Source organism: Artemia franciscana, chromosome 20 (genome assembly GCF_032884065.1).
Source record: "Artemia franciscana chromosome 20, ASM3288406v1, whole genome shotgun sequence".
In the NCBI taxonomy this organism is placed as follows: domain Eukaryota; kingdom Metazoa; phylum Arthropoda; class Branchiopoda; order Anostraca; family Artemiidae; genus Artemia; species Artemia franciscana.
In genome coordinates, this window is record NC_088882.1 from 27,210,937 (window position 1) to 27,283,025 (window position 72,089).

At 35.5% G+C, this 72,089-nt stretch overlaps 1 protein-coding gene and 2 long non-coding RNA genes across 4 annotated transcripts in view; 1 reads left to right on the forward strand and 2 right to left on the reverse strand.

Moving 5' to 3' along the window:
- Positions 1-217: 217 nt before the first annotated feature.
- Positions 218-13,399, reverse strand: LOC136039980 (uncharacterized). Its single transcript, XR_010620608.1, has 2 exons — positions 13,201-13,399; positions 218-1,308 (listed from the first exon to the last, which is right to left on the reverse strand). It is a non-coding gene; the product is annotated as an uncharacterized LOC136039980 (long non-coding RNA).
- On the forward strand, positions 12,773-29,419 carry LOC136039979 (uncharacterized). The gene is made up of 3 exons (XR_010620607.1): positions 12,773-12,796; positions 23,577-23,723; positions 26,700-29,419. It is a non-coding gene; the product is annotated as an uncharacterized LOC136039979 (long non-coding RNA).
- Positions 29,420-33,217: 3,798 nt separating this feature from the next.
- LOC136039981 (protein flightless-1-like) overlaps positions 33,218-72,089 on the reverse strand; it is a 109,223-nt gene continuing 70,351 nt past the window's right edge. Inside the window, exons 19-24 of one of the 2 annotated variants that reach the window (XM_065724041.1) lie at positions 65,664-65,918; positions 62,971-63,097; positions 48,434-48,514; positions 44,386-44,568; positions 39,248-39,361; positions 33,218-33,475 (exon numbers count right to left, since the gene is read on the reverse strand). In XM_065724041.1, the coding sequence (XP_065580113.1) occupies positions 33,341-33,475; positions 39,248-39,361; positions 44,386-44,568; positions 48,434-48,514; positions 62,971-63,097; positions 65,664-65,918 (895 nt within the window). In that variant the 3' untranslated portion in view covers positions 33,218-33,340. The remainder of the gene's footprint in view (positions 33,476-39,247; positions 39,362-44,385; positions 44,569-48,433; positions 48,515-62,970; positions 63,098-65,663; positions 65,919-72,089) is intronic. The other variant, XM_065724042.1, reaches the window with a different exon arrangement.

The following is a 72,089-nucleotide window of genomic DNA, read 5'->3' on the forward strand; positions in this document are numbered from 1 at the left end:
AGCTGGGGAGAATAAAACGGAAAAGAAGAAAGATACTTTCGATGCAAAATATCGTGGTTTCAGCCACTTTCCATGTTTTTCAAGCCAATTGATTTTCCTTGTTGTTCAAACGAAGAGACGGCAAGTTTCCTATATTGGGGGGTTCAGACAAGGCGGCTCTAGTAGTTTACTTCTTGTTTTGAGCTGACACTATTTTTAAGGATTTTTGGGGTATTACAGTTTTTACTGTGGGAAGTGATCGTCTCTTACTAAGTTGCTAGTTACCGCCGCAACCCTGATATTGTATTTTTTACAATGGGACGTGATCGTTTCTTACTGGGTTGCCAGCTACTGTTGAAACCCGAAAATAATCATTCAAATTCATCATCTTCAAAAGATATGAAATGTAACACAAATCCTTATAGAGGAAACTTACCATCCCTTGGCTTGAATAGAGGAAGATATATTTGCTTGAAAAACAAAATAAGTTGCTTAAAACAAGATAAGTTTCTTGAACTACGATGTTCTGCATCAATGGCAGGTTTATTCTTTTCTCTCGGTTCTCCTCAGATAGCAGGGCACTAAAACATTATAGAGAGCTGTTAATCACTCATTTTAAAGGAAACTGATGTGTTTAAAAACCTTTTGTAATTAACATAAAAATATGAATTAGAGTCTATTAATATTTTTACTTACCAAATTTAGATTATTTCTTCACGGGGTATATTTTGTCTCCAACAAATGAAAGCTCCAAAAACCAGTGCAGCCCCAAATAGGCCTCCAAAGACTATGGCTAATATTATTACAACCTCCATGGAGCCTTTTTCAGAGTTGGACTCAGGAAACGGGATGCAGTTGGTCTTTGGCAAACGGATGCATTTTTTGCAATTTTCATGCACCTCTTGTAACCATTTTCTTTGTTTATCATTAAGTTCTTCAAAATCCATATACCAAGTATAGCATAAATCTCGTATTTTCCTAGCCGATTTGCCATAGTCTTTATGTTTTTCTAATTTAGTAGCCAAAGCATATGTTTTCCCTACAGTTATGTTCATCTGACAGTCAAGCATCAGTTTTCGATCACAGTCTATAACGATAATATCATCTAACGGATCTACGGATTCACTGTAGACATGTTTTACTTTTATTTTGTACGTGTCTCTTCTTTCTGTGGACCAATCGGAAACTGGATTCCTCTCTTCAACCGTTAACTCTTCAATAGTACCAACTTCTCTTGCCCTGCATATCTTGTCAGTTGGACTCTTATAGCCACAACTAAGAGCCTCGACTGAAAGAACTCCAATGTAAAAATGAATAAAATTCATAATCCTGAAAGACATTTTAAAAAGTATTCTAAATTTCAGATTTCATTGTGACCGTATAGGACAATTTGTCAGATGTGTGAAATCATCTATTGCTAAAAAAATTAATTTACTTGGTGTCTATCCATATTACTTTTCCATCTATTGTTCAATTTCCACGAAAAATTTATGCATTTCTCAAATATCAAAAGTAATTAAACCTTCGGAAAAAATTACATAATTTGCTCATTAAACTGCAGTATGGAAATAGATGAGTATTACCAGCAATAGAATCAACAGTAGACTTTCAATAATGAGACGGATCAAACAAGAACAGTTGGTGCAACCAGAATATTCTGAATTAAAGCCATCTTTTTTCTTTATGTTTTTACTCTGTAGCTTCTGGGGCAATGAAATATCATACACAGCTGTTTAACAGCTCGTTTAAAGGAAAATTTCTACTTAAGAAAAACTGCATTTTCGTGTAACACTTAAATAATAGATATTATAGACAACATCCAGGTTGCAGCGGTAGCTAGGAAGAGACGATCATGTCCCAAAATAAGAAGTACAGTAACTCATAACACCTAAAAATAGAATCGGATTGAAACACTCCTAAATAGGAAACTTACAGTCTCTTGGCTTGAATAACAAAGAAAATATGTTGGCGTGAAAAGCAAGATAAGTGGCTAGGACTAAGATAAACTGTAGCATGGGCATCTTTTTTCTGTTCTTTCTCCTCAGCTAGCAAGACACTGGAACATCACAGAGAAATGTTGAATAGCAGATTTTAAAGATAGTTTATGCATTTAAAGACTTTTCATTATTAAAAAAAATAGTTTTGAATATAGAAATATTTTTTTTACGAAAAACTGAACTTTCCATACAATTCGAGTAGCAATTTTCTATACAATTCAAGTAGCGCTTCTATACAAGATCAAAACAGGATTTTTTTTTTTTACATTGTTATAATGTAGATTTGTAAATACACTTGTATAAAATGCAAAACCTTTTTCAAAGGTTTAAAAAAAACTGGATTCGTCAATCATATTTGAACCAAAGTTTTTTGTCTGAATATAGTTAAGAAGGAATTCTTACCTTAGACCTTAGTCCCTCCAGAGCCATCGGTCGTGCATAGGGCGTCGACAAAGCCTCTCCATTCGTCTCGCATTGATGCTGCAGCGATGACGTCTTCCCATTCAGGTATTAGTGAGGTGCCGGCCGTCCTCAGATCTCGGTCATATGTTCGTCTCAATGTATTTGTGGGGCGGCCTCTCTTTCTTCTACCGTCTGGCTTCCATTCATAGGTTGTTCGAGGAAGGCGGCTCTCTTTCATACGAAGAACGTGTCCCAGGTATTTCCACCACCTTCTTTTCAGCAACTCAATGACTGAAGGTTGACCTGTTTGTGTGCGTATTTCTGCATCTATAATTTTTTGTTGCCAGTTTGTATTCAACATTCTTCTGAGGATCATATTTTCAAATGCAAGGATCCTTTTTTCAAGCTGGGTGTTTATTTCCTAACATTCACTTGCGTAAAGGAGAATTGAGAGTACATTGCTGTTGAAGAGTCGAAGCATCAGTGGCATTGAATATTTATTACTTCTCCAAATAGGCTTCAATCTATTGAAAGTACCAGTAGCTTGTCCAATTCTACGTTTAATCTTGGTCGACATCTCTCCATCTCAATCAATCCAGCCACCCAGGTACTTGAACTCCTGGACTTTTTCTAGATCCTTATTTTTGCAATTGAGAACAAGTGGCGAGGTTGTGATGGCCATGCTCTTCGATTTGTCAATGTTTATCTTTAGCCCGACATTCTCTGCATTCTCAGTATAGTGTCAAGTAGCTGCTGCAACCGTTCTTTAGACTCTTCGAGAAGGAAAACGTCGTCCGCGAAGTCCGGATCGAACAGTTGCTTGTTGCTTACTTTTACTCCGTAGCCCGATGCGAATCTCAGGGCATAATATCTATATATATAAAAATAAGTTGTATGTTTGTTTGTTTGTGCGCATATGGCATCATTATAAGTATACAAGGCTTTTTATATGACGTCATTATAAGATGAAGTTTCAGACCGGGACACCAGGACGCAAATGGCGACCGGGACACAGGGAATATAAATGATGACCGAGACAATCAAAGAGAAATTACAGACCGGGACACCAATGACGACCGATACACCGGAACACAGGGAATATAAATGACGACCGGAACACTCAAAGAGAAACCTCAACCTCAAAAGGCCCTGTCAAGATTGTTGCCTCTATTACGTTTTCCATTTTTTTTTTTTTTTTTTTTACGGCAAGTCGCGTTCCATTGGAAAGCTTTGGTGGGTTAATATTTTGTAATAGTATTATTGGTACGCCTATTTTTAGTTGTAGCGCGTGTAGTGGAAACCTTGGGAGATCCAGGGAATTTAAGATTTAAACGGATAATTAACCGCTTCATTTGGTTCCAGAACTGTGTCGACTGACTTGTAAATTACTTCCTGGTCTCGAATCTTGGTCAAAATAATATTGTTGATTTCGTGGACGTCTTTATTCTTGGCTGCCAAAATCGCTCGTTCACTGAGCCATTTATGATTTTTATAATTGGTTAGAATATTCGGAAATACCTTTTCAACCAATTCATTTTTGGACGTTACTAAATTACAGAATTCAGCAGGCAGTTGTATACGTCCTGAAATTGAGTCTACCGGGGCTTTGCGTTTCCGTTTGCCAGCAATTGATCTGAAAATATTTCACCGTTAATCGTTAAATATAGTCATCGTTTTGCAATCGGACACATAAATTTATAGTTAATTTTAATGTCTTTACGTGTGCCCATAAAATAGAATTTTTCAGGAATGTCGAAACAGCAGCGTTACGATTAGGTGAAGGCATTTCCAAATCCTGAAGAAGTTAGTTTGCCATACATACGCACAAATATTCAATAATGACTAGTGTAGTTATAAATTTCTGATGTAGAATCAAAGGTCATATCTGACGTCTCTAACCGTTTTCGATAGAGTATATCCTCGGTCATTTTCGATTTATATTTCTTCCATAGCTCTGTAGGAGCTGAAGGAGAGTAAGTTGTTAGTATGATTCCAAACAATGCACGAATTTGACTTGGAGTTGACGTTTCACACGAGTCATTGATGCAGTTATCCCAGTGTAGGTCATTCTCCAATAAATTCAGAGCTTGGCATGCACTACGGTAAGTGTCATGTATAGTACCGTTTACAGTTTTCAAATACTCAAAGGACTTCGGACCGGGTACATTCACCAAAAGCAGGCGGAGAAAGAAGCATTTATGTTGATTGGGGTGAATGGTGTAGAGTCTTTCTATCATGGTATCTTTGAAGATGGTAGGTTGGCCTTCGACTGACTTACCTTGTTTTCGACGTTCAAATGATTTCTTTTTAGCATTCCACGTGTAATACGAAGGCACTTCAGTATACAACAGTTTTTTTTGTTGCACGTTGGATTCCGAAAAATAAACACGTTGACCATTCTGTAAATGTACCGCTAAGTGAACAACAGCTGGACTTCGTTCATGTATCAGATATGTAAGAATTCGCCAAACAGCTTCATTACTGCTTATGTATCTTCCAGCCTGATATTGTACGATTTCATCGATATCACTGAAATCGGACTGCAAGCCAAAAACTGCCATGTCACACTGCCTTTGTTGACGTTTGTTTTTGATAATAAAGGGGAATATGGAACAACCATTTAGCTAAAATTTAAATTAATATGCAAATTTCGTTTCAATTATTCATGTGCGGAGAGCCAAAATCTAAACCTGAATTAATTCAAAAACGTTCAGAAATTAAATAAAAAAAAATCAATTTTTTTTAACTGAAAGTAAGGAGCGACATGAAAACTTAGAACGAGCAGAAATTACTCCGCATATGAAAGGGGCTGTTCCCTCCTCAACGCTACGTAAACGCTTAGCGTAAAGCCTCCTGTTCTTTACGCTAAAGTTTTTTACTGTTTTAAAAAGTAGAGTTGCGAGAAAGGGTCAAACTTTAGCGTAAAGAGCGGGTCTTGAGGAGGGAACAGCCCCATTCATATACGGAGTAATTTTTTTTCGTTTTAAGGTTTAATGTCGCTCCTTACTTCTAGTTTAAAAAAAACTTTTTTTTTAAATTTTATTACACAATTAAGCCTGATACAGCAGCATAGAAGTCCAAAACAAAGAGACAGTAAATATCCTATAAATTTAACAAGCAGTGTTTTACTTTTACAATAGTCGGTATTTCAGTTTCTAAGCTTGCTTTTTATGGGGTAAAAATAGAACAGCCACAAGAACCGTTTTCTAAGATGTTTCATTTTCACCAAATAACAAATCACCAAGACTACTCCCAGCACCTTTCTACTCATACCGCGACTTTTTATACCATCATTACTGCGAGGGGAAGTTTTTAAAAATATCCTAAAAACTAAGTCTCCTTCATTGCTTCCAGCAAAACGACTTAAATCAAAATCCTCATTTGTTTTGAAGAAATAAAAGCACAAAAACCGCACAAGCAGACAGTAACAAACATATTATGATTTTAAAAAATGTATGTCCTTTTGATGAAAGAAACTACTTGCAGAAGAGTAAAAAGTTAAAGTTCTAACTTTTAAAGTTAGAAGAGCAAAAGTTAAGAGCCAGTGTCTAAAGGACACTGAAACTTTTATTGACCTGTTAAAGTAGCGAACAAAGTTGTGTCACAGTAAAGCTGTGCAAAATTATAATTCTGGCTGAAAAGGTGCCAAAAACCCATCGTTTGAAAATTCTGAGATAGCGGATCCATCTAAAGTTATCGGAGAAATAGTAATGCGACGTAGTAGCTTATTTGTTCCTAAAGTACATGTAGTCTGTACGAAATAAACGCTGAATATGGACATTTATATTAAATCTTCATTTATCTAAGTGTGTACATTTAAGGTTTGATAGGATCATATACAGTGGTGCACAATTGCACATAAGCTATTATAAAGGAGGCAGTAGCGGATTCAGATTTTAGGAGGAGTGGTTCTTTACGAAAAAAGCCGCGTTTTCGATCTTCTGAAGGTAGAAAAATTTCGTTCAATGGACGCAATACTGAGAAATAGGGTCAAGGGGATCTGCAAAAGTGCTGAAATATTTGGGAAAGTATCAGCATCGCAGTTTTACTTCTGTAAAGTTATCGCTGTGTTTCAGTTATTCTACCTGCTACAGCATCGCTTTCTCTTAGACGAAGCCAGCAGGTTTTCCATATTGTCGCTTCTCTGGTCATGGCAGATTCGCAAACTAATCCGGAAAGGAAACTCATTACTGATCAGTATCGTACTGAAAAACATAAACCTTATCAGCAAACTTTTGTTTATTCGTTTCGGTACAGTTTATTCGTAAACTGAACTTAAAAGTGTCTAGTGTTTCTAAATCCGATATTACAGCTGTACAACAGGGGAGCAAAACTGGTCGTCTATAGTATTTCTCGTGTTAACTGAATGGCATATTGATCCATTTTTTTTTTTTTTTTTGCTTCTTTGCTATCCTTGGTCCTGTTAATTTAAACCTATCTTGGTTGCTACTTTAGTTACCCCGTCAGATCTTTTTTGAAGGCACTTTTATTCTCCCGATGCTTGCTGTCCTTGTTTTCGCCAGACCCTGGGACATGTTTTCATCAAACGAATTTCGTTTCTCACTACTCCAAGAAAAATTTGCCTTAAGAAAGTCAAATTGTTAGATATTTCTCTCGGTATTGTTTGCTTGGACTCTTCTGTAAAATTTCCACCCAGCTACTTCCAATGTAGAGAGTAAGTTTTGCCTGACAATCCAGTACCATTTCGTGCTCCTAGCTATTGGCTGGTAGTTTGACAGCACATTATCTAAGAAGTTACTTATCACCTGTGGCTGCTTGATTGTCAGTTCCTTTTTTTCTGATACACTGTAATGTTTCATTGGAAAAATCGGTTCAATGCTACTTTATCACAACTAAAGCACCATCAGATCGCTAGTCAAAGTCACTTCTCTGTTTCTTCTGAAACGATCTACCCTCTTCCAGGTTGCAACCATGCAGTCTGTTTTCCCTGAGAGTATTTGTCCTGTTCACTAGACCATCTCCTTGCGTACAGCTCAATATCAAAATAGTAGCCACAGGAAGACACTAAGACCCATGCTTTATACCTAAATTGCATCAGCTTTCGTCTGATGAATATCATACATCTGTGACAACTGAGAAAAGGAATCATTTGTTCATCATCAATTGATATTTCCACAGTGTTTGCACAAAACTGTTAAAGCTTGCACTGACTGCCCTTAGATATGATCATATCTTAGCCATTTTGTAAACTTTAGCATAGGATCATTGTCGTCAAAATGCGAGTATTTCTTTATCTGTGATAAATGGTCTCGACTCATTGTCTTACTAACCGTTGGAAGAAGTCATATTTCGACCAAAACAACCGCTTACTCGGACGGCGATGATACTCGATTATTAATAAAATGGTAAGAAAGCCATCGAGGTCCTCAACATAGAGTTTAAATCCAAACTGACCTTTGTGTAGTGCGTATTGTACCGTTTCTTTGACTGTAAGGTATAGGGTTTGATTACTTTATAATAATGCGAGAAATTCGAAGGAGTTCAATCCATGAGTTAATTTCATTTTTCCTGAAATGGTATCATATGCAGTCTCTCGAAATTACTCAAAACCTTTGTTTCCTTCCTTTTTGGAGCAGGTACTGTTTCGAACTTGCTGTTTCGATACAATTGTCATAGCTCCCGCCAACTCTTTGTTTAATTGCTGACTTCTTCAAGTCGTGTCAGACATTTCTCTAAAAGTTATTTTTTCTAAATGTTTACTTCTTCAAAGCTTTCGGTCGCCGCATCATTTTCACTCAGAAATTCAACTTCTAGGGTCCCAACAATATGTCAATATGTCTTAGAAGCGCACCTTGGGTGGGTAGTGCTTAATCTTCGTTCACATTTCCTTCATCACTTACGGCTTATATGTCAGGCAGGACTATTAGAAGATCGATTAAACTGTTCGTTGGGATCTGTTCATCATCGTCATTTATCTGCGCTATTGCTTCTTGAGGGACCAAAATTTCAGGGAGGCATCTGAAAATGTTGCAGTAACTTCTAAACAAGTAAAATACCGTTTCAGTACCCTACATGCCGAACGCTCTCAATGGTAACATACTTAAGTATTCGCATATTTGCTCTTAAGACATCGTATATCTTAAGAGCGGCCGTTAATGGTAAATTCTTTGTTTAATTTACATGTTTTGGATGAAAATAAAAAAATGTCTATGTCTATGACATCGTATATAATGACAAGGGTACGCCATGCTCCTGACGACAAAATAATGAACTCCTTAAAGATAATCACTTCCTACAATTCAAATCTCATTCCTTATATTGGGCCCCATACTAGAAGACAAGAAAATTGAAAAACTTGAAATTGGGAAATTCAAGATAAAACTCACTTACATTAATTTATCAACAAGAAATTACTGTGTGCAGCTGTGGTATTTTGCACTGTATGGAATGCATCAGTTCCATTTTTGGGACCGCTAGACAGGGCCGGATAAAAATTATAAACACAAGTTCCCAATTGGGAACGCTTGGTATTAATGGGTGAAAAGTTAGTTGTGATTATAGTAGCATTTTTTTACTACTACTACTAGCAACTCACCGCAACAAAAAGCTGCCTGAGGCCAACAGAGCTACGCACGCTCCTCCTCCCTCCCTATATATTCAAAGCCACCCTCTTTGCATCCTCTCAGGAAGTTCCCATTTCCTTTAAATCTATCTTTGTGACGTCAATCTAGATCAGGACGACCTACTTTCCATTTAGCCCTAGACGGTTGGCCAAAAAGAAAAACCTTCGGCAATCTGTCATCCTTTATCAACAGAACGCGCCCTAGCTATCTCAGTCTTTATTTCATTATAGAATTGAGCCACATTTTTAGCACAGCCTACTGTTTGAAGTAAGATCAGTCAGACACGTCTTTACTACGACACGAGTGTCGTTTACTAGGCTATAATTTCCTCGAGGGGCGCCACTCCTCAAGTGGTAATAGAGTTGACCACAAGGTCACCAGTCTTGCAGGTACCTCGAAAGATTCAAGGCAGCCCTTTGCAGAGGCTGTTGTCCATAGATCTGGATCTTACGCCCTGCTGCAGCTGTCTTCCTATAGAGAATCCTCCAACGATGGTGTTCTGTGTCACCCTGCAATTTAGCCCATTATCAGGACAAGGTTTGCAACTCACAGGACGTGTGGACCTACTTGTGGGCCCTGTTGAGTATACTTTTGAAGGGCCTTCTTCCTCCTCTACCCGTATTTATGGTCCCGGGCGATGGTGCCCCATTTCCTATCATAGACCCCCAGGGACAGGGTCCGTGGCTCCTATGGAGGTATCCTAATATCAGTAGGGCGTTCTCCTATATTCACTGGGGACACGATGATTGGCCTTGGAGAGGCCCCTAAAGAGCAGTAGACTCTAAAAGCTTTTTTTTGAATAGAGAATATTACAAACATATCAATGACGTTGTTTTTATCTTTTTTGTCTTTGTGTTTATTATTCTCACATTTTTTTTTCTATTTCCCTAGGACTTTTAGTAACATCCCCTTTTCTTTCATCTCAAAGGATACCAGAGGCATATTTCCAGATCACTTACGACACTATTTACTCCAAAAATCTTGACAATCATTTTAGGCATCATATAGATCCGTTCCCATAGCAAAATAAAACACTTTCTCTGTTGACTCTCTCAATGCATGGATTTCACATGACATTCTTGTGAAGACAACATTTCCAAAGACTCGTAGCTTTAGATATAAGTTTATTTATTCTTTTTTTGATATTAATTCCTATATTTTAAGAATAATATTACTATTTTAAATCCTTTAGATAAGCACACTTATATTCATAACTTACATTTATTTATGAATGAATTGTTTTTTTCTTTTCAGAAATATTCAAACAATTAAATGTGACCACATGTTCCTTCCCCCTCGCCTACACCCTCAAAATAAATTGTGGGTGCTGAAGGTTTAGCTGCAACATAGGTGATTTATTTTAAATAATTTTAACTTCCTTCCTCTTTCACTTTTAGTTCACAAACATTCCTTTTTGGGAAAAAAAATACTAAGACATAAATTCTAACCTAACACTACCTGGATTTCCAAAGCAATATATTTTTTTGCCGTCGTTTTCTACGTCTTCCAGGTAAGGGGATACCCCGGACCCTTCCCTCAAAGGGATCTTTTGGCAAGCGGGGTTTCTCCGTTCAATAGGGAGGGGGGAGTGTAACTCCAGAAGAAAAAGCCTCTTATCGATCCAGTGATTTACCGCGCAGTAGGTAAAGGTAAATAAGAGAAAGTACTTTACGAGAGGCTTTATGAAGGGGCAGAAGCTGACATTAGAGATCGAATAGGAAAGGCAGTGGGTGTCTTCAAAAGTATGAATAAGTCACTTTAGAATAGACATGAAATTAGCATCAAAACAAAAATAAATGTCTACAAGGCAACTATTCGAATGATCCTGTTGTACGCCTGTGAAACTTGGCCTTTAAAGGCCCAAGAAACACGTTCACTAGAAGTATGAAACCATCACTGTATAAGACAAATACTATGGGCCAGCCGATGGTTTCGTATCTCAGACAATGAGGTTCGAAGGTGTTGTGCCCAGAAGGCCCCCTCTCGGTGATTATAAAACAACGACTACTGAAATTTATGGAACACACACTGCGACGGCCAGTTGGAACCATATCCCGCGATTTTCTCCCCTGTGATCCCCTCCCAGCTTGGAAACGTAGACCAGGCGGCCAAAGAAAGACTCTCTGGCAGACATTCAAGAATGATCTGGATCCTTGAGTGGGCTTCCGCCGACGACGGACGTCGTTGGGATAAGGAATGGCTGAAGATTACAAGACGCTTCTACTGACAGATCGTGTTGGACTACGTCAGTTATCTCATCATCCATTGGTGCCGGGCAGGATGGATTATCGTCTTGTTCCGACCAAAAGTAAAGTGAAGTTAATGAAGTATTTCCATAAGTTAAAATAGACCTCCTTTTCCTGCCATAATTGAAGTAGTATGTAGTATGTTTTTTATAGCGATTTCCTTTTGGGATTTTCCATCTCATTTTCCAGACAATGTCATATCTCCGGGCTTTTGCACAGTAATCCTCCAATAATAGTTGTAAAAGTAGCTTTTGATATCAATAAATGACCACAGGGTCGCAAAAGACTCAGTAGGTGTACATGGAACCAGATGCAATCTCTTTAAGCCTAGTTCTTTCATCTCTAAAGATCTCCGGCATTTATGAATACTTGTCGCTGTCGTTATGAATACTTGTCGTTATGAATACTTTGTTGTTTTAAGTAAAGACCCTTTAGCGTGGAGTGAGGCCTTGGAAAACAGGAGGAGAGAATCCATCAAGAAACAAAATTAAACTTCTGTCTTGGGTACTTGTAATTGTAGACAAGGGTGTCAAATGAACTGTTTTTTCCTTTGGAGAGGGGAGAGAGTCAGAACATGTGGACGCATCCAAAATACAAACAATGGATTTAGTTTTTTAGTTTTTAGCAAGCATATGTAAAACTCCCACAAAACGGTGAAAACTATAGAAAACCATTAATGAAATATATTTTTGCCTCTTTAAAATTTATTTTACGAGAGTAAGTTATGTAAAAACTGCTGCTCTGTCGCAAAGGATCTAAAATTTGAAAAAAGTTAGCTTTCAGAAATATAATTTGCACATTTTTTGAGGTGACAACAGTCTGAAACCTAATATTCTCATCTTGTAAAGCATCTCCAGATTATCAATTATTTTGGAAAATGGAATGGAGAACTTGGAGTGTAGACAAATTATTTTATTCCTTTTTTCGATTTTCAAGACGGGTTTATCAAAAGAAAAAAACTAGAAAAAAGGGCTAAAAATTGTATTAGGTAATATGTTTCTTAAAAATATTTCTATATCACGAAAATAATATGGTTTAGAATAGAAAAATAGCTATTCCTTCTTCCAATTTTCCTTCCCAGTATTCGAGAAAACGAATAGTTTGGACGAGCTATAATTATTAATATTGAGGGTGATGATTCCGAACCGAAAACTTCTAAATTTAGTGTTATAAACTATTTTTTGCCCTTTTATTTTGCAAGAGGGAGGGTTTATGGACTTTAGTCTTATTTGTCCTCTTCCATTTCCGCAAATTACAGGGTACAATTTTCCATTATTTAAAAAGGAAATTTTGGTTACAAGAAATTTGCAAGAAAGGTGATAAGATATTAACTGATTCAAAAACTTAGTTTTTAAATAGTGACAACGTAAGTATATTTTACACATCAAAATTACCCCATCAAGATTCCCCAGAAATGTACCCCCGTTTCCGTTGGAAATATAGCGCATAGTTATCGGTTTTCACTCAACTGGCATCATTAGTAAACCTGCAACACTGGTCCATAATTATTATCAAGCATTTTAAATAGTTCCACACGTTATTTTGGAATCAGTACAGAAAAGAAAGCTTTCAGTCCCCAGGCAAGGAGGTAGGGTTCCAGTTCAGTTTAGCTTGAATCAATAAAATAGGAGGCATGTAATCTCAGTACCTAAGTATCTTATGATGATGTTACTTTCATTGACACAAATTGAAATGAAATTGGGCCTATTTAATCAATCTGGCATCAGACTTGAAGACATTCACCTACATCAGTTTTAAACCAGTCAGATGCTTAGATGGAAACAGGGGTATCGGTGTAAGCCTTGGATTTGAGCACTTCATAAGGAAACATGTTGGAAAAGCAATTCTCACTTCATAATATGCAGAATAATCCTAGTTAGCATATTTTGCAGGGGAATAACCACTTTAAGGGTAATATACTGTAGCAAAAGTCATGTACTCCCCATTAAAAATTTTTGACACATCTAAAATCATACAAGAGTCATGACCCACCTTTGTGCACATGCAACAACAAGTGTTTCTGATAGCAAACCAAGCAGCAATTGAAACTGGCTCTTATGTAGCCTATATGTTCAGAGTTTATTTATGGCTCTGATGTATATGCTGAGAGTCTAATTATGTGCTATGAAATTTGTACCATGTATTCCCTGTTTTTCTGTCTCTTTTTTAAATATTTAGGCCTATTCTCAAAGCCTAGAAAATTATTTATAAGTAAACACCCAACTGCCATCTAACTAATCTAAACTTAACCTAATTTGTCAGTATTTATCTACTAATATGTTTTCATGGAAAATTATTAGATGGCACTCATGGTGTTTAATTACACAGTCAAATTCATGTTTCATTTTTCAGAATTTTGTTTTAAAAAATCCACGTTTTTGCATGCATAGCACTGACATCCTCATTTTGTATTTTTGTTTGTTGCTAATTTGGCACCAAAATATCAGAGTTGCACAAGGGCTCATTTAGAAGCTCATTTTTATATTTAGTTTATTTTTAACTTTATATCATTGTCTAAAAACAGTAGACATTATAGAGAAGACCAGCTCAGGCTTACCATTTGTGTTTTACTTAGGATAAGATAGGAGATAAGATATTTATTTCAAAAAAATCACTATCACATGCCCTCAGGGGGCCAAATTCAGACTTCAGAGTTGACAAAAAAGTCAGAAAATATAAGTCAGAAAAAAGGTAAGGGGACAAAAAAAAAGTCAAAAAATAAACATATATATCTACAAATTAAAAGGGACACTAAAAAAAAGTCCAAAAACTCACAAAAAAGAGAACAAAGCATAAAATACACAAAAAAACATATATGACTTAAAAAAGGGAAACTAAACCAAAACAGCGAGGGGCAAGCAAATTACTGTAACAACCTAAAGCACCTCACATGAAAAAAAGGAGGGGGGAAACTAGTTGGCTATTTTATTTATTTTTTCTGTGATGAAGGGGACAAAGGTTTTTTTCATATCTGGAAGTAATGCAGCAAATGGGAGACAAAACTGGGATAGGCTCAGAAACAGCTTGAGGCTGTTGTAATCTGGATGGTGAGTGATGTTTGGGGAAAATACTTGCCGTCCGAGGGTTTGTTATTGCATTTTTTGAAAAATGGAGGCACAACAACGACCTCCTTTGCTCAAGGGTTTCCAAACTAGCTTTTTTTAGGAGCAGAGAGTAAGGCACCTTGCCTTCTTTGAAAATTATTCGCAAGGCTCTTTTTTGGATTGACTCAATTTTGTCAGATTCTTCACAGGAGATGCCAGGGTGCCAAACTGGACAAGCATATTCAAGATGCAGGCAGACAAAAGATGTGTATAACCTTAAGGAGTGAGAAGGGGGATGCTATATTTACTTAGGAGCTTAGGAGGGCAATAGACACATTAGCTTTATGAATGATATCTTTAATGTGGATATCCCACTTTAAACTTGAAGAAATTGTGACTCCAAGTAATTTAACCAAGGATGCATAAATTTCAGGAGGGATAGGATTAAGAAAACAAGGTGAGGATTTGAGGAAACAAATCAGCATTATCATGGACTTAGAGGGGTTTACAGTCATATCTAGGTCCAAAGCCTCACTTCCAATTTCATTGAGAATACTCATAGGGTTGCTTATTAAATTTCTGAAGCAACTTTCAACAATCATTAGGTCATCAACAAATTTCCAACAGTCAGGAACTTCCTTTGCGAGGCTGTTAACCATGACTGAAAAAGGAGGGGCCTAGGAGAGTTCCTTGGGGTATGCCATTGTAGATAGGGAGAGGATTTGAGTAATGGTTCTGGTATTTAACCACCTGTGATCTATTTGTTAAAAAGGAGGCAACCAATTTTACCAGTAAGGGATCAATATTGAACTCGCTTTCAAGTTTCTCAATTAAAATATTGTGGTTAACAAGGTCAAAGGCTTTCTGAAGGTCAATAGAAATTAAGTTTAGCCAGGAATTAGGTTTTTCGAGGATTTTCCCAATATGGTCAATAAGAGAAACGAGGTAGTGGGAAGTAGAAGTTGATTTTAGGTTTCCAAATTGCTTCAGGTCAGTAAGAGGTAGGATTTTTTCCTTTAGCCAATCTGCAAGGAATCCTTCATACAATTTTGAAAAAATAGGAGTAAGTATAATAGGTCAAACGCCATCAAAGCCAGGCTTTCTGTTTTTCTTTTTCAACAGGGTAATGAAACCCTGTTTCCAAATTGTTGGAATTTGCCCAGACTTAGTAATTTCATTAAACAGGACAGACAAGGGCTTAGACAGGAAGTCACCAAAGGCTCTAATAAGGGGAAACAGGATATCCAAAGGACAAACACTTGTCTTTCTTAGTTTATCAATTCTTCTTTCAATCTCAGATGGGGAAACAGTCAGGAAAAAGGGGGATGGGGCTCCTGTTGATAATTGGATTGGCAATGCTGGAAGGCTCTGGACAATGGAAGCGAGAAATTTATTTAGACTTTTTGCAGTAACATCAGGGGGCTCTGGTAAATTGAAATTAAGCTGGTCAAGACTCCTGCCACATAGCTTTTTAACCTCAGAATACCAGTTTTTAGGCTTATTAGTAAACAATTCTTTGATCTTATTTTTGTAGTATGATCATGCCAATTTATGAATTTCTCTTTTAATTGATTTTCTTAATATATTGGCTTGATCAATTTTTAATACCATTTTTAAACAGCTTCAATTTGGTTCTGATTAGTGTTTTTATTGTTTGATTAATAAAGGGTTTGTCACTTGAGCACCTTTTAAACCCTTTTTTCTGGGAAACAAATTTGATATTTATCAATTAGCTTTTTATGAAACGTGGCTGTTTTCTCATCAAGGTTTTGTAAACTATAAGGGTCAGACCAATCTTCAGTACTCAGCCACATACCAAAAGAAAGAAGACCAGAATTTTGAAGAGGGCGGTAAGTGCTATAAGTTTTTGAGAAAGTATGCTTAAAATTTGAGGAGGGGGACAAAATAAGGGAAAGATGATAACTCCCACCTAATGGGGGCAAAGTTGAGGGAGGGCTGTAAAAATTATACATATTAGTTAAAATAACATCAAGAGAGGTATTTCCCCGAGTTGTTGGTGTTTTAACAATTTGCTTTACTTTAAGTGAAGCACAAAAAGAATCCATTTTAAGGTCGTTGGCATTGCCAACTAAAAAAAGGCCAGCATTGGGGTAATTAGAAATAACAAAATCAGCACTTTCCTGTAATTGCTGGATAAAATTACGTTTTGACTCGATATTTTGATTTGGGGAGTAATAGAAAATAGCTATTGCAATAATACTAAATGGACAAGGGAGTACTTTTGGTCTAACACTTAGCCAGAGGATTTCATCATACTCGGATAAGTTAGGGACTTGAATAACCTTTGGGTAAAGGTGACTCTTAGTAAAAAACAAAACTCTGCCACCCTTTTTCCCGAGTGGGTGGTCTGAAGGACAGAGTTTAATAAACTCTGAATAATTTGTCAGGTGTAGGGACCCTGGGTCATTGGATTGAACTTCAGTAACAGCTATAATATCTATCAAATTTGATTTTGAAACCACCTCGAGTTCAGTAAGCTTTTCAAAATTAAGACTTTCAGCATTAGTAACTAAAAGTTTAGGAAAAACAAACCGATTGGGGAATCGCGACAGAGAGACTTGATGGGTTTGAGAATTTCCTGGGTAGGGTGCTTTAAAACTAGATTTTGTCCTGATAGAAAATGGAAAATTCAATGCTTAGCATAGAGGTAAGAGAGGACTCTTTATCTCAATGTGATCATCTACAACTTAACAACAATGATGGGTGCATATTTGACACCAGCTATGGTAACAACTGATAGCACTGTTTTTTCTCAAAAGGGGGAACTAGTCCACATTCACCAATATAAACCAGCCCTAGTTTGCCCCCCCCCTTGGAACAGCAAACCAGGGCCTGGTGAACCTGAATGGTCAAATTCTCACAACAAACCAACTAGGCCTATCTCCTTTTTTTACCTAACAGGGAAGTAAGTATTGTGATTTTTGTTGAAATGACCTTTCTTCTCATACTTTGTGACCAACAGTCAATACAATTAACCCCAAGAAAAAAAAAACACAATAGGTTATATTCCTGAATCAGCTTCAGATGATGATTCTTTAACCCTTGGCAGTTTTTTTTTTCAAAACATGTTTTAAGTTTTTGGCTGCTATGGTGATTGTGGCAGAAGCGCCAACCATGAAAAAAAAATGATTGTTCTGAGTTGTGCTTTTCCTTTTTGTTCAATGTGTGGAACTGTAAGTCCTTAATCAAGTATTTTCAAAAAATTTGATTCAAATGGTGTTCTTTTTATTTTGATTTGACATCATTTTTGAGGTGTTTTTGGCTTCTTTTGAAATTCTAAAAAATTTTGTCTCAGTAATAAGAATTTATTGTTCTTTTAAATCAAATAATAGCCATTATTTGGTATCAGCATTCATTAGGAATTATTTCTCACAATACAGTTCCTACAACATGTTTTAAGATTATGTTGAAAATAAGTTGTGTTTGACTCTTTACTAAGCTGTATCTAGTGCTGCATTAATGATTAGAGAAACATTAACCACCAGTATTCTCCTCAAACTTATCTGTTTGTAAAACCAGACATGATTCATGCACCAAGCAGATTTTTTATGCATGTAAAAAATGCAATTCCTCAAGTTTCAGTGAGTAAGGAGTCATATACAATGTCAGTACATCACAAGCATTTCTAATGACATATATGCATTTTCTTATGCAACACCATGCATAGCATAAATAAGATTGTTGAGTTTCCAACACATCAGTTACTTATATAATGTAATGTCTGTTGAAAGGCCCAAAAAACAAAAATTTTCACCATCAATTGTGACAGCACCAATACGGGCAGCTAAAGCAAAGGCCATTGCTAAATTGTCTAAAGAAACCAAAATCCAAATACATGCCAAAAATGAAAATGAAGAGCAAAGACAGGGGCAGCTAGAAGATATACAAATACGACAATTATAGCATGTCAAGAATGAAAATAAAGAGCCAAGACACACAGGTTTAGAAGACATGTGAGCAAGTCAAAAATAATAATGAAGAGCAAAGACACACACAGTTAGAAGAAAAGTGGTGGCATGTCGAAAATAAAAATGAAAAGCAAAGACAGACATGGTTAGAAGATATGTGAGACCAAGCGTGTGAGCAAGCCGAAAATGAAGAGCAAATACACACGTGGTTAGAAGAACAGCGGCAGCATGTCCAAAATGAAAATGAATAGCAAAGGGATGTGCAGTTAGAAGACATGTGATACCAAGCATGTGAACAAGATAAAATTAAAATGAAGAGCAAAGACACATGGTTAGAAGACAGATGACACCAAGCATTTGAGCTAGTCAATGAAAATCAACCTGGACAGTTAGAATCAAAACATGTCAAAATGGAAAATGATAGCAATGAGTATTGGGTTTGGGATTATGACATGGATAAGGTCATCTGTGCCTACCATACCTTTCTTTAAAAAAAAAACAATGGTTTGTCAATATATATTTCATAATAACAAAAGACAAGCCAAGATAAAACAAACCAAACAACTTGAAAATGATAGCAATGATGATTAGGTTTTTGATTTTGACATGAATAAGGTCATCAATGCCTGCCATATCTTGACAATGACAATGACAAATAATTTATGTGGAATATCAAAATAAATAATTGCAATATATAAAACTATAAATTAAAATGAGTGGTTGAATATTGTTGGAATGATTTCCTTTATTGCTGTGTTACTCCGCGGTTGTATGGCTGTAGCTTGTTATGGTGCCAGGTATTGTGCTTGTTTTGTGTAATATTTGGTGGTAAGATATCGTAATGATTCTGTGATGAAGGAATGCCATGTCTGAAGCCCATTAGAAGTTTGTGCCTCCTTGTTTATATGAAAATGTTTGGTGATATGTCTTTCATAAGGACAAAAGACAAGCCGAGGCAAAAGAAAAAGTGTTTGTCCCACCACCTGAACAATTAAAAGAAACAAAGGTTAAGTGATATGTCTTCCATAATGACAAAATACAAGCTGAGGCAAACTTTAAAGGTCCAATACAAAAACAACATAATTTTACAAAGGCACTACTTCTAATTTAAAGTCCATTTGGGCATCATGGTATCAAGAAAAGGCTAAAATTGTCTGCATTTAGAAGACAAGCGACAATGAAAATCCATATATAGAAGCCTGCCACATGCCAAGTGCAGGGGCCCAGTTGGTGCCATTTCTCAAGTGGGAAAGCTGGGGCTAGTGGGATACTGGAACTTCTTAGAGAAATTGTTTAATGGCTCATTTGAAAGCTATTGTTCATAGCTATGTATTTCATCAATTCTACTATCCGTAAGTGCCATATAGCACTCAAAACAGCACTTTTAGTGTCACTTCTTAAGTAGAAAAGCTTGGAAGTATAACGCAGTACAATTGTAGTAATTATGGTCCAGAACCCTGAACTGGAGGTTTACAAGGACTCCTTCCCTATACTCCCCCTCCCACCCCCCTTAGTAAGTTTTGTAAATTGTCTGGACACCAGCAGGCTACTGCAACATTAGCAGGGATAGCAAGTTACCAGAACATCATAGAGAGATGTTTAATAGCTCATTGGAACAGAAATTAAAATTGCTAGTGTCCTCTTAAGTGACTAAACAGATTGGAGGGCTCCTAGTCCTCCTCCCTCTGCATCTCCTCTCACCAAAATTGTCCAATCTAATTTTGAGATAGCCACTTTGTTCAACATAGTTCAATGGTCAATTAAATATGCTTTTGGTGATGATATGACCCTTCATAGTCTCTTGAGAAAGGGCTACATGCGGTGTTGCGTGTATCCATATTGGGTGTTTTTTTTCAATCATGGCTTTATGACTTCTGTGTGATTTTTTTTATTAAAAACAGGTAAAGATTAATTAAAAAAAAAAGTGTTTTTCAGAGAAGTAAAGAGCAAAGTTCAAACTTAAAATGAACAAAAATTATTGCTTCACATCCTATCTAACATATATTTATAAAACTGGTGCAAATAAACCAAGTGGTGATATTTCCCTATGTTTGTAGGATTATAAAAAACTAGCGCTTTTCTGAAAAGACAAAAGCCAAGTATAAAACATAACAATATTGATTTAGGAAACAAAGGTGCGTATGTAGCTGCACAACAACAATCTAATCTACAATGCTTTTCATAGTCTTACGCGAGTTGTGTTGTCAGCAACTTTCAGTATACAATTAAAATATTATTTAAATAATATTTATTTAAAATAATAATATTATTTAAATAATATTAAAATATTATTTAAAGAAGCGTAAACTCATAAAGTATGCATAAATAATGCATTGATTTATCAGGTAACATCTTGGTCTGACCTAGAATTACTTGAAATGAAGAACAAATAAACCATAATATGAACTCTGGAAATCCGGTTATTTTTTCTCTGTGCAACAGAGAATTTCAAATTATGACACAAATTCTAAGCAAGTCTGTAGTTCTTATACCATCAAAATTTTTCAACTTCCAAATTGTATACAAAATAGTCATGAAATGTCTTTTGAGATCCAAAATGACAGTCAATCATTGGACTGAGCTCATTGTACAGAAGTGAGTTCCAAATTAAAAAAAAAAGTAAAGCAACAATTCTAAAATGCTTTATTTTTATATTGTTAAAAAGTGTCCTTAAATGGTTTGTTTTTACTCTACCAAAACTCCTATATTGTTGTGTTTTCATTAAAGTGCTAGTTTTCTATAATCCTAGAAACATAGGGAAATATCACCAGTTGGTTTATTTGCACTAGTTTTATCAATAGCCTACATGTTAGGTAGGTTATGATCACCACTATTGCAATTGTGATCCCCTCCTTATTTCCTAATCTAGTCATAGGCTATGTGCAAAATTTTGCTGATGTTGTTGGTACTTTATCTCATCAACAACTGACTTATGGTGACTATATGAAAAAAAAATGAAACTAAGTTTTTTATAAGGTTGTATTAGCCATTAGAAAAAATTGGACTCAAGGTATTTAGTAGCTGACTTCTAGCAATCTATCTTGGATGACAGAAGACTTTCCGTTGTAATTCTTTTAGTGGCTGACTTTAGCTTTCCTGTTCCCAAGTATTTAAAGTATGACAAAAGACTTAGGAAAATGAAATTATCAACCCTGACTTTAAGAAGAAAAAAGGACAACATCATGGGGATTCATAAACTAAGACATTGAATTTTGACAACAAGAACAAAATTCTTATTTAAAGCAAGTGAAGTTCCTTGAAGTGAATTACAACCGTAGTTTTCAGGCTCTGTAAAAAATATTCTAAAATTTAAAACCTGGAAAAATCTTTCTTCAAAAAATTAGGTAGAATTATTGAGAAAACAAACGTTTTTTTTCTGTTTTAGAGAAAACAACATTTGAATCTGCTAAAACCTCATTAGAAGCAACCACAAAAATATATTTTCAATTATTAAATCGTCCAAATGTAGTTTGGTGCTCAGAATTCTTAAATGAAATAGAAGCTCCCACAGACAATCTTTCATTAGTAAATTCTGAGATGTCACTCCTCGCCTTGCTAATCTCCTTATTCGGGCTCTTTACTATCACACCCAATCAGACTGTAAAGTTGTCTTTATTAAAACCAATAATAGAAATATGCTGGATAAGAATTGAATCAGTCTAAAGGCATACTGTTTGTTCCTGCTTTTCAATGGGCTTACTTTTCTCTTTTGCTATCACTTCCTGCTGATAATTTTGAAAAATCTAATCAATATGCTTTATTTTGGGTAGCCAGGCTAAGGATTAGTGAGGCAATATAGTTTTGGCAATATACCATTCAATGGCTAGCAATTAGCAGCCATCTTGAGCTCCTCCCTTATTAATTCTGGCACATTTAATTAAATTATGCTGTAAATATCCCTAATTTCCCTCCAAAATTACTTCAGGTACTACTACTATTACTAACAACTCACCACAGCCCCAAGTCACCTGAGGTCAACACAGCTGCGCACGATCCTCCATCCCAATCTTTTCAAAACCCCCCTTTTTACACCTCCCAGGAAAATCCCATTTCCTTTAAGACTTTCTTTATGACGTCCTCCCACCCCAGACGAGGACGACCTGCTTTCCGTTAAGCCATAGACGATTGGCCGAAATGGACAATCTTTGGTAAACTGTCATCCGCACGACGTGCCCTAGCCATCTCAACCTTTCTTTTATTATAGCCCTAGAAAGTGAGATTGAACCACATTTTTCGTACAGCATGCTCAGTCAGCCGGGAACCCAGAACAATCCGTAGGCAATTTCTCTGGAAAACATCTAGAAAATCTTCATCCACTTTTCAGAGCGCCCATGCTTCAGAGCCATATTTGACAACTGACATCACTGTAGCTCTGTAGCTTTTAATATTCTAACCTTGGTTTGCAGAATTATCTTCCTATTCTTCTGAACTTTATTTAACTGTGAAAAAAAACCCTGAGCCCTGGAAATTGTACTTTTAATATCTTCACTGCTCCCACTGTATTTACTTATAATACTACCAGGGTAAGTGGAGCCGCCTACCTGATCGATCTTTTCATTACCCAATGTCAACTTTTCATCTTCACTTATTCCTAGCCTTAGTGACTTAGTCTTCTTCACATTAACTTTCAAACCTATTCTAGCACTCTGAACTCATTTCATTTATTTTGGTCACACTTTCATCTAGAATGCTTAAATCATCAGCATAATCTAAGTCCAGGAGAGTTTTTCCTCCCCATTTAATTCCGTGGTCTTCCATTGCCTTTCCTGTGTTCCTTAAGATAAAATCCATCAAAATAATCCCTATAAAGGGGGGATAGAACACAATCCTGCCTAACTCCTGATTTGATACAAATCCAGCTGCTAACCTCATTTCCTAATCCATCAAAATGATCCATATAAAGGGGGATAGAACACAACCCTGCTTAAGTCCTGATTTAATACAAATCCAGCTCCTAACCTCATTTCCTACCTTAACCACAGCATTGTTATCTTGTACATGGCACTAATCACTTTAATGTATTTGTCTGGTATACCATAAGACTTTAGCTAAAGTTCTTCTATCAACAGATTGAACATTTGCTCATACTCTGTAAAACTGAGGACCAAAGGTGTTTGTCAACTCAGGCACTTCTCAGTTATTAATCTAAGAGTGAAAATTTGGTCGACATGTCCTCTAACTTTTCTAAAACCGCACTGTTCGTCTCTTAAAACTTTGTCAACGGCATATCTCAGTCTAAAAAGTATAATATTACGTATAGTAAATACGTATAGTAAGTATGATAATTTTCTACCTACACAGATCAGAATAATGCCTCGATAATTACCACATTCACTCTTATCACTTTCTTATACAGTGGTTTAATTGAGGTTTGGCTAAAATTGTTTTGTTGCAGGCATCAAGGTTCCAAATTGGCTGGAACTATATTACCACCCAAATGTCCCCACGATTCTTTGCATCTAGACTGGGAAGCTACCTCTTTTCTTCCAGCTGGCATCAAACAAAGTCCCTTGTTTATTCAAGCTCTGGTCGAGTAATGCAGGTAAAATTGGACATAAAGTGTGCCTCAAGATTAGAATGGTTGTTTTGGTTAGTTAGTTTTAAATGTAGTTGGCCTAGCTGATGATTTTGTAGGAATTTTACTTAAACTGTAATTTTTGTTGATACCATTGAGATAAGTAACATTTTAAAAAACGTAAAGGTTTGTTAACAATGAAACATACCAGTACCAAGATTCGTCTGTTTTAAATATTTGGTACCAGTATCAAATAGTTTCTCCGCAGTTAGATTGAATACCATAAATTTTCATTGTAACCTGAAAGATTCTCGCCAATAAGAATTTTTTGATGAACATTCTAATTGTCTAGCCTTTACTAATGTGAGGAAACTCAAGAAAAAATTAGAATATGAATGTAAGAGGTGTGAAATGGAGGCCATGGATAAAATTGCTAAAGAAATGGAAGATGCAGTTAGACAGGATAACAGTAAAATATCGTACTGGCATTAATCTTTTGAGAGGGATAGTCAATCTGGACTAGTCCCAGATTGAGATAGGAACGGGGCCACAGTTAATGAAACGGAGATAAATAGAGAAAGACGGTCAGAACGTTTTGAGAATGTGCTAAACCTGGATAGACTTACGGGATAATATATAGAAAAGAATGAAGAAGTTTGTAACGCTTTGGAAGTGAGGGAAAATATATTTTGTGAAGAAGAATTAGTGACAGTACTAAAAGGATTAAAAAATAATAAGGCCCCAGGTGCTGATAGTGTGGTAGAGGAGTTTTTTTTTTAATATTGTGGTTGTGAAGTTAGAGATAAACTACTGAAGATTATGAACATGATTTTTGAAAAAGGGGAAGTACCTAACGATTTTTGGAAAATTTTAATTTAACCTCTCTGTAAAAAGGATAAAAAGAGTGAGTTTGGTAATCATAGAGGCATTCACTTGGTTACTGTAGGAAACAAATTGCTTAGTATGATAATACTTTTAAACGTAAAGATGCTGTACGTTAAGTTTTAAGGGAAGAACAATGTGGTTTTAGGAAGGGGAGAGGATGCGTCGACCAAATTTTCACTCTTAGATGGATAATTGAAAATAACTGAGTCAACAAACTCCTTTAAACCTCAGTCTTAAAGATTAAGTGCAAGCCTTTGGTTCAACTGATAGACCTTTAGCAAAGGCCCTATTATCGTAATGTTTACCAGATAAATGCATTGCAGTGATTAGTGCTATGTAGGAAAATAACATAGATGTGATTAAGGTAGGAAATGAGGTTAGTGGTTGGTCTTGTATTAAATCAGAAGTTAAGCAGGGTTGTGTTCTATCCCTATTTATATGGATCATTTTGATGGACTTTGCCCCAAGAAGTACAGCAAAGGAAAATGCAGAACACGGAATCAATCAGGGAAGTAAAACGCTCCTAGTCTTGATTAAGCTGATGAGATGAGCATTCTAGATGAAAATGAATGAATTTTTTGAGGCTCTGACAGCTCTTGGCACAAGAATAGGTCGGAAAATTAATGTTAAGAAGAGTAAGTTTCTAAGACTGGGACTAATTGAAGGTGAAGAAGTGTTGTTGGGTAACAGGAAGGTCAATCAAGTGGACAGCTCCACTTACCTAGGTAGCATTATTAGCACAGATACTGAGTACAGTTAAGATGTTAAAGGCAGAATATTCTAAAGGCCAGGGTATGTTTTCAGATTGGAAAAAAGTCTAAAAGGATAGGAAGATCAGTTTACCAACCAAGTTTAGAGTATTAAAAGCTTCAGTGATAACAGCAGTCAAGCGTAACTCTGAAGTTTGTTTGCTCCAATAGAGAGAGGAGGATTTGCTAGATTTTTTTCCAGAGAAATTGCCTACGGATTGTTTTGGGTACCTGACTGACTGACCGTATCTCATAAGATATGTGAAAAATGCAGTTCAGTTCTGCTTTCCAGGGCTATAGATGTAGGATGACAGAATAGCAAAGGTCATCCTTTTTAATCAACTATCTAGGACCAAAGGAAACGCAAGTCGTCTTCAAATGGGGTGGAAGAATGCTAAATAGAAAGATACAAGGGAAATTGGAACTTCCTAGGAAGGTATAAAGCAGAAGACTTTGAATAGATTGAGATGGAGGAAGAGCGTGCGTAGCTGTGTTGGCCTCAGGTGGCTTGGTGCTGCAGTGAGTCGTTAGTAATACTAGTAGCAGCGGTAGCAAAGCTTAATCATAAAAGCAACTTGGAGATGAAATGTCGTCCAGTGAAGCTCAGAGGAGGGAAAAAAATTTGCCAAGGAATCCTCAATGTCAACAAGACAACCCAGACTGCGTTCAATGTCTACAATATTTTCGATTTTGTACTTTTTGGTTCTGTATTTAGCTCAGTTGTAGTTTTTCTTGTTTAAACTTACAATGCCTAGTTACTTTTACAGGTGGAATATTCACAAATATACAATAGTTGCATTTGTTAGTGGATATTTACTCAAGGCTGCCAGAAAGTCCCTAAAATCGATTGAAGTCCCTATTGTTCCTTTAAATTGATGAAGGTCTCTAAAGTCCCTTTTCTTGCTTTGGTTTAAAGCTCCATATCCCTGTGAATATACGGTTTTCAGTGTTTTGTTTCGATTGAGATCCTTGGAATCTGTTTTGGCTCGTCCAAGAAAGACAGAACTTGTTGTTACATAGCCTACAACGTTACTGTCTGGATAGAGCAAAATGACTAGCAACGAAAAGGAGTTGCCCCCTTTACTTCTGGAGTCAATAAGTTAGGAGGCGGCAAAGTTCGGTTGGCTTTGTTAATTACTTAGAAAACTCTTTTCTGGGTTTCACTGTTACACACAGAGAAAAAAAAAAATGAAAGAATTGATCCAAGCACAAAATACGAAGGAGGTGGTGTTAATCAGGTTTCTTGTACGATTTTGAGCTCGCATACATTTCTTGAACTGTTAGACTACTTCCTAGCGCCCTTTTTTATTTGAATGCATTTCTGATAATTGCCTATATATTTTTCGACTATCTTCTTTTCTTTTTTAAGGTTTACGGTTTGAAGTTTCAGTGAATAAGAATGGGAAAGTACAAATTCAAGGAGACTTGGTTGGAAGAGAAAGATTTGACGGGAGATCAAATGAAAGAGTGGTATAGAGCCGTCCCGGGAGATCGGTTCTCTTTCTACTGTTCTATCTTCAATACATCGCTTATCTGCCATAAGGGCTCCTACGCTTTACTGCAGCACGTCAGAACTACTGAACATAAAAAGAATGTTACCATAAAGCTAAAACCGAATCAGCTTCGTCTCTTGGTAGCATCTTCCATGGAGAGTGGTGAACCGGCAAGACTGCCCATACACTTAGGTGCTTATCTATTGTGGGATGATACAACAGTTTTTGAAATTACATGGGCTCTGAAAATGATTGATTTTGACCATTCTGGGAAACCCGTAGACGGAATAGCAGATGTATTTGGAAAAATGTTCAGAGATACAGTGGTCAAAAACTTCTCTTCGAACGAACTACGTTCGCTTATTTTTTAACCGAAGCTCTTGGACCCCATTTCTGGAAGATGACCCTTGAGGAAGCCGGCAACAATTATTATATTGTCGAGTTTAACAAACTCAGAAAGTAAGAAAGAGCTTCAAATGAGGATTCTGGTCCGAAAAGATGAAACGAGCGGTAGAAAGAAATCTGAAAACTGCGTTTAGACATCTGAAAATTTTTTCATTGTTTGTTTTTTTTTTTTATAGTAATCCTAGTAAATCCTGCACCCTTTTCGTTGAATTTGTCTTCCCCCATGACTTATTTCTCCAAGGAAAGATCCTGCCACATAGCTCCCTCCCCTCAACCCCACCCCCAAACCAAACAAATCCCTCTGAAAACGTCTGTACACTTCCCAATAACCATTACAGTATGTAAATACTGGCCAAAGTTTGTAACTTGCAGCCCCTCCCTTGGGGACTGTGGGGGAGTAAGTCATCCCCAAAGACATAGTTATTGGTTTTCGACTATTTTGAACAAAATGGCTATCTCAAAATTTTGATCCGGTGACTTTGGGAAAATATGAGCGTGGGAGGGGGCCTAGGAGCCCGCCAATTTTTTTTGTCACTTAAAAAGGGCACTAGAACTTTTCATTTCCGTGGGAATGAGCCTTCTTGCGATATTCTAGGACTACTTGGTCGATACGATGACCCCTGAAAAAAAAATTAAACACGCATCCGTGACCTGTCTTCTGGCAAAAATACGAAATTCCACATTTTTGTAGATTGGAGCTTGAAATTTTTGCAATAGGATTTCTGAAACGCGGAATGCGATGGTGTGATTTTCGTTAAGATTCTATGGCTTTTAGGTGGTGTTTCCCCCTGTTTTCCAAAATAAGGCAAATTTTCTCAGGCTCGTAACTTTTGATGACAAAGACTAAATTTGATGAAACTTACATATTTAAGATCAGCATGAAAATTCGATTCTTTTAATGTATCTTTTAGTATCAAAATTCCGTTTTTTAGAGTTTCGTTTACTATTGAGCCGGGTCGCTCCTTACTACAGTTCATTACCACGAAGTGTTTGAAATGCCGAAAAAGGACTAAAAAAAAAAAAAAAAAAAAAATTTAGGCCAGAGTTAAATCTTCTTGCGGAATTAGCAAGAAGGGCAAAATTTTGAGGTTTAGCTTACCTGATTGTCTTAAATTTCTACTATCTAATTAACCCGGGATTTGAAAAATGAACTAGTTTAAAGACGACTTCTACAAGAAGCTTTACTCTAGTGGTTACGAATTGGTAACAGAAGTTCAAATTTTGGATAGACCGTTTCTGTTTTTAAATGTGCATTCTCCTTCAAGCCTCGATGCATTTCCGATTTTCAGTTCTCCTAAAATGTTAGAGATAAAGAAGCAAAAATAATTGAAACACAAATTTTGTAATGTATTTTAACTGCGCATCCTAAAATCTTCGAAGAAAATTCCACACAAAATTGAATATTTTTATTTGCAACTCCTCAAAAGTACCAAGGATAAATACCACATTAAAAAAAAAATCCTTCGTAAAAAAAAAAGTAAAAGAATCTCAGATTTTTTAAGGCAAACTTCAAGAGAGACGCGAAACCTATATTTGAAAGCCTATTTTAGCAAAAAGGCATGTTGTTTTCAACAGTTTTTTCAATAGTTTTCAAAGTCGGAAAAAATCTTTCAATAACGTTTATTGTCAATACTTTTGAAACCTAGAAAAAGTACAAAAATAAGATTAAAAGAAAACTCTTTCTGATGAAAGGAAAGAGCAAATCTGAGACTTAATTCAATTAAAATTTGTGCTTTGTAGTGTATGCAATATTTTTTTTTTTTTAAACTGTTGCAAACAAACTGGCTCGTTACATTTTTCTATATTTATAAAATTCTAAAAAACTAGCGCTTTACTGAAAACAAAATTGATATTATGGCTGGTAAAAGACAATGGAAAACTTTATGTATTATTCTTTTATTTTTTGCAAGTTTTCACTCTGGACGCTAAAGTTAGACTTTTTTGTCTCAATTCTTTAAGAAACTGTTCAAATGAAACAATTTAAGGATTACTGTTGTTGAGTGTGAAATATCAGTATTTTTAAATAACTTAAAGACTATAGCGCTAAGAGCGAGGGTTGAGAAAGTAGCAGTCCCCCTCATATACGGATTAATTCTTATTAGTTTGAAGTTTTAATTTTCCTTCTTACTTTCTGTCGAATCACAGTAATTAGCATGTTTTTTTTTGTCAATTTTGAAGAATTGATTTTACTTTTAAGGAACCAGAAAAGGTGCGCTTTGGAATAGTTGGAGTATTAGTGACTGTTAGTGCTGGCATCTATGTTGGTCAATATTTAAGTCGTACAGTGGCACATTTTTTGGAAGAAAATGAGCTTTTCGTCCCGGAGGACGACGATGATGACGATTAAATAAAAATGATGACTCAATTCCGCTACCCAGTTAATTGAATTTAAGCTAGTCAATTAATGAAGATAAATCGTTTTAAATGCTTTTCTGTTTTATTAGAATATCCAAAATAAATATAGAAATTGTAGATGATAAAAAGCTTTTGATTAGGATTACTACCCATGCTGATTTGCCCTTAGGTCTTTATCTTTCTGGAGTCACTTGTAGAGATCTTAGAACAGTAACTATTTCTTCCTTGGCTGCATCACTGAACATATACTCATGTATTTCCTGTTGTTAAAAGTCAAAGAAATTGATTTTGGAACGACTATGAAGAAAATGTAAAATATTTCCTTGAGTTAAAATCAAAAAATCATTTTGATGGTTCAGACAAAAAAAATCTGACGAGTGCTTAGTATTTGGGTTTTTATCATTTTTGTATTCTCTATTGCAGTTATAGAAGAATATGGAGATTGAAAAAGAAAGACGAAACGGTTCCCAGCCAAGATGTTACTAAATGCCAAAGATAAACTAATGAAATAATGTCACCCAGATCCAGTGAAAGTAGTTAATAGCAAAATAAACTGCAGAGTATACTTGTTATAATTTATATTATACAAAATAATGATAGGATGGTTAAATCTTGGCCGAAGTGCTTTAGAAGCTGATAAAACTGAGCTCCTCTGAATACAAGATTGAAATATAAAATAATATTGCAATCAAAGCGCATGAGTAATTTATACGTTATGCTCTTTGATTATATACTCTTGTGGTATACCTATACTTTTAAAATATGCCAAATATATATCCATACTCTTACTAATCTACCCATATTCTTAATATATCCATATTCTTTGTTTATAATAGTACCTGAATTTCTTTTCTAATGAGACAAATTACAAATTTCACAAGGAAACAAGGATGAACTTTTCTTTGGTGGAAGTACAACAATTGGGGTCTATAAAATAAAGGTTTACGCTGAATTCTAAAACGCGTTCAAAATTTTTCGCTGCACGCATATTCGTGAAGTAGCTTTTAAAGCTTATTTTTTCGGCAGAATTTTGTTTTTTGCATAAAATTCTAGGACTTTCTAAACTTAGCTCTCCATGCTGATTTCAGAAATATAATAAGACTTTTACCACCCATGGCTTTCACTTTGTAATTTATTTTAGTTCCTTTTCTTAAAAACCAAAATATATAAAAAAAATTGTGTTAGAGTTAAGTCTGCGAGAAAAACTCTTAATTTCATTTAAATTTCTCATTTTATTTTTGCTTGTTTTTAGTCAAAAATGTGAATAAGCTGAAATTTTACAACTCTAATCTAAAATGTCATGAAGAGTAAAATACTTTTTAGACACATTATTTTGTTAAGAAGTCCATTAGCATTCATGTGTCTTTTTACCACTGCATGGCCACATTGCTCAAAAGAAGTGTATAAGGGGTTGCGCACATAGTTCAGTATTAGCGAATAAGATGAAAATATATTATCAGCAATTCCCGAATACGTTTTTTTATCTATGTAAAGAGCAATTGTTGTTCAAGTTTAAAAGAATTAGTGTCGAGTAAAAAAATACGGCTAATTTTTTTAATTTTTGTCTCGACAGTTTTCAGGAAATTTACAATCTCAGAATTTTCACTTGACAATTTCTTATCCCAACTTTGATAGGAATTTCTGATTTATGGCAGAAAATGGCGGAAATTGGCACTTTGCGCTGACAAGATCTGATATACGCAGAGCTTGTCAACAATCCTAAAGCATTTTACGATCTTATAGTATTTATTTGATCGCATTCTGGCCCTTTTTGGGTTAAAAATTTCGATTTCCAGCACATCTGAAAAAAAAATCTGGAGAAAAAATTAGATATCGGTTAAGGTAGGAGACAAATTAATGGTGCTTTAGAATACAGAATACAAGAAATTCTGATAGTGTGTCTAAGAATCTGACACATGTGAAAAAGAAATAACTTTCGTCCTTTTTCTAACAGTAGGCACATATTTTATCAGTAGTTTTCATATATCTGTTGTGAGTTACTTGTTATACGTTTGATGTTTCTATCACAAGCCTACCTACCAGGTAGGCGTTTCTGGACGATATTGCATATCTAAGAGCCGAGGTTTCCTCCAAATTAATGGATAGCCAGGTATGTATAAATGAATTAATTTCAGGGAAGGAATTAACAGTTTTGGGAGTGGGATCAAATTTGCGGAAACATTTAAAGCAGACAAATTGTGTAATAAATACTAGGTAATTATAAAAGACAGAAACTTTTGAGTTCAAGAGGTAGAGGCCCAAAACCATGTCTGTTTATTGTTCACTCTTACTTTGAAAGTGTATTCGAATTTAATAAAAAAGGCATACAAATGCGGTTATAAGTTTTTATTTGGTTTCAATAGGGAAAATCAGCAAAAAAAAACAACAACAAAAAACGATATGGCTTCTGCTTGGAGGTGTAGTTGTCTATGGGAGCCGATTTTGATGTTAGAATTTTTATTAATAAAAGTGTTGTAAATTAGTTAATTTGCTGATTTATTCAACAAGTGTTGCTTTGTAATCGGAAAATGCTGCACTGAAGGCAAAACGATTGTAATATCATAGCAACGAGAAATTACTTCTGCGTGTACAAAGAAGGATTTGGGGGATTTCCTCTCCCTAGACCAGGGCAAAGGGTCTCAAGAGAAATTATTTTAGCATGCAAGGTGATTTTTATCAATCACATCCCCCTCCCGAGGAAATTTCTTTGTTTTGTAGAACCAGTCTAAAAAGGTTTAAAATCTTTATTACATCAACAACGCGGTGAGTAAACACCCAAGATTTGTTAATTATTCAAAACATATTCAAGTTTTTGACCTGACCTGAGAAAACGAGTTTCTCAGCCACAAAGACGAGTGGTGTGTGAAAGAATGCATCGGATTTTGTATAATCTGGGCTATATATTTGCACATTAGGGGGGTTGGGGTAAAGTATTTGGACAGCATGAAGTTAGAAAACAATTCTTGCTTCATAATATGCACAATAATTGTCTAACATATTTTGCATGCAGAACGTCTATGCTTTACCTCCCGCCTTAGTGTGTAAACATATAGCTCAAATTATGCAAGTCCAATGCATTCTGTCATCCGTCACTTGTCTTTGTGGCTATGAAACCGGTTTTCTAAGATCCCACATTCAGATGAACTTGAGTGTTGTGATTAATTAGCAAGTACCATTTTTCTTTACTAAAACGAATGGTAATACGAGAAAATATGCTCTGCAGCTTTATTCTCAACCTTCTCAACTGTGAAAGACATACCGGAAAAGACTGAAGAATGAACTTGCTTTGAAATCAACATTAGAAGGTCCAATTTTCTTTCAAAATTAAAAAAACAATCTGAATTTCTGCAGGTCAAATTTTTTCTCTGATATCGGTGTAAAAAATGTATCAAGGGGAGGGAAGGGGCGATAATTCATTATGACAAGGGTCAATTTCTGTTCTTTTTTTTTGGTTTTTATTATTGCATTATGACATTTTGTTTCCAATTTCAATTTTTTTTCCAGTGGTGGCATAAAAATCGTTCCAAGAGCTGTCTCAAAAGATTATTACGGGTGAAAATAAAAAAAAATCCAAAGATCCAGATATAGAAACTAATCGTTGTGTGTATCAACCAATGAAAAAAAAAAGGAAACCATTATTGGAGATAAAATTTAATAGATCATCAACTCCTATACACAAAAAAAAGAGGAGACGTACACAAAGAAGTTAAAATCAACTAATAAAGCAAGCACAAGAAAATTTGAGAATATGGACGCATTAAACAGGTGGTAATCTATAATGACTCCATCCGTGAAAGCATTTGGTAAATCTCTTCGACTCTTTTCCCTTGATTGTCAAGAATAGTAATCGCTGTTTTTCTGGCTGTTTAATCCTCAGGTTCTGTATATATACCTACAAATAAAAAATTAAGACAAATTGTACATGTCATTCAATCTTTTGGAAACTAAGGAATAAATTCTCTTAATTGTAACAATTTTTGGAAGCAATTCTGTACTTTTGACATTTAATTTTCATTTTTTACCAAAGATAGAGGAGGAGGGAATGTCTGAAGGAGAGATTGTCCTCCTTAAGAATTTTTGGAAGGAACACTCCGAGGCATTTTTCTACAAAAATATGAAAAACATTTTGGGCCTTGAAAATTTATGTTTTAACTTCCTCCCCTGATTCCCCAACAGTTTCTTAATCCCCTTTTAGGGATATTGACTGTCTGGAGCAATGTCTCTAAATGAATCGAACAGGTAGAAAAAGGAAACTAGTATGGTTAAGTGAATGAACTGCCAGATTTATTCAATCGGCTTAATTCATATCTTGATAACAATATTTGATGCTAACAACTCACTGCAGCTCCAAACGGCCTGGGGCAATCACAACTATGCACACTTCCAATTTATCAAAATCCTCCCAAGAGGCTCCAGTATCCCTAAAATCCTTCCTTGCGACTTCCTCCCACCCAATTCGGGGTCGACCTGCTTGTCTTTTGGCTCTAGATAGCTGGCCAAAAAGGACGATCTTTTGCAATCTGTAACCCTTCATCCACAGAGCGTGTCCTAGCCATCTCAACTTTTCTCTCATTATGTACCTTGAAAATGGGATAGAACCACGTTTTTTTTCGCACAGCTTACTGTCTGAAATACGGTCAGTCAGATGGACACACAAAAGAATCCATAAATAATTCCTTTGGGAAATTTCTAGCAAAGCCTACTCCGTCTTTAAGAGCGCCCACGTTTCAGAACCCTACTTAACCATTCTTATTACTGTAGCTTCCAATATTGTAATTGTGGTTCACAGACTTGTCTTCCTATTCCTCCAAACATTTTCAACTGTCTATTTCCAATTCTACTTCTAACACCTCCACTACAACCATCATCTTTACCAATAATAATATCTAGGTAAATAGAGCTATCTACTAGATCGATGATCTCTTTACCGGAAATCCTCCTCTCTACACTTATTCCCTGTCTAATAGGCTATGTCTTCTTAGCATTAGTTTTCAAGCCTACTTTTAAGCCATGAGTTCTCAAAACTCCAAAAAATTGTTCATTTTCCTAACATTTCTGCTCAAATAGGACACTCTAATCATCAGCTTAATCTAAATTTAGGAGCTGTACCTTCCCGTTTGATTCCATGCTCTTCCATAGCATTTGCCGTGCTCCTTAAGACAACATCCGCCAAAATGGTCATATGAATGGGGATAGAACATAACCCTGCTGAACTCCTGATACAATACAAAATCAGCTAATAACCTCATTTTCTACCTTAACCAGAGCAATGTTATGCTCCTAGATAGGACTAATCACTTTAACTTATTTATCTTTAACATACTAAGATAGGATCTTAGCTAAAGCTCTTCTATCGGCTGAATCAAACGCTTTCTTATAATGCTGTAAAACTAAGAACTAAAGGGGTCTGATGATTCAAGATCTTCTCAATTATTAATCTGAGAGTTAAAATTTGGTCGACGCGTCCTCTTCCCTTCCTAGAGCCACACTGTTCTTCCCTTGAAAGTTTATCTAAATCATTTTTAAGTTTAAAAACTATCATCATACTAAGTAATTTGCTTTCTACAAAAACCAAGCTAATGCCTCTATAATTGCCACACTCACTCTTAACGTCTTTCTTCTAAAAGGGCTTAATTAAAATGTTCCTAAAATTACTAGGTACTTCCCCTTTTTTCAAAAATCATATTCAGAATCTTCAGTAATTTATCACTACTTCACAACCGCGATATTTAAAATACTCATTTACCGCATTATCGGCACCTGGAGTGTTATTTTTTTATCCTTTTAGTACTGTCACTAATTCTTCTTCACAAAATGAATCTTCCTTCACTTCCACATTGTCAAAAACTTTTTCATTCTTTTCTATATCTTTTCCCATAACTCAATTACATTGTTCAGCACATTCTCAGAATGTTCCGCCAACGCTTTTTTAACTCTTTCCTTGTCACTAGCTGTTGATCTTTTCCTATCTTTAACTGGGATTAAATAAAAAAGAAACAAGTTTTTTGAAATGAAAGTAAGGAGCGACATTAAAACTTGAAACGAACAGAAATTACTCCGTATATGAATGGGGCTTTTCCTCCTCGACACCCCGCTCCTTACGCTAAAGTTTTTTATTGTTTTAAAAAGTAGAGTTGCGAGAAAGAATCAAACTTTAGCGCAAGGAGCGAGGTGTCGAGGAGGAAAAGCCCCTTTCATATACGGAGTAATTTCTGTTCGTTTAAGTTTTAATGTCGCTCCTTACTTTCATTTCAAAAAACTTGTTTTTTTTTATTTAATTTCTGAAAGTTTTTGAATTAATGCATGTCTGATTTTGGCTCTCCGTACATAAATTATTAAAATGAAATTTGTATATTAATTCTTTTTTTGGCTAAATGGCTTTCTCTTAGTTTTGATCAGACGATTTTGAGAAATAAGGGGTGGGGAAGGAGGCCTATTAACGAACGTTTTTATTGGTAAAAAATATACGTAACTTAAGAATTAACTTACGTAACAAACTTTTATATTCTTATATTTCTGATTATATATATGAGGGGGTTGGTCCCCTCGTTAATACCTCGCTCTTCACACTAAACCTTGTTTTGTCCCAATTCTTTAAGAATGACCCCTGAATCAGAAAGGCCGTAGAATAAATAGTTGAAATTACTTAAAAAATGTTTAGCATAAAGAGCGAAGTATTTATCTCCTCCTAAATACCTCGCTCTTTATGCTAAAGTATTTTTAGAACCCCTCATATGCATAATAATCTCTGTTCGTTTTAAGTTTTAATGCCTCTCATTACTTTCAATTGAAAAAACTTTTTCATGTTTATATTTTCATTGTTTTTTTTTTTTTTTAATAGTAATGCTAGAAAATCCTGCGCCCTTTTCATTGAATTTCTCTTCCCCCATGAAATATTCCTCCAAGGAAAGATCCTCCCATATAGCCCCCTCCCCTGAACCCCACACCCAAACCAAAAAAATCCTCCTGATAACGTCGGTACACTTCCCAGTAACCATTACTGTATGTAAACATTGGTCAAAGTTTGTAACTTGCAGCCCCTCCCCCAGAGACTGTGGGGGGTAGGTCATCCCCAAAGACATAGTTATTATGGTTTTAGACTATGCGGAACAAAATGGCTATCTCAAAATTTTGATCCGTTGACTTTGGGAAAAAAAATGAGCGTGGGAGGGGGCCTAGGTGCCCTCCAATTTTTTGGTTACTTAAAAAGGGCACTAGAACTTCTCATTTCCGTTAGAATAAGCCCTCTTGCAACACTCTAGGACCACTTGGTCGATACGATGACCCCTGGGAAAAAAAACAAAAAAAAAACAAACAAATAAACACGCACCCGTGATTTGTCTTCTGGCAAAAAATACGAAATTCCATATTTTTGTAGATTGGACCTTGAAATTTTTCTACAGGGTTCTCTGATACGCTGAATGCGAAGGTGTGATTTTCGTTAAGATCCTATGACTTTTAGGGGGGTGTTAACCCCTATTTTCCAAATAAGGCAAATTTTCTCAGGCTCGTAACTTTTGATGACAAAGACTAAATTTGATGAAACTTATATATTTAAAATCAGCATAAAAATCCGATTCTTTTGATATATCTTTTAGCATCCGTTTTTTAGAGTTTCGTTTACTATTGAGCCGGGTCGCTCCTTACTACAGTTCGTTACCACGAACTGTTTGAAAAGTCCTAATTGACCATTCCCTCTTAATTTTTAGCATACCATTGCAATTATTTTACTATTATTCCGTCTGGCTGCATCCTTCAGATCTTCAGAAATTGTGTCCATGGCCTCCCCTTAACACCTCCTTAATTCATATATTGATACTTTGTTTGCTTCCCTTATATTCCTCTTATTCTCATGGGATCTATCACTCAATAGATTTGTTCAAGCCTCAGCATTTTCATTAATATTCCTAGCCTATGCCTTCTCTACTAAACCTAAAGCATCTCCATTAATATTTCTAGCCTCCGTTTCTAAATTTCCTCCTTAAGACTCCTTCTGCTACTTCACAAGCTATTTCCTAAAATTATTCCATCCATCTTCTACATTGTCAAATTTTAAACTCTCAAGTTTAATATTCAACTGTTCCTGGAATGAGGCTCTCAAATTATCATGCTGGAGTCTACCAACGTCATAACTTCCTGAAAGGTATTTACCCTTCATAAATTTTTGTTTTAGATTAACCCATGACACTTGTACATAGTGATTTTTACTTTTAACATAAACACAACACTCCTATATACCATAGCATCTTGTATTGACCCCGTCGGTCTTTGGTTTACAATAACGTTAATCAATGAAGTTGTCCGTCTTACCATCATATGTTAACGAAAATGGGCTATTTTATGACCAAATACTGTATTGGTTATAGCTAGATTGTTGTGCCAACAGAATTGCAGCTGTCTATTACCGTTACTATTTCCTTTTCCTACACCGAATTTATCTAGGCGAGGATACCATCTGTCTACTCTATTTCTAACGACCTTTCATCGGAATCCCCTAATAAAAATACCGTATTTCCACCTGGAATCCTATTTCTTTGTTCCTATAGCTGTAAGTAAATTTCATCACTCGGTTCTATAGGTGCATATGCTTCTGCAATTGATTGCTTGAATTTTTTCTTTTTTTTTTTTGTCGCAACATGTGCAACTACCAATCTATTATCAATACCTTCCAAACCTAAGCAAGACCAAACAGTTTCCTTATTCATCACGAGCCCTACTCCCTGCCTACGAAACCCATCCTTTCTGCCTGAGTCACTACTATTTCCATCACTCGGATTTACAGGGGCTTATACTTCTGTGACTGATAACTTGCATTTTTTTTGTCGCAACATGAGCAACTACCAATCTATTATCAATACCTTCCAAACCTAAGCAAGACCAAACAGTTTCCTTATTCATCACGAGCCCTACTCCCTGCCTAAGAAACCCATCCTTTCTGCCTGAGTCACTACTATTTCCATCACTCGGATTTACAGGGGCTTATACTTCTGTGACTGATAACTTGCATTTTTTTTTGTCGCAACATGAGCAACTACCAATCTGTTATCAATGCCTTCCAAACCTAAGCAAGACTGAACAGTTTCCTTATTCATCATGAGTCCTACTCCTTGCCTATGTAAACCATCCTTTCTGCCTGAGTAAATAAATTCTATAATAGTTAATATCATATTTTCTTCTCTCCTTCTCTCTAATATTGATTAGATGATAATATTGAGAAGGGGGTGTACCTTCTCTCTAATATTGATCTCCAGGCCTCTGATGTAACATTTGAACTTAAAATGTTTTTATTTTGTATTTTGACCACCCGTCCCTCAGAAAAAATCGTCTGGTGCTCCTTCCCTATAGGTCAGACTTGTGAGAATTTGTGTAGTCAATATTCTACACTTATATAGTCAATTTATACTCTACTCTGGGGGTCTTGAAACACCATTAGCCAAACGCTCGTAAGGGTTTATTCCAACAGTATATGGATCTCAAGTTTGAATCTTTCTTAAACTGTTATTTTTCTGTTCTTAAATCGTTTTTTTCTTTTTATTTATTAGCTGCGTTTGGATCTTGAGGATCTTTTTGAAACTCTCAATGAACCGTACATCAAACCGATCGTTAAACCTATAGCCCACACAAAAAAAAATGTTAGAGAAGAATACAATAAATACAGTCTCACCTGCACAGATTTATAAGCTAATTTTACTTCAACTTCGGAGCAACGGGATCCAAGCCATAAGAAAACTTGTTCGCCATTATCTAATATCATAATATCATCATCAGCAAGATCATCCTGAAAAACAATAGCCTAGTTAGCCGCGATGAACAATAGAGGCTACATTTGAATGAATATAATTTGATTTAGCTTTTTCCATCCATTCGAGAACACCTTCCTTTTCATTTGGCCCAGCTGAATTTGCAAAAGCAAAACGTTTTGGTCTCCTATCATTAATAAAATGTGCAGAAGACACCCTCAGGTAGGGTATGCAAAAGCAGAGGATGGCAAGCCCCAAACCCCCTTGGCACCTCTTGGCTGATGGGTCTTGAAATTGAGATCAGTTTTGACTAGAGAACCTAGTACCGCATCCTTTACCCTTTTTTCTCTTTATCAATAAAATGTAACCCAACAATGGTTCATTTTTATTTCATTGTAGATCCTTTTCATCTATCTTTCATTACTTATCTTTTTCAATAATCCTTCATGCTACCAATTTCATCCTTAATTTTCCCTCCATCTTCCTTCTTCTCATTAGAAATCCCTCATCTAAAACTTGAGCCAAAAATCCGTCTAAAAAGGTCCGAAAAGGTAACGCTACTAATCCGCATTTTTCTATGTTTATATGAAAATAGCCCGCAAGAATCTGTATTAGCTAACTAAGATAGAGATTTTTTGATGGATGCGCATAAGCTTGGAGATGGTTTGAGGCGAACAATTGCATTTTTGCGTTCATGCCGATGCTGAAAAATCATTCGAAAGCCAATCTTTGATTTATAAACTTTTGCGGTAGAAACATATACACAGGTTACAATCCCAATCCCACAATTTTTTAAATGTCGATGTGCATTGCTTGGCCTAACAGTTCAAGAAGGAGGAAAAATCATAATATTACGGACCCGAAAGCATGAAGTGTCTTAAGGTTTGTATTCCCTGTGCAAGTTCTGGTAGGGTATTTTTCAGCAGTCTAACAGTTTAAATATTTCAGTGTAAGAAGACATATTTGCTATGATTCAGTTTTACATTACGCTGAGATTCATTATATTGACTTCATATATATTGACATCACATGCTAGAATATGTTAAAAAATCCAAAAAGGAAACTGAGAAACTGGAATTGCTCCGACAGTATAGAAGTAAAAGAAAATAATATAAACTAATGATAAAAATGAAGAAACTAGAGTTTCGATGGCGGGAACAAAATGAACTTGCGCATTTCTATAAGACAAATGATTTCCGGGAATTCTGGAAAAGAGTTTCATAAAAAAAAATGACTGCTCCCAAATGTATTCCGCAGGAAGACGAGTGGCCCCCCCTTCTTTGAGAAACTAGAAGCAGGTACAGCATCTGGCACACAACAGCCCCCACCCGATTTCGAAAAACTGGCAGAAGAAGTCGGAACCCCCTCTTGTGACCACACTGAATACCCCCTACTGGAAGAAGATTATCACCTTTGCCGCCAAATCCAGCGGGAAGAAGTAGAAGATGCCATAAAACAAACTAGAGGTGGGTCTGCGCCAGGATCAGATGGAATTCCAGCAAAGGCTTTAAATGTACTACAAGTAGTTTTATTACCTCTGCTTCTGGGGTTGTATAACTTGGTTATGAAAGAAAAAAAATGGCCTGATCCTTGGAAGATATCTGTAGTTATCCCCCTATTTAAGAAAGGTGATGCAAGTTTGTGCGAGAATTACCGACCAATCAGCTTAGGAAAATGTCCTGGAAAAATTTTGGACAAAATCTTAAACAAAAGGCTGGAATTATGGCTGGATGAGAGGCAAATTCTGAGAGAAGAGCAAGCCGGTTTTCGTAAAGGATACTCACCATCTGATCGAATGTTTGTTCTAAATGCATTGATTAGTAAGTATTGCAAGGGAAGCGGAAAGTTTTACGTGGCTTTTCTTGATTTAAGTAGAGCATTTGACAATGTTGACCGTATAATTCTGTTTAGAACGCTTTTAGGAACAAGAATTCCGTCACCCTTTTTAAGGGTTCTTCTCTCGATGTATTGGTTGACCAGAAATGTGGTAAAGATATCAGGAAGCGGTATATCTAGAGTTTTTTTTTTATGTAAAAGGTGTAAAACAGGGTAGTACCCTATCACCGAAACTTTTTGCTATTTTTATAAATGATCTTGCCGAATACCTTGAAAAAAGGTGGGCGCCAGTTGTACACCTTGGAAATAAAGTATTATCATTACTATTATTTGCCGATGATATTGCCTTGTTCGCCAGATCCAATTCGGAGCTACAAACTCTGTTAGATTTAACAGCTGAACATTTAGAGGAAAAGAAACTGGAAATTAACACAAAAAAGACAGAGGTGATGATTTTTTGCCGTAGACAATCAACAGGAAATAAAGATGAAGAAAGCTTTAATTTGAATGGTGAAGCTGTGAAGGTTGTGTCTCAGGCAATATGTTTAGGATTCCATCTAACATCGAACGGAAGATGGAGCAATCATATTTCGAAGATGGCAAATCGAGGAAAAGCAGCAATGGCAACGCTGTTCAGGAACAGTAATTTGACGGGAATAGGTGACTTAAAGATGCACAAAAACGTGTTCAACTCAAAAATAAGGCAATCCTCCACTATGGAGGGGAAGTATGGGGCCTAGAAGTGGCAAATTCATTAGAAACTCTATAGCTACAATATTATAAACGAATGCTAGGTCTGCACGCCACAACTCACACACTTTTCATCAAGGGAGATTTGGGACTTTTCTCCATGAGAAAACATAGACAGATCCAATTAATTAAGTTTTGGCTGAAAATACTGCAATGTCCCTCCTCAAGACTCATCAGAGCAGCGTATGATGAATTACTTACCCTGGGACAAAAATCGTCATGGCCCTTCCATGTCAAAAAACTACTGGACAGCACAGGTCTATCGTAGGCATGGAATGGAGGAGAGGGCCCAATCTCAGATCAAAAAGTCTTTCTGTCAGAGATCCAAACAAGGCTGGAAGACCAAGAAATTCAGAAATGGTGAAATGACCTTAGCCAGTCGGAAAGCTTAAGTTCTTACTATAAAGTGAAAGAAAATTATGGTGAAGAGTTATATTTTAAATTAGGGATTCCAAAAGAATCCCTGAGGTCTTGGATGCAGGTACGAGCAAACTTTCTCCCTCTTCACAGTATTTGGAAAAATAGGTGTCACCCGGAAATGCGGTATACTTGTCCAATTTGCGGTGATCTTGATGGGCTAGACCATTTTCTTTTCAGGTGTCAGGGGCTAAATGAGCTAAGAGGGAGCTTTCTTGGAGTGGATGGTCGTGAACCCCTTCTTGGAACTTTGAAGTCGACGTCGAAAATAAATATAGTAGGAGTGGCAAATTTTGTCCGGAAGGGTCTTGTTATTCGAAAGTCGACTGTTACATAATTTAGTTTTGTTGTTGTTATATATGTATGTATACGGCCTGAAAAATGGCTTTAAATACAGTCATTCATTCATTCATTCATATATGTTACATTTTTGAAATTCATTTCCATTTTTTAGATTGAAAAATACGTTAGGAACATGCAGAAATATGTAGATTTTTCTATTTTTGAAGGAACTTTATATCGTTATCTAAGAAAAATTCTTAGCAATATCACGATTCTGTTTCGATGAATGGGAAGATATGACACTAATAAATTCAAAGTTTTAAGTATTTTGTCGTTTGGGTACAATACTACAGGACATGTTTATCTCTTACTAGGTTCCCGCTACCGCTGCAACTATGAACGTTTTGATGAATCAGAAACGTTTCGAAGATCAGAATCTAATAAATTCAAGGTTTTAAGTATATTGTCCTTTGGATACAAAAAAAGCTGTAAGTCGCAAAATAGCGTCTTTCAAAGAGAACATAAACCTTATGCAGTAAACGTTCTTATGAACTTTTGTACAGTTGGCTAGCCTCGACGTAAGTGCGTCACAAGCTGCCAGCCTCAAGAATGCTTATATCTTTAATATCTACATTCAGTTTGCTGGGATTTTCTAGTTTGCTGGACCATTTGAAAAATAAAGATACGAGTGTTTACCTAATATAAACATATTCAAAGCGCGCGGATATTCATGGAATTGAACAATAGGAGTGCGCACCCTCTGCTAAAGCTGTTAACCGACGCTTATAAATAGGATTTTTGAGGCGCTTATGGGTGAATGCGCAAAAAAAAACATTTAATACTGAATGAAAGTTCCTCTCACCATATGCTCCTAGCATGGAGTTTTGTTGTTCAATGGCGATGTATAATTTACTGACAACCGTGTATCTGAAAAACGGCATTTACTATCATTTCCTAGTTAACAAAAACCCATTCACTCATTTTCTCTTTTAAATAGCGTTTTTCAGCCGAGACAGCATCGCTTGACATCTCAGGATTTTCTGTATCAATCTGGGCACAGTAACACATCTTCGGTTTGATTGGAATTATGGACATTGTGTTTTCAAATATTCGCCCTTCGTGTTTCTCTCTTTTTTTTCTTCTTCAAGTTTTCATCTTTTTATGTTATTTTCCAGTATGTTTTAGCTATTTATTATGATTTCCTTCTTTTTTTGCTGACAAATATTTGCAGCTATGAAGCCAAAATACTCTTTCTTGATCCCCTTTACGAAAATTTAGATGAATTATATACGAATATTCTCCATATTAGCCGGCATATAGAGTTAGTTCTTTTTTAAGAAATGGTAGAGGAAGCCTTGCAGGAGCTAAGAAAATTGTTTGGACTAATATTAACTCCTCTTGCTAAAAGAGTTTCAGTTGAGAGTTATGTAAGAAAGTTATGTAAATTAGCAATCTAAAAGAAGTAAACAAATATTAATTAACTAACTTAATAATTTATTAAAAATCAATTATAGTTAATTAAGAAATTATTAACTAAATTAAGCAATTACATAAACTAATTATGTAAAATAAATAAACTATGTAAACTCACTTTTACAGAATTATGTAAGAAAATTGAGTTGTGTAAGAAAACCCAAAAAGGAAAGAGACTTTCAGTTCAGTTCTACACTTTATAGGCATTGCCCTTTATACGCATATTCTCCATTATTCGAAGTTTTATCTATTACTTTTATGTTTCATTTGATCTGCGTAACCAGAAGTAGCGAATAAATCTTACCTGACAAAAATCAGAGCATTTTTCAGACACGGTGAAATATCCCTTTTCGTTTGAACAACGAAATAGCCTTGCATATTGCATAAAGTCGGCGTCTGTGTCATGTTGTTTTTTGCCACCCAAAGCGATCCAAAAAAAATTTTCGGGCTCTTCTCCTTCATTGAGTATTTGAAGGCTATAACTCTCCTATAATATTGAAACGATTCAAAATGTAACATATATTCAATGTATATATATAAAATGTAATGAATATTTTTTTATTAAGATTATTTCTTAGGTCCTTCTGATACTAAAACCTAGCAACTACTCTATTCTCTGTAAAAAAAAAAAAACTACGCGAGTCCTAATGAAAACAGCTACAAAAGATTCCATTTCACAACATTTAGCTCAGAATTAAGCTCGATCAAGCTGGCCTATATAAAAGCTCAAACTCAATGAAAAAAAGCACAACAAAATCATTTTTGAATAGCTTAGAATTGAGTTCGATTAGACCTTTAGGATGTTGAACTAGAGTAACTATAGCAAGAAAAAAAAGGGGGGGGGAATAGAGACAAATAAATGAAAATTTGACGACTGAATGCTTCCTTTAAAGCTCTCCGAAATCATCAGGTTAAAAAGAAAATTAACTATGAACCATTTCTTATGCCACTCTGCCTTTCCACTTGCAATTAGAATGAAAATATATAAGAAAAATTAAAAATTCTTTACCAAGACAGTGAAAATAAGTGAAAGAATAAATAACTTGTTAGCGAAGATTAATAACAGAAGTTCAAATATTTCGGTTTCGTGTCCGGAAGCCTTTATCAACGGCAAAAAAAAACTAAAAAAAAAAAAAAATCTTAAACACAACATGGGAAAAAACAAAGAAAAAATAAAAACGCTGTAGAAAAAACGAAAGGAAATTTACATTTACAAAACTAAAGAGATATTGTTATAAATGTAAGTTTTATTTCGGGCGGCGCAAGAATATTAAGTCCCAATCGGTGGCGCTGATCTCAATCCCTGACCCTTCGGCCAGGTAGTTTAATGGGGTTGAGAAATTTCTGCAGTAAAAGAAAAACTATCAAAGAAAAACTGTCACGACACAAGAATGACAGACAAGAGAAATACTAATCTAAGATACAAATAGAGACAGAAAGAGATACTCATTAAATAAAGAAGGACGATGTCCATTGTTCCTGATGCACAAGCACTTAAATATCAATTAATTTACCGACGACAAAATATACAAATTGAAAGCATCCAAATTATGCAAAATATGTGAGCTTAATCTTAAAATTCTTGAAATTCGTGAGAGAGGCAAAGGTCCCAATTCCCGCATATTTACTCACTGGTGTTACTCTTAGCCAAATTATAAACTAATCTGAGCCAATTATGAGTCAAATTAAGAAAATGGCGTTTGGTGGTCAGATTAACAATGAGTGTTATCTAAAGCATAATTGCTGCACCCAAGCCAACCAAAGTATGATCCGTAAAATATAGTTCTGAATTTTTGGCTGACCGATCAAGCTTAAAGAACAAAGATCTGACTGATGTTTAACTAAAAATAAAATTAGCATATTAATCAAATAAAGATCACTAATTCACAACAAAACCATGCAAAACCATTATCTCTCTTAGTATTTAATCTAAAACTCATTAAACACTAATACGTATAAGACAAACTGTGCCTCTAAAAGAGGCAACAACACTCCACGCCTTTCAAAATCTAACAAAATAGAGGCACAATCTACATAACCATTCAAAAGGTATCAAACCCCTTCTCAAAAATCATCCAGTTCCCAGATCGTCGCGCAGAGGTTCGTTTCGTTCTTAAGTGAATTGTCAGGAAGGCAATAATTTACTTAAACAACTTAACATAGTGTAGCCAAGGGCATATCCAGGATTTTTTTTTTTCGTGGGGGTGTTACAATAAAAAATTGAAGAACACATAAAAACAAATTTATATACATTTTTGTAACGATTTTACGAGTCTCAAAAAAATTTGGAAGGAGAAGAGGGGTCGAATCCTCAGCCCCCTCCCTGGATCCGGCCTTGACTGTGTATTTTTCATTAAAGAAGACTTTATCTCTAAATTTTTTCATGGACAGTCTGTCTCGGGTCATAGCCTATGAATCAATCGGGACTAGGGCGTATTCAGAGTTTTGGAAATACTCCTATACCTCTTCAAGAGTAAGATGCTTATCCCAGTCGTTATGATACTTCTATTTACTCCTAAATCAAATACGATGCTATTTACCAAGGAAATCCACGAATTATTTTTTTCCAGGGGAGGGGGGTTACACATTCAGATATATTCCAAGAGGAGTCGAGGTCCGAGTTTTTTTTTGCAAGAAAAACATTATATTTTTAAATTATAAAAATAATATAGATTTTGGGCATATTTTTTATCTTCTAGGGGACTGAGGAGAAGGAGGGCTCCCAACGGGTGACCTTATCGTTTCCTAATGATCCTTAAGATTGAATTTCAAAATAGTGTTTTCATTTCTAATATATGGCATCCAATACTCAGATTTTAAATAGATGTAGGTTTACTTTTAATATTTCACACAAATAATATATTAGATAGCATAAATAAAATTCAAATTATACTTTAAATACACAATGAAACCTAGCATAGTCTGTAGGAATACAAAGGTGGAATCAATGCACCTAAACTGATAAAAGGCGACAAGGGAATGGCGATAATGTTAAGTTTTTTGCAAACGTTGCAATTTTTTTAAGTTTGAAAACACCTTCCTGGGGAATTATCATTTTCTGAAATCTAACTAAACTACTAATAAAATAGTCAAAACTCTCTGAAATGGTTTGAGGTATGCCTTAAATAAAGTTTTTACATACATTACTACTACTAATACTACTAAAAACCTCAGTGCACTGCCAAACCCACTGAGGCCAGTACAGCTATACGCATTCCTCTTCCATCCCAATCAATTTAAAATCGCCCTCTTTACACCCTCCCAAGAAGTTCTCGTTTCCCCTAATTTCTTCCTTGCGATATCCTCCCACACCATTCGGGGGACGACCTGCTTTCCATTCGTCCCTAGAAAGTTGGCCGACAAGGACTATCTTTGGTAATCTGTCTGCCTTCATCTCTATTAATCAGAATACAGTGCAAATACCGTTTCAGTTACTTGGCTATAATTTCCTCGAGGGGCGCCACTCCTCAGGGTCATCGTAAAGCGCTGTTGGCAGTCACCGTTTTAGCTAAGAAAACTCGTGTAAGATTTACCCTGATGCCAGTATGAGGCCAAGCGAGAATGATTTCTCTGTCAAAGATAGGGATGGAGAAAGGAGCTTGTGACGAAGCAGATTTTCGAAACTATCTGACAGCACCGGAAGAGCCCCAACCTTTTTTACCCAATACATCATCGTCAGGAATATTAGAATACATTAGAACACTTAAAATAGTTTATTATATTTAATAGTACACAAATCTAACTGTTTTGGATTTGTAATTTCATGCACCTTAGAATATTGAAAGGTGCAAAGAACCCCAGATTCTGCCACCACAACGAGCTGAAGTCCAGATAGTCTACTAAGCCTACCAACATTTTACCGAACCAGCCTAATCCTAACTTGCGTAGAATAGATTTTAGCCCTTGAAAGCAAAGAACTGTGCTTAATTATAGCTCCTAGATATATTCCAGATTATATTCTCTAAAACACGGATTAATAATATCAGCTGTTCAGTCATCTTTGGAAGTTTATAAGTTATAATGAGGTTATCAGATCCTTCTGCATTGGAAACAGTGCTTCTCCTACATCCCCGTCTTATTTTCCATAATAGGTCACCATGATGTATAACGAAAAACAATATTGAGAAAAAGAGGGGGATAACATAATAAAAAAAGTGAGAAATGGAGGAAAATAATGGAAACGTGGTCGTCCTTTGCTGGAATATTCAATCAATAAAAAATCATGCACCATATGTACTATTTCATGCAGAAGAGAAAAAATCGATAAATAAAGAACATGATAAAAGAAAAGGATTGAAAAAGAAAATCAAAAAATAAAGAAAAAACTCAAAAGTTTCTGCACATGCACTCACACTGACGTATTCCTTTAAGTTCGACGTATCATGAATATCCAAGGTGAGTTTATATTCAACAACCCGGTTAGAGGAATAATGCTAAAATACATAAAACAAAATAAACAAAAATAAAAAAATAAAACGAAAGTTAAAGTCATGTTTAGTCTATACATTATGCCATGTAGAACCCCATCATATGGTATTTGAGAAGTTATTAGAATCAAAAATTAGTCACTGATGTAAAGGTCTTAATTTAAACATGACTAACCTACATTATCAAACAGTTCGTGGTAACGAACTGTAGTAAGGAGCAACCCGGCTCAATAGTAACCAAAACTCTAAAAAATGGAACTTTGATACCATTAGCTACATCAAAAGAATCGCATTTTAATGCTGGTTTTAAATATATAAGTCACACCATCACACCATCAGATTCAGCGTAATATGGTGTTTTTGCTAGGAGATTTTAATGCCCAGGTTGGTAGAAATAGGGATAGATGGTATCCTAGCCTAGGTAATTTTGGTGTAGGAAAAGAAAACAGTAATGGCTATAGGCTTTTGCAATTTTGTAGGTATAACAACCTAGTTATAACCAATACGGTGTTTGGTCACAAAATGGCCCATAAGTTGACATGGTATTCACGTGATGGTAAGACAGCAAACCTTATTGATTATGTTATTGTAAACAGAAGACTAGCAGGATCAATACAAGATACTAGGGTGTATAGGAGTGCCGTTATTGATGTTAAAAGTAAAGATCACCATCTAGTAGTGTCTAAGGTTAATTTAAAGCTGAAATTTCGGAAGAGTAACTCCCTCCCGGGAAGTTATGATGTTGGTAGACTTCAGGATGAAAATTTGAGAAAAAAATTCCAGGAACAGTTGAGTACTAAACTTGAGGGTTTAAAATTTGACAATGTGGAAGATGGATGGAATAATTTCAGAAAAACAATTTGTGAAGTTGCTGATGGTGTCCTAGGGAAGAGTACTAAGACAGCAACTAGGAATATTAGTGAAAAAGCTTTAGGTTTAATAGAGAGTAGAAGGGGTTTGTATAAGAATTATCTGAGCGATAGTTCGTATGAAAACAAAAGGAATGTAAAGAAAGTGGAGAAAGCATTAAAATATGAACTAAGGAGATGTGAAATGGAGGCGATGGATAAAATTGCTGAGGATCTGGAAGATGCGGCTAGACGGCATAATAGTAAAATATTATACTGGCATGTTAATAAATTGAAAGGGAGTAGCCGATCCGGACTAGTCCCAGTTAAAGATAGAAATGGGGTCACAATTAGTGATAAGGAAAAAGTTAAAAAAAGATGGGTGGAACATTTTGAGAATGTGCTAAACCGAGATACAGTTGCAGGAAAAGATATAGATGAAAATGAAAAAGTTTGTGATACCTTGGATGTGAAGGAAGATTTGTTTAGTGAGGAAGAATTAGCGACAGTACTAGAAGGATTAAAAAATAATAAGGCCCCAGGTGCTGATAGTATGATTAATGAGTTCCTTAAATATGGTGGCTCTGAGGTTAGGAATAAGCTACTGAAGATTATGAACATGATTTTTGAAAAAGGGGAAGTACCCAATGATTTTAGGAAAACCTTAATTAAACCACTGTATAAGAAAGGTGACAAGAGTGAATGTCGGAATTATCGAGGCATTAGTCTGGTCTCTGTAGGTAGCAAATTACTGAGTAATATGATACTTTTTAGACTGAGACATGCTGTAGACAAAGTTTTAAGGGAAGAACAATGCGGTTTTAGAAAAGGTAGAGGATGTGTCGACCATGTTTTCACTCTTAGGTTAATAATTGAGAAGTCCCTTCGTTGTCAAACACATTTGGTCCTTAGTTTTATCGATTATGAGCAAGCTTTCGATTCTGTTGATAGAACAGCGTTAACAAAGGTCTTATCGTTATATGGTATACCAGAAAAATACATTAAAGTGATTTGCGCTATGTACGAGAATAATACTGCTGCGGTTAAGGTAGGAAATGAGGTTAGCAACTGGTTTTGTATTAAATCAGGAGTTAAGCAGGGTTGTGTTCTATCCCCCTTTATATGGATCATTTTGATGGACTTCGTCTTAAGGAGCACAGGAAAGGCAATTGGAGACCATGGAATCAAATGGGGAGGAAGAACGCTCCTGGACTTGAATGAATTTTTAGAGGTTTTACGAGTTCAGGGTGCTAAAATAGGCTTGAAAATTAATGTTAAGAAGACTAAGTCACTAAGGTTAGGAATAAGTGAAGATGAACAGGTGACCTTAGGTAACGAAAAGATTGATCAGGTTGGGAGCTTCAGTTACCTTGGTAGTATTATTAGTAAAGATGGTGGGAGCAGTGAAGATGTTAAAAGTAGAATAGCTAAAGCTCAGGGTGTTTTTTCACAGTTAAAAAAAGTTTGGAAGAATAGAAAGATAAGCCTACAAACCAAGATTAGAATATTGGAAGCTACAGTGATGACAGTGGTCAAATATGGCTCTGAAGCATGGACACTCCGAAAAGCAGATGAAAATTTACTAGATGTTTTCCAGAGAAATTGCCTACGGATTGTTCTGGGTACCCGGCTGACTGACCGTATTTCAAACAGTAGGTTGTACGAAAAGTGTGGTTCAATCCCGCTTTCTGGGGCTATAATGAAAGAAAGGTTGAGATGGCTAGGCCACGTTCTACGGATGAAGGATGACAGATTACCGAAGATTGTCCTTTTTGGCCAACCGTCTGGGGCTACACGGAAAGCAGGTCGTCCTTGTCTGGGTTGGGAGGATGTCATAAATAAGGATTTAAAGGAAATGGGAACTTCCTGGGAGGGTGTAAAGAGGGAGGCTTTAAATAGATTAGGTTGGAGGAGGAGCGTGCGTAGCTGTGTTGGCCTCAGGCGGCTTGGTGCTGCAGTGAGTTATTAGTAGTAGTAGTAGTAGTACTGTAGAAGTTTCGAGCTCCTATCTACAAAAATGTGGAATTTTGCATTTTTTGCCACAAGGCAGATCACGGATGCGTGTTTATTTGTTTTTTTTTTGTTTTTTTTTCCCAGGGGTGATCGTATCGACCCAGTTGTCCTAGAGTGTTGCAAGAGGGCTCATTCTAACGGAAATGAAAAGTTCTAGTGCCCTTTTTAAGTGACCAAAAAAATTGGAGGGCACCTAGGCCCCCTCCCACGCTAATTATTTTCCCAAAGTCAACGGATCAAAATTCTGAGATAGCCATTTTATTCAGTGTAGTCGAAAAACCTTATAACTATGTCTTTGGGGACGAATCACTCCCCCATAGTCCCCGTGGGAGGGGCAACAAGTTACAAACTTTGACCTGTGCTTACATATAGTAATGGTTATTGGGAAGTATACAGGCGTTTTCAGGAGGATTTTTTTGGTTGGAGGGAGGGGTTGAGAAGAGAGGGATATGCTGGGGGAACTTTCCATCGAGAATTTGTCATGGGAGAAGAAAATTTCCATGAAGGGAGAGCAGGATTTACTAGCATTATTAAAAAAAAAAAAATTAAAAATAAATGTGAAAAAGCTTTTTCAGCTGGAAGTAAGGAACAGCAATAAAACTTAAAACAAACAGAAATTATTACCCATATGAGGGGCTCACCTCCTTCTAATACCTCGCTCTTTACGCTAAAGTATTTTTAGTAATTTCAACTATTTATTCTACGGCTTTTGTGATTCAGGGGTCATTCTTAATGAATTGGGATAAAATTTAAGCTTTAGTGTAAAGAGCGAGGTACTGACGATGGGGCGAATCCCCTCATATATGTAATAAAAACATGAGAATACAAAAGTTCTTTACATAAGCTAATTTATAAGTTACGTAAATCTTTTACCAATAAAAATATTCGTAAAAAATTAAAAGTTCTAGTTGCTTTTTTAATTAACCAAAAATTCGGAGGGCAACTAGGCTTCGTCCCCCGCTCTTTTTTTCTCAAAATCATTCGATCAAAATTACGAGAAAGCTATTTAGCAAAAAAAAAAAAAAAATATGCAAATTTCGTTTTGATTATTCCTCTGCGGAGAGCCAAAATCAAAACATGCATTGATTCAAAAACGTTCAGAAATTAAATAAAAAAGCAAGTTTTTTTAACTGGAAGTAAGGAGCGACATTAAAACTTAAAACGCACAGAAATTACTTCGTATATGAAAGAGGCTGCTACCTCATTAACGCCCCGCTCTTTAGGCTAAAATTTTTTACTGTTTTAAAAAGAAGAATTGAGAGAAAGAGTCAAACTTTAGCGTAAAGAACGGGGCGTTGATGAGGTAGTAGCCTCTTTCGTATACGAAGTAATTTCTGTGCGTTTTAAGTTTTAATGTCGCTCCTTACTTCCAGTTAAAAAAACTTGTTTTCTTTTATTTAATACGAACTTATGGCCAAGAGTATCTAAGGGCATCTAAGAGTATCAAGAGTATCTGATTCGTTTGATTTGATAAAGTGATTACCTAAGTTTGACAAAAATAGTCTAGGTGTTCTAGGTCAGTGATTTCTAAAAAAAATTACGGTTCACTCGCACTTTTATTATAATATATATCATTTATTATAAATAAATGAAAAAATTCCAAATACCCAGGCTATGGTACTGCATAAATGTAGGCTGCTGGGATATCAAAAACAACCTTTTTTGTTTAGAAATTATATTCTGGCTAAAAAGTTAACATTTTAACAAGATCAAGAAGTCTGCTCTGCCTAATTTCGTCTACAGCTTTGTTTTCGTTTGTTTGTGTCTGGTGGATGCAAACAAAATCAATACTTTTATAGACTGTGGCAAGTATGGGGGGAGGGAGTGGAACAATATTGTATTAGCATGGATTTTGAAGAAATATAATAGAATACTGAAGAATTAAGCATAAAAAGAAAATAAAAGAATCAAACAAGATTTGCACTTAGGAGACTACACAATATTATAGTAGATCTCTAAAACACAAAAACAATTTCAAGCAAGATGAATAAAGTTTGACACATAGAAAAATACAATTTACGATGCACATGGTATACTTCTCGCATTGAAAGAAATAAATTTTTATTGTTGTTATTGCTACTTATTGCTATTCTAACAAAATTCCTCAGCAAGAAAAAATATCTTGGCAAGTACTGTTTGGCACAAAGTCAAACTAAAAATATTCCCCTATTTAATTAATTCTGCCATTTTTAAACCAGTAATTCTGGGAAAATTGACTGTTTAAAAATACTTTAACAACAAAAAATAAGCAGATCTTTTATCTTTCATAGCCGTGTCAAGAACTAGACATTTACGTTTACTTGTCAAGAACCGTGTCAGGACATTTGCAATTTAACACAAAGCTCAACTACAATTCCACGGCTCTTTCCCTTGCTCTAATACACAGCGTTTTGCAATAAAATAAGAATAATATAATTTTGAAAATCTGGTGGCGCTATTTCTCATGCATCAAAATATTTTGATGCAAACGGGGAAACACATCCAGAAAAAAAAAGGTTGGCTCTGGAAAATAGATAGTTACTAATTATTCATACTTAGATATATTATGTATCTGTGATATAATACGAGGTTTTCCATTGAAAGAAACAAGAATCCAGTAGCAGTAGCTGTCTTCATATTTAAACGTTTATTTCAAATTTGTTTCACAGTATGCAACCACGAATTTGATGCATACGGGAAAACACATCCACAAAAAGAGGGTTTGCACTGAAAAATTGATAATTACTAATTATTTGTATCTGTGATATAATACGAAGTTTTCCATTGAAAGAAACAAGAATCCAGTAGCAGTAGCTGTCTTCATATCTAAATCTTCATTTCAAATTCGTTTCACCAGTATCCTTGTTTGGGAATTTTGAATATTCAAAATTTGTTTTCCCTCAGAAAACCCTCCTCTTTTCTCTTCCGTTTCTAAGATTGAAGGTTTCCACAAAACAAATTTGTGGGTATGTAGAGAAGGATTATCACACTTCTATGTTAGTATTTGAGCCTGAAGTTCATAATTCACTGTTGTTTTTCTTTAGGTTTTTCAATCACCAACTTCTTCATAGTTACTAAATTTACCAAAATTGTTAAAAACTTTAAAGGAAGAAAATAAATTTATAATTTGTCCCTGCATATTACTCATTGGAGCATACATCTGATCCCCCTCCCCCAAAGTTCTACCGCTTTTGCGTAAATACCATCTCGATTGCACCATAAGGTCCGCGCACTCGCTATAGTAACTCGTAGTCGAAACTTGTACACTTTGCAGTTCCTAATCTCTTAGTCCATAAATTTTCCTCCTTCTAGAGTACGCTCTAAGATCACTCAAAATATTATAAGTCACTTGCCATTGAGTGCAATATATTGTTAAAACATTAACAACAGATCACCTCAAGCTACTAGACTACTTCAAGTCTTGGAGGCTAAGACCTAAAAGAAAAGAGCTTGGCTGATCCTAATGTAGAACTGGAAATTTCCAGCCTAATGTGAATGACTAGAGGAGAAGAGCTATACCGATATGTTCAGAACTGTAGCTAAACATTGACACTGTATTTAAATGTAACAAGAAAAATTAAATAAAAAGAGAATCAATCACTCGAAAACACAAAAAGAAGAATAAGGATACTATAGAATGAAAACAGAATGTTATTTACAAAGTTTATGCGTCATTCTTTAACAAATTAATTTTCGTTAATCACTTCAATCCGTCCAGAGGTGCGTAAAGAGGTCTTCTTAATGTCAACTTAAAGACAGCTCTATTCGATTTTGGCAAACTTTCAACGGGAGATCTTTTTTTTTTCGAAGAGGGGGAGATGAACAGCTTCTAACCGTCTTAGCTACTACTCATTGAAAATTCTAGAAATTTTAGCAGCTTCTCCTATTTACACTGCGGTGTTCAGACACTTGTTCTAAAAACTTTTCATAAGCTAATTATGACAAACTGTGAATAATTAAATAGGAAAAAGTTGTTATTAATATTACTGATTTCGATTTAATACATATTACAAGGGATTTGCAATACTACTACTACTAGCAACAACTCACTGCAGCACCAAATCGCCTGAGGCCAACACAGCTAAGCACGCTCCTTCTCCATCTCGATCTATTCAAACCCACCTCTTTACACCCTCCCAGGAAGTTCCCATTTCCTTTAAATCTCTCTTTATTATATCCTCCCACCCAAACCGCATAAGACCTGCTTTCCGTTTAGCCCTAGATGGTTAGCCAAAAAAAACGCAATCTTCGGCAATCTGTCATCCATCATCTGCAGAATGTTCCCTAGCCATTTCAATCTTTCTTTCATTACAGACCTAGAAAGCGGGATTGAACCACACTTTTCGTACAGCCAACTGTTTGAAATACGGTCAGTCAGCCAGGTACCCACAATAATACCTAGGGAATTTCTCTGGAAAATATATAGTAAATCTGCATCCGCTTTTCGGAGAGCCCATGCTTCAGAGCCATATTTGACTATTGCTATCACTGTAGCTTCCAAAATTCTAATCTTGCAAGGTAAGTGAAGCTTTCCACCAGATCAGTCTTTTCGTTACCCAACTTCGGCTTTCTATCTTCACTTATTCCTAACCTTAGTGACTTAGTTTTCTTAATATTAATTTTTAAACCTATTCTAGCACCCTGAACTCGCAAGACATCTAAAAATTCATTCATTTTGTTGACAATTTCATCTAGGATGCTTAAATGATTAGCATAATCTAACTCCGGGAGAGTTTTTCCTCCTCATTTGATTCCGTGATCTCGCATTGCCTTTCATGTGCTCTTTAAGACAAAGTCCATCAAAAATCATCCATATAAAGGGGGAGAGAAAACGACCCTGCTTAATTCCTGATTTAATACGAAACCAGCTGCTAACGTCATTTCCTACCTTAACCGCAGCAATGGTATTCTTGTACATAGCACTAATCACTTTAGCGTCTTTATCTGGTATACCATACAAGGATAAGACCTTCACTGAAGCCCTTTTATCAACACAATCGAATATTGGCTCATAATATAGATAACTGACGCCCAAAGGTGCTTGATAACTCAGACACTTCTCAATTCTTAACCTAAGAGTAAAAATTTGGTAAACACATGCTCTGCCTTTTCTAAAGCCGCACTGTTCTTCTCTTATAACTTTGTCTACAGTATCTTTCAGTCTAAAAAAATATCAAATTACTAAGTAATTTGCTACCTACAGAGACCTGACTAATGCCTCGATAATTACCACACTGACTTTTATCACTTTTCTTATACAGTGGTTTAATTAACGTTTTACTAAAATCGCTAGGTACTTCCCCCTTTCCAAAAATCATTATTCACAATCCTCAGCAGCTTATTTCTAACCTTAGAGCCACAATATTTAAGAAACTTTTTTACCACACTATCAGCACCTGGAACCTTATTATTTTTTAATCCTTTTAGTACTGTCGCTAGCTCTTCCTCACAAAACAAAACTTCCTTCACTTCCAAGGTATTACAAACTTTTTCATTTTCCTCTATATCTTTTCCTGCAACTCTACCTCGGTTTAGAAAATTCTCAACATGTTCAGCCCATCCCTACTTAAATCTTTTCTTATCACTCTTTATGACTCCGTTCCCATCTTTAGCAAGTCAAGATTGACTACTCCTTTTCAATTGATTAACATGCCAGTACAATATTTTACTATTATGCCGTCTAGCTGTATCTTCCAGATCCTTGGCAATTTTATCCATGACCTTCATTTCACACCTCCTTAGTTTATATTTTAATTCTTTCTCCTCTTTTTTTAAATTCTTTTTGTTTTCACATGATCTATGACTCAGATAATTCTTGTACAAGCCCCTTCTCTTGTCTATTAAACACAGAGCTTTTTCAATAATATTCCAAGCTGCATCTCTTACTTTCTTCCCTAAGACACCATCAACAACTTCAAAAGTTGTTTTCCTAAAATCATTCCATCCACCATCCACATTGCCAAATTTTAAACTCTCTACTTTGGTATTCAACTATTCCTGGAGAATTTCTCTCAAATTCTCATCCTGGAGTCTACCAACATTATAACTTCCCGGGACGTAGTTAACCTTCAGAAATTTCAGCTTTAAATTAACCCTAGACACTACTAGATGCTGATCTTTACTTTTAACTGCTATATACCCTAGTATCTTGTATTGATCCTACTAGTCTTCGGTTTACAATAACATAATCAATAAGGTTTGCTGTCGTACAATCACGTGAATGTTAACTTATAGGTCAGTTTATGACCGAACACCGTTTTGGTTATAACTAGATTGTTATATCTACAAAATTGTAGCAGTCTGTAGCCATTACGGTTTTTTTCTACACCAAATTTACCAAGCCTAGGATACCATCTATCCCTATTTCTACCGACCAAGCCGTTAAAATCTCCTTATAAAAACACCATATTCCTACCTGGAACCCTTTCTATTTGCTTCCGTAACTGTAAGTAAAATTCATCTGAATCACTAGTATCTCCGTTATTCTGTTCTACAGGGGAATATACTAATTTAACTTATACCCTGAACTTTTTATTCATAAAATGAGTGATTGGTATTCTATTATTAATACCTTCCCAGCCTAAACAAGACTTAGGAGCTTCCTTATTCATCATGAGCCCTACTCCCTGTCTATGTACCCCATCCTTCCTGCCTGATCTTGTATCACCTAATTTCATGCTTCCTATCCCTGGGATGAGTTTCTGGAACTCCTAGCAAGTCCAGTTTGAATAGTCTGAATTTATAAGTCAAAATTTAGATACAATAGTTGTTTTTTAACGTCGTAACTTTCCAAGTTTAAATTTTCAGATTCTTTGAATCATTGAAATTATTTCGGCCTCAGGAAAAGCAATGGTTCCGGGTATCAGTGCAGGGAACCAACACAACTTCTCAAATCTACACAGAAGCACTTAAGCGGTTTAGCAATAAGTCCCTTGGACTTCCAGCATGAATGGAGGCTTTGTGCAGTCCTAAACCAATCTTGGTCACAACATGATTTTCAGCACTTGGCGATGTTCTTTCTAACAACAAGAGTCGAAATCCTGCACAGACAGTCTCAAGCCTATTACCTCTGACTCATTATTAAGCTACCTCATACAAATATTATACTACTACAAGGAGGCAACGATAGTAGATAAATTAACTAGGAAAAGATTTTTCAGCCTGGAAACGCCCACCAGAACAGACCAGGCCCAGAAGAATTATCCATTAATCAGAATCCCGTAAGAATGCTGTGCCGTTTACTAGGCTGTAATTTTGTCGAGGGGCGCCACCCTTCAAGTGAAGATAGAGTTTACCACAAGGTCCCCAGTCTTGCAGGTACCCCAAAAGAGTCGAGGCAGCCCTTTGCAGAGAACGTTGTCCATAAATCTGGATATAGCGCCCTGCCGCAGTTGTTCTTCTACACAGGACCCTCCCACGATGATGTTCTGCGTCACCATGCAATTTAACCCATTACTGGGAGAAGGTTTGTAACTCACGGGACGTGTGCACACACCAGTGGGCCCTCTTGAGAGTACACTTGAGGGGCCTTCCTCCTCCTCCACATGTATTTACGGCCCCGGGTGAGGGTAACCCAGTTTTTATTAGGGACCTTCAGGGACAAGGTCCCCCCTTGGTCCGTGCCTCCTAAGGAGGTACCCTATATCTGTAGGTGAAACCACTATATATCTGTATATCTATATATCTGTACTATATACTGTACAGTATATACAGTATAGTATATATACAGTACTGTACAGTATATACAGTACAGTATATATACTGTACTATATATCTGTACTACATACTATATATCTGTAGTGGTGAAACCACTCCTGTTTCTTGTCTTTTCTCGGACAAACGACCTGTTTTCGTTTCCGCAATTACATTTGCTTAGATTTGCCTATTCTATAATTTTCAAAGATAAGTTAAAGTCTCGTTGCTAGGCTATAGCGGTTTTGCAACAAGTAAGCTTTTTTTAGCTGATCTGGGCCATTTACAGATAATGTTATTCCCAAGAAGCCAGGGATTTGAACATATATGTAGCGGATTGGCCAGGGCCAATCTAAGGTTCACCCCAAAAGAAAGTGCTTGGTACACAAGTGGTGTTTTTGTTTTTAGTCTGTCTTCAGAGTTTCTTGATTATGTTTTGTTAAGTGACGTCGAAAGAATACAAAAGAGTTATTTTCTACAACAGTTATATATTATTTTTCCAGGAACCCAGGCAGGGTAGGAAATGAGTTCGCTAGAAATACCGTCATTAGTATATCGACAGGGGGATCCGTTTACCCTCCAAAGAGATAGCTAGAGATATTAGGGGTGGCCCAGGTGGTGGCACCCTTGGCGCAGAATTTGGCCTTTTGGTCGTTCGATCACGTTATCATACCCTGGAACAGGGTATTACCATACCCTATATTTACGGTACAGTAGTGGTGGTGGTATTTACACATATATACACATACATATAGACACACATGCACACATACATACACACAGTAGTAACATTTGAAAACGTAACTGAAAAACTAGAACTGTGTCCTTTGAGCAACTTCCTTCTTTTTAATTTTTTTCTTTCTTTTGTTAAAACTCTGTACTGCTTATTATTTTTTATTATCTATTCTCGTTTATATTTGCATTTAAAAGGGAGGGGGTCAAAAACATAGGTAGTACATCTTGATGTCCTGTTTCTTTATATTGAGTAGGAGATTCTTTTGGATTAGCCTTGTGCATAAATGCTCCTTATTACAATGAGAGATGCTATAAGAGATGCAAGTTTGTTTAAAGCCATTGAAGCAGTAATTGAAATTACTTCCCTCTTAAGCAACAAATCATATACAGGAGGAAGGGGAAAACAGTATTGGAATCAGGAGAGACAAAAAAGGATTAAAATTCTTGATTGAGAATTTCAACTTTAAGTGCAGGATCAGCTACAAGTTGACTTTCGCGCAAAATGTCAGGGATTCAATGTCTACTGCAACATTTTTGAGAAGCATGACGGCAGAAAGTTTTTTGTCTTTCAACTTAAGAGAATGTGGCAGAATTCAACCGAGCAGATATTAAGGAAAATTGTAAGATATTTCAATCCAACTTCTACAAGTTCAATAAAACTCTGGAAAGGTGCTTGGCAAATTATTAATGATGTTGAAGAGTGTATGTAAAAATTTATAAAACTGATGATATGCTAGCAAGTAGAGAACAAGTGACTGAATCAAAGCATATTCCCAGTTTAAAAGAAAATGTTTCAAATTTAAAAGAAAATCTGTTAAAGGTAAAGAAATCCTTAATCGAACAGGTACCTCTTTTCAAGTCATTGGAATTGTGTTTTCAAATTTCCTTTTACTTCTCGTCAATAGGCTACTACCTCACAGGCTCCTTAAGCAAGCTCCTTTATCAGAGGCTCCTGGTGGATATGGTTTCTCTTGAGTTGGGAAAGGTATCTGCTAAGATTTGCTGCTGAAGACTTTATTTAAAATTAAAAGCCAGAGGAATAATCTGGGTGTGGTGAACTGGATAATGGTGATTACAGAAGACTTAATTGGGGACAGACGGGTGGGATAGTCCCATCCCTAAAATTTTCAAAAATTAATTTTTGGATATTTTTATTAAAAATATTTTTTTATTTTCATTGAAAAAAATTAAAATAGAAAATGCCATACCCCAAATCTTTGCGCACAGACACCAACAGGTAAATATATTCTAAGACCATACTGGCTATATGACATATAACAAAAACAAAGAATAAAAAAAAATAAATAAGATAAAATTACAACCAATGAGGATGGTTTTCAGCCAGCAAATAGAACGCAAAGCAGGCATTTTTGTAAGACGATGTCTATAGCTGTGATTTCCATATATTTTATATGTTTAGTGCCTTATTATGACAAGAACTGCTACTGATCGGTATGGCCGTGTAAGGCGTTTGAAAATAAAATCGTTTATTACATTAGATAACTTCGAAGACCACACTGCCTTTCCATGACGAAAGTAAAACAGTTCAAAATAGGGATGAAACCTTTTAATTGACAGTGAACAGATATAAAATTTTTTAACTGGATATTTCGAACACATATACAGTGTTCATCATCAGCAGTAAAACTCAGCAGTAAAATTTTTTTTTTACTTTTTTTTTTACAAAAACAAAGAGTAAAACAAATAAATAAGATAAAAGTACAACCAATGAGGATGGTTTTCAGACAGCAAATAGAACGCAAAGCAGGCATTTTTGTAAGACGATGTCTATAGCTGTGATTTCCATATATTTTATATGTTTAGTGCCTTATTATGACAAGAACTGCTACTGATCGGCATGGCCGTGTAAGGCGTTTGAAAATAAAATCGTTTATTACATTAGATAACTTCAAAGACTACACTGCCTTTCCATGACGAAAGTGAAACAGTTCAAAATAGGGATGAAACCTTTTAATTGACAGTGAACAGATATAAAAAATTTTAACTGGATATTTCGAACACATATACAGTGTTCATCATCAGCAGTAAAACTCAGCAGTAAAAATTTTATATCTGTTCACTATCAACTAAAAGGTTTCATCTCTATTTTGAACTGTTTTACTTTCGTTTATTACATTATTATAGGTATTTCAGTAAAGATTTCTGGTAAGCTGTCCTCAGTACAAAAAAAAATTTAGTTTTTTCATGGATATGCAGATTTGAAGTCCCTACCAGCAATTTCCTTGTGGGCTTAATTTCCTTGATAAATTTTTTCCTATCTCGTTGCATAAGGCACCTATTTTAAATACACCTATTATCAAATGACCATCAACTGAATAGCTTGCATTAAAAAGGTAGCGGGGTAAGTAACTATTAAAGTTTTAAAAAGTTATATTTTCTTAGTCTTTGTCTTCAAAGGCTTTGCTTCGTTACTTAAGTAACTCGATTATGATGAATTCTGCAACTACAAAGAACACAAGATAGCACTAAGACACCTAAAAGCCAGCTTGGCTGGGCCCATTCCTTTCTCAATTCAGTCATTCAGTTTAATTTTGCGCTCCCCCACACATGTTTCACTGCCTCAAAAATTTTATTTTAAAACCTCTTCGCAATTTACTCGAGGACATTCTGTTTTCCATTTGATCCCAATCGGATTGTTAAGATGCACCATTTTTCGGAACCGTTGTTCCTCATTCATAAAATCATCTTAGCTGAATTTCCAAATTTACTATTTTTGGCAGCTTATTATTCTTCCTTCGTAAAATCATCTTAACTGGATTACCAAAATGCATCAATTTGGCAACTCATCATTCTTCATTCCGAAAATTGTCTTAACATATTTTGCATCATAGATTTAAATAAAGGGATAAAACTAAAATATAATAAGATATAACAAAGTACACCTCGTTAATTTCCAAGTTTATTTATTAGATAGAAGAACAACCGAAAGCTCCTAAGAACCACGTAAAAATTAGTGTTACAGCTACATTGAACTTGCACATTGGGTGACGCTTGTATCTAATTGACCATCCAAGGGTCCCCTTAATTCTTAACAAATACATGGAAGTGTGGAAAGGATATTTCAAAAATTTTTAGAGCATCGATTATCTCCTAACAATTTTAACATTATTTTAATTATAGAGCTAAACAGTGCGTAAATCTGAAAGAAATTTAGGACAGAATTAAAGTACTTACAAGATCATACATGTCCTGCGCAATTTCCTCTGCAAGTTTAGCTTCCTCGTCAGAGGCTTTTGACCCGATCCAAACATAAATTATGCCATTCGTGTCGTCTTTATCAAAAGGCACTTTTAATATGTAACTAAAAGGTAAAATAAAATCAGATTTCGTAACGAATAGACCATGATTTATCTAGATAAGAAACTAAAATCGATTCTGACATACAAGAAACCATTTCTGGTGGGGGGGGGGGGCGGGGGTCAGTATATAATAAAGTAGGCAAACCACTTAAAAACATAGAGAATTATAGAATTAAGTATATTAATAATATTATTAATATATTATTACATTATACATTATATATTATTATTATATATAATATACTATAAATAATATATTACCAATTATAGAATTAAGAATTATAAACTATTAAAATTCTGAGATTTCATAAAGGCCAAACACCCCGGCCGCCCCCTCTGTGTAAATGCAAGCTGAAGAAAAGGTAGGATGAGATTCTGACGGGTTTTCCCTGGATAAATTATCCCCATCAACGAGCTTTCCCACGTAAAATCAATATTACTTGCTATTAACCTATCACTTTTTAAAACCAGTAGTTACTAAGCAGATTTTGAGTGAATTAAAAATTGCTTAAGTATGTGGTCTATGAGCTAGAAATATGGCTTTAGATCTTACCTAATAACTACTAATACAACTACTACCAAATCACTGCAGCACCAAGTCACCTGAGGCCTACACAGCTACGCACGCTCTTGCCACACAACAAACCTATTCAATACCGCCCTCTTCACACCCTCCCAAGAAGTTCTAATTTCCCTTAATATTTCATTACGACATTGCCGAATGGCAGACAACAAAGATCTTTGGAAATCCGTCACCCTTCATTCGCAGAACAGGTCCTAGATATCATAACCCTTTTTCTCATTATAGCCCTAGAAAGCAGGATAGAAAAACACTTTCCGCAGAGCTTCCTCTTTGAATTAGGGTTTGTCAGATGGGAGCCCAAAACAGTCCATAGACAATTTATCTGGAAACACCTGGCAAATCCCTCCTTTGTCTTTCAGACCACCCACGCTTTAGAAGCATACTTGACTACTGTCATCAATGTAGCTCCCAATATTCTAATCTTGGTTCGCAGGCATGTCTTCGTATACTTTTTTTTAACTATGAAAACACACCTCCTTTTAATATCTTCAATGTACCCCCCTCTTTATCAATAATAGTCCCTATGTAAGTGAAGCTGTCCACTTGATTAATCTTCTTGTTAACCAATATAACGTCTTCCCCTTAGTCCTAGCGACTTCACCAGTCTTAGCGACTTAGTCTTCTTACCGTTAATTTCCATATCTATTCTTGCACCGTGAACCCTCAAAATTTCCAAAAATTCATTCATAGTGCTAACGTTTTCATCTAGAATGCTCAAATCATCAGCATAATCTACGTCTAAGAGAGTTTTACTACCTCATTTGATTCCGTGTTCTCCCATAGCCTTTGCTGTGCTCCTTCAGACAAAGTCCATCAATAACATCCATGTAAATTGGGATAAAACGCAACCCTGATTTACTTGTGATTAAATACGAAACTAACTACAAACCTCTTTTCCAACCTCAACCACAGGAACCTTATTCTCGTACATGGTACTAAGACTCTAATGTATTTATTTGGTAGACCACACAAGGACAAAACCTTCGCTAAAGCTCTTCAACTGACTGAACCAGACGGTTGCTCATAATCTATAAAACTGAGGACTAAACGGGTTTAGTGATTCTCCCACTTCTCAATCATTAATCTAAGAGTGAAAATTTGGTTGATGCATTCTCTCCCTTTCTTAAAACCATACTGCTCTTAAGTATATCTACACATATCTAAGTCTAAAAAGTATCATCAGACCAAGTAATTTTTTCCCTACAGAAACAAAGCAACTGCCTCTATATTACCACACTCACTCTTGTCATCTCCCGTATAGAGGAGTTTAATCGAAATTTTCCCAAAATCGCAAAGTATTTCCCCTTCAAACCATTCATCAAATTATTAATTTCTAACTACCTTTCCCATTTGACATAAATCCATGGGTACTGGCGAGACCGCATTTACCTGAGATCTCGTCTAAGAAACGCGTGAAATTGAAAGAATTGACCAACCTATTTGCTTTAAAATGCACTTAATTATAAGCCCCCTGGCATAAACATATAGTCAGGAACGAATCTCCAGCATTTTTATTAGGGGGGGGGGGAAGAGGGGTCCATATCCGGATAGTCAAGGGTTATGGGATATATAATGATTTTTTATCAGCATTATTGGGAGCAGGGGAGGGGGAGCAACTGCCCCCCCCCCAGAAAAAACAACGCCCCTGTCTACAGTAGTCTCTGACTTTGCAGTGCCATGCCGGCTTGTTTAACAGAGGTCATACACCTCAACTGAACAGGTTTGTATTAGCTGATTTTTATCGGGTCAAAGTTTAATTACGAGATGGTATCCGATTAAAGACATATGTTTATTCTTAATGGCTGACTATCCCGCAATTTTAAAATAGAGTTTTTTTTTAGTCCTAAATTTAATTATATAGCATTAATTAAAGAAATTAATGTTTATCATAAATGACTGACTACCCTGTGGCAGAGTTAAAATAGTTGGAAGAAACTTAAACACCCCCTTAACACGATAGACAAAAGAAACATAAGAATTCCTACCAAAAACAAGAGTTTAAAAGGGTAGCATCAAGCTTGATTTGTATACACCGAGTACAGAGAGCACTTCCATTTGTCCGAATTTGGTAGAATTCTGAGGGCGCAATCCAGTCCTCCTCTTTAACTGGTTTCCTTTTTCCGGTGTGAATGATGAACTTCCTCTTAAAATGGGACATAAATTTGGGATTCTCTTGCTGCTGGTGGGTCCTCACCACTTCCAATTTATTACCAAAGAGAGATTCAAATTTCTTCTGCAAACTGAAACAAAAAAAAGAATAATAAGAAAAATGATTAGTGAGAAAGTGTCCTTAAGTTAATTCTCGCGTACCTAAATTAACTGAACCTGTAAGCTTTTTTTTAAGCCTTTTTTCCAAGTTAAAGGATTTAATGTTCCTGCGACTAGTTCAAATATTTTGTAAAGTACTTAGGTTCCCCCTAATTCTAACTAGCTTAGCCTGTCTGCCATCTATATCTCACATATCACATATCATCTATATTTCATTATGTATAGAGATTAAGAATATTGAAAAAAATACTTAAGAATATTAAACACAAATATTAACAAAAACTGAGAATTAAAATAATTTCATACATCGAAATTAAAAAAGAATTTTATTCTTGGTTCTTCCTTTACTCCTTATAAGTATGTCCTCACTTAGTTTCATCGACTTCTTTGGAAATATGACGACATAAATTTATCATAAATTCCAGCAGTAGCGTCAATAGGGTAAGGGGAGGGGATAGACTTTGATTATACCTGCTTTGGGTATTTCTTAATTTAAAATGCCTTTTTTCTTATTATTTTCACTGATAAAAAAAAATGAAAAAAAAACGCCCTGAATATTGAAAAACACATTTTGCGGCCATCCCTTAAGTTGTCGTGAATTGACACCACTAGACTTCTGAGTAAAACCCCCATGATTTCATGTTATTCTCCCAAAATCAAGACAATCTTGGAGCTACGTACCACACTAGACTAACAAGATAGAATACCAGTAGCATTTTACTTAATTCCACTTCGGCAACAGAAAAATATCGTAATTCATTTATACATTATTTTATTTGTCTTAAAGACCATCAATTTTATTGCTTGAAATTTCTCTTATTCTCTTGATCTTATGCAAGTATTTGTCACTTTAGATTTTTGTTACTGCAATTTCGTGTAACTCCTTGCATATCTAATTCAGTTTGCTTAAATGCTGACATTCTGATAATAACTTAAAGCTATTCCAGTTGATTCAATGCTTCCGTCAGAGTAAGACACATTTAAGACCTCTGTGTGTAAATCAGTGAGAAAATATTATCTCAAGGATAGTTGAATATATATCAAACCTATTAGTACATAATGGGACGTAAAAGGAAAAACCCTAGACAAGAAGGTATGAGTAGTACGATAGACACCTCAGAGAATAGCTGGAAAGCAAAATTATCAATACTAGTTGCGGAATTTAAGCAAGTTCTCTAAGTCGTAAAAGAAAATGATAATAAGCTAAATAATATCCGCAATCAATTAGGAAGTCTTACGGCAAGGGTCGTATTCTAGAAAAAGATCATTTGCTACTTATATAAGATGGACACTACTGAACTGAAAATTAGAAAGATCGAAAATGCAAACAAAAAAATTCAAATTGCAAATAAAAAAAATGTACAGTTAAAATAATGAAGTTAAGAAGAAAAAATGAAGATTTTATGAGTCGGATTACGAGAATGGAAGTCATTTAATTAGAAAATAATGTTATCATACGGAAACCTGTGTGCGAGGACAATGATAAGGCTAAAGTCTTATTCACAGAGATAGTTCGCCTTGGATTAGAAATGCCGGATGTAAATTCCACGATCACAAAGTGCGATAAAAATTCTAAATTTTTGAAGGTAACACTGAATTAAAAAATGATAAGTTAGCCATGATACAATGCTAGTAAGCTTAAGGGTAAGACATTAAATGGGAACAATTCGAACTTGTTTATCAGTGACAATGTTCCAGCCAAAATTTATAAACTACATAAGATATTATTGGTGAAATGTGATAAATTAAGAAAAGTTCACGGATACGATGCATGGATACGCGAGGGCATTCAGGCATATTTGTTTATTGAAAGACCTGCGGGTTCAACTGCAATATACCCATTTAGTGGTTATATAACAGATATCGACGACTTTTTGATAGTCCGAGAAGAACCACATCGAAGTTTACAAGTGGATGAGTCAATGGCATAAAATTATTTTGCATGATAGTTGGAGCGCTCTGTTGTCATTATTTAATTCATATAAGTACGTAATGTTTAACCTTGTTTTATTAAGCCTGTTTGTTTGTATTTATTTATTTTTCAAATGCCTTTTTCTAAATTCTTAATTATTCTTCTTTATTTACTTATATCTTTGTTTATGTTTGATTATTTAGACTCGTCTTTCCGATTAGCAGTATTAAAAGAAATCAACCTGAAAAGAAGATATTTTTCTTTTCTTTTCAAAGTTGCTCCTATTTGTGTTACTTTTTCTGCTAGGCTGGTGGGGAATGGTTTGGTTGTCCTTGACGTGATGGTAATATTTGATAATGGATAGAGGAAATGGCCGAAATTCACCATCAAGGTTAAATGAATTTGAGCGAAATTCTCTTTTGTTTCTTTCAGTTTTCCAAAATATTATTGCTAATGGTAATGAAGATTATTGCAATATATTAGATGTACCAAAAAATTTATATTTCTCTTTTAATGATTTGGCAAAGAATAATGTTAATACAAGGAGGATAGCATTTTGGAATTGTCGGGGCTGGAGGACTACGCAAGATATGATTGAAACTTTTTTATTGGTATCTAATACGGGTATTTTAGGCTAGTGTCAAACTTTTTAGACGAGTTTACAATTGAAAGTATTCACGTTGAAGATTATCAATTCTGTCATGTCGATCGAAATAGACAAAAGCAAGGTGATCTTGGAGTTTTGGTTAAAAATTGCACACCAGCTCACGCAAGGCTATATGTTTTGCTAATTAATATTGAACTGCTTTTTGAATCTTGTGTTATTGAGTGTTTTTCCCAAATTATCAGAAACTGCTAATTACAGTTATTTATCGTACTCCGTCAGCTAGTCAGGTAGAATTTATAAATCGTTTTGAAAATTTGTTTAATAAATTAGCTAGTTTTAATACTCATCATCTAGTTATGGAAGATTTTAATATTGATTTAATGAGCCTTGTATCTACTAACCAGAATAGAAAGGATATTCTATTTTATGCATTGTTTAGAATGTCCTATGTTTTTGCCCTGCGCGTGTTTTTAGAATGTCCGCTGGTCATGGATTAAACTCTGTTTGTTTTATGCCATCCAAGATAACTGATAGGTCATTTTCACTAATTGATAATATTATTTCAACTTACAGCGCCGTTAATACAAATGTCATTCCTGATGATTCCTCTGATCCCTGTATAGTTATGACCGATTTTCTGCTTTACTTCCCGTATAATAAGAAAAATTAAACACAGCGTCGAGATTTTTTGCATAAAAATTTATTAAATTTAACAGAAGGGCTTGGTGACGTTAAGTAGAGTTTAGTAATCAATGGAAAGAATCCAAATCAATCCTTTAAATTAAATTTTATTACATATTGATTGATGAACTTGATCAATTTTGCCCATATCGAATTCCTATGGAAAAGAGAAATGCTCCAAGAAAACCTTGGGTACATGTCCCTTTTGAGATTCATTATTGAAAAAAATCGTTTATATAAAACAAAAATGAAGTATTCCACAGAAATAATTATAATACGTTTATACAATACAAAATATAATAAGCTGTTGGTAAGGACTCTTGAGAAAGTGAAAGAGCTTATTATGAAGATTAATTTAAAAAAAAAAAAACTTTTTCCACAAGACAAGTTTTTCACAGAAAAGTAAAGAGCTCCATTAAGCCAACAATGAGCAAAAATAAAGTGAAATAATCTTCCAAGCGTAAAGCTACACACATAACTATCAATAAGTAAATGAAACTCAAAACAAACAAAAATTGCAACAGATAGCCAAGTCAACTCAAAACGAGCAAAAATTGGCATGAGTAGCACTAATAACCCCCTATACCCTTTCAAGACCAGATCACAATTTGCGCTTTACTGAAAAAACAAGAAACTAACAAATGACTTTGGATTGTCAGTTAAATTGACATAAAGAAAATATTGTATATCTTTTCAGTTTTCTTCAATAAAAATCCATAGTATAGGTTGATATTTATATGTTGGAGAAACTTTTTCAACAATTTTTAATCCTGACACAAACAGTATTTTTTAATTTAATTTTATAGCTTCTGAAATTATCTGAAAAATAAAACTTAACATCATTACCCAAAGATTCTGCCTATGCTCTGACAGCCTGGATACATTTACACTCTTTTAATTTATCTAAATCGTAAGAACAGAAGTAGTAATAGTAGTATTTCCAAAAGTTTCAACTTAATACCCCTAGTTGTTCTCGATATATGGCTGAAGTGTCTTATTGGCAACCATTAACACAATGCCTTAATGATTTATTTTAAAACATCTAGTTTTAAGGCATAATAGGCCAATTGCACAATTGCGAGGGGGGGTTGCCTGATATCTCTAAAGACATAGTTGTTGGACCGTTCAAGTACGCTGAACAAAATGGCTGCCATTAAATTTTGACTGGATGGGTTTGGAAAATGAACAGGATTGAGAGAAGGGCTGATTGCCATCCTATCTCTTGTTACTCTTAAAAGGGGCACTAGGCACTTAAGGTTTAATTGGAGCTCAAGGAGGAGGACTTCATATATCCAGTAAAAACACATAAAACAAGTAAAAACAAAGTGAAAACATTTTAAATATATTTTGTTTTCAGCAAAGTACAAATTATGTTCTGGTCTTGAGAAGGCATGGTTGTCAGCCCTACTCATGATAATTTTTGCTCGTTTTGAGTTAAACTCGGTTATTTATCGTCTAATTTAAATAAACAAAATACGTTTAAAATATTTTAACTTTTTGGAACTTTAATAAATTAAAATTATCAAAACTTTAAGGAATGTATCAGTATATGTATTCTAAAATAACAATTCACAGCAATTTTTTTTAATAAAGTGTAAATTATGTTATGGTCTTGAGAAGGTATGGGGTTGTCAAGGAAATAATTTCTAAACCTTTCAACAACAGTGAACAAAATGCCAATCTCAAAATTTTGATTAGATGCTCTCTGACTTCTGACAACAGGGGCGTAATTTGCTATCAGGCAGGGGGTAACTGCCCCTCCCAGACCTCAGTTTGCCCCCTCCCCCATCTGAAGTTTAGTTTCTTCCGAAATGTTGTCAAGACTAGGATAAACCTGCATAATTCAAGCATCATCAGAAACAGATCAGTTTTTTAGTACGTATTTACCTTTATAGTACTTTTATAGCATCAAATTTACTTTTACGGCACTTTTATAGTACTAAATAGTATCTTTATGGTACTAAATAGCTTATTTTTTGGTTTTCACTGTCATTTCCACATGAATTTGGAAAATTGGCTCCAACTTTGCCCCCTCCCAGGATTTTGACGAAATTACGCCATTGTGTGACAGACGACTTCAGACCATCCAATCTGTAAACGAGGTCAAATCTCTCAACATATCTGATCTGATACTCTATCATGGGGAAAAATGGGAAACATTGGGAAACCAATCCCGATACAAAACCCCGAAAAAAGAAGAGCAAAAAAGGCTTCTGGAGCACCAAATAGAAACAGAGATTTTTCTGATTTTGTAAAGCTGATCACCGCAAGAGTCAGCAAAGTTCTATGTAAAAAAACAACACTACTGCGGTTATGGTAGGAAATGAGGTTAGTAGCTGGTTCCGTATTAAATCATGAGTAAAGCAGGGTTGTGTTCTATCCCTTTATATGGATCATTTTGATGGAATTTGCCTGAAGGAGCACAGCAAAGGCAATGAGAGAACACATAATCAAATGGGGAAGAGAAACTTTCCTGGACTAAAATTATGCTGATTTAAGCATCCTAGAGGAAAGTTTGAGAAAAATGAACATACTTTCAGAGACTTTACGAGTTTAGAGTGCTAGAAACGATTTGAAAATTAATATTAAAAAGACTAAGTCGCTAGGGCTAAGAATACGTGATAATGAAATGGTGACATTGGGTAACGATAAGATCAATCAAGTAGACAGCATTACTCACGTAGGTGGTATTGTCAGTAAAGATGACTAACAATGAGAACAAGTTTGGAAGAACAGGAAGATAAGTCTGCAAACCAAGATTAGAATATTGGAAGCTGCAATGATGACAGTGGTCAAATGTGGTTTTGGAGCATAGGTGCTCCAAAAAAAACAGATGAAGATTTACTAGATGTTTTCCAGGGAAATTACCTAATAATTGTTTTGGGTACCCGACTGACTGACCATATTTCAGACACTATGCTATGAGAAAAGTATGGTTCAATC